This window comes from Pan troglodytes, chromosome 18, assembly GCF_028858775.2.
Source record: "Pan troglodytes isolate AG18354 chromosome 18, NHGRI_mPanTro3-v2.0_pri, whole genome shotgun sequence".
Classification (NCBI taxonomy): Eukaryota; Metazoa; Chordata; class Mammalia; order Primates; family Hominidae; genus Pan; species Pan troglodytes.
In genome coordinates, this window is record NC_072416.2 from 82,377,428 (window position 1) to 82,448,583 (window position 71,156).

The following is a 71,156-nucleotide window of genomic DNA, read 5'->3' on the forward strand; positions in this document are numbered from 1 at the left end:
GTCTGCCTCAGAACGGACAGCTGTGGATGACAAGGAGGCCATAGGGCCCGCGGGGACAGAGGCTTCCCTTTGCTTTATTTTTAACCAACATTAGATTCCTGGAGGTGCCCCTTGCTTAGACATCAAGTACGGCCCTCAGCACTGGATAGAGGCTGGCGCTGGGTGGGGATTGGGTGGCACAGAGCTGAGAACACCAGGCTAGGTGTTCAGAGACTGGGTTTTGAGTCTTGGCATGGCCACCCCTGGCTGTGTGGCTTGCCAAATTATGCCTCCTCCCTGGGCCTCCACACCCACACCTGTAAAACGGGCAGGATGGAGCCAGTGACCATTAAGTTCCTTTTAGCTCTAAGAATGTGTGAGGCAGGTCGTGCCTAAGCTGGCCAGGGTCCGGAGGGACAACGGAGGGTCCCCTCCTTGTCACAGCTGGAGAGAGATGATGTGTGCTCTGAGCCTTGGGGACTTGTTCATCTGCAAGGGGGCCATGCTGTCATGCTGTCCTCCTCAGAGATGGTCTGGATGGCTGGCACATACCTGGCCTGCTGTCACATTCTATCTGCCTGCTGGAGTAGGGGCAGGCACATTAATTTCATTTTTTATTTGAATGTCGTTAGGCCAGGCTGGCACTCCCCCAGTCCCCCTTTCCTCCCCTCTCTCAATCTCCACTCCCCCGCGAGCATGTCCTGGGGTCACTTCCCCAATACTCCTGGGCTCACCTCCTAAATAAACGACTAGTAGGACATGGCACTCCCAGACACAATGCCCTGAGAGGGACACAGCCTCACTTATGTAATGTCCTGGCCAGGAATGCATGGCCTCAAAGCACCAGGAGACAGCGGACAAACACAAAATGAGCGTCCTTGTGTGCATGATATATTTGACTCATAATTTCAATGCCATCTAAGTCAAAAGCTGGGGAAATGGTCCAGATTACAGGAGACTACAGAGATAGGATCCGTACATATATCTGGTATATCCCATCCTAGGCTGGACCCTGTACTGGAGGAAAAAATGCTACAAAGGATATTGTTAGGTCAGCCGACAAAATTGGAACTGACAGTAGATTAGATTAAAGTAGTGCATGGAAGTTAATTGTGCTGAAGTTGAGAACTGAACTGTGGTTCTGTAAGAATCTCCTTCTTCTAAGTATCTATACACCGATGTGTTTAGGGTCTCCTTGGGCTTTCCATCCTAAAATGAGGCAACTGGTTTACTTTAGAGCTTCCTACCCTTTTGCAGGGGCAGGGAGAGGAGTCAAGGATTCCTTTGAGAAGCTGATGAAATTGTTGGACACTTAACACTTCAAAGTGCACCTAAGCCCCAGAGGCTCATAGACCTCTGGAACCTCATGGAAACTCCCAGCTAAGCCTCCTGGGGCTGAGAGTCTTCTGCTAAGCCTTCTGGTCACCACATTCTAAAGTGACATCTAGGCTGGTCATGGTGGGCTCACACCTGTAATCTCAACACTTTGGGAGGTTGAGGCAATAGGATTGTTTGAGCCCAGAAGTTTGAGGTCAGCCTGGGCAACATAGTGAGATCCCATTTCTACAAAAAATAAAAAAATTAGCCAGGCACGGTGGTGCATACCTGTGGTCCCAGCTACTCGGGAGGCTGAGGCAGGAGGATTGCTTCAGCCCAGGAGGTCAAGTCTGCAGTGAGTTACGATTGCACCACTGCACTCCAGCCTGGGCAACAGAGCAAGATCCTGTCTCAAAAAAAAAAAAAATCAATTAATCAAAAATAAAGGTGCACCTAGAAAGCTGAGGGCCATGATGTGGGGAACTTACTTTCAAATGGTTCAATAAACATATTATTAACAATACCATGTAGGTATGACAAAAATATAGATGGAGCAGGCCAGGCGCGGTGGCTCATGCCTGTAATCCCAGTACTTTGGGAGGCCGAGGCGGGCAGATCACAAGGTCAGGAGATCGAGACCATCCTGGCTAACACGGTGAAACCCTGTCTCTACTAAAAATACAAAAAGTTAGCCAGGCGTGGTGGTGGGCACCTGTAGTCCCAGCTACTCGGGAGGTTGAGGCACGGGAATCACTTGAACCCGGGAGGCGGAGCTTGCAGTGAGCCGAGATGGCACCACTGCACTCTAGCCTGGGCAGCAGAGCGAGACTCCGTCTCAAAAAAAAAAAAAAAAAAAAAAAAGATGGAGCAAAGGAGAAAGCAGATGGACAAAATGCAAAAACAAACAAACAAACAAAAGTGGTGTTGAGGTGTTTTATGCGCTATTTTTGTTCTTGCAACTTTTTTGTGGGTTTGACATATTATCCAAGTAAAATGTTAAAAAATCAATTGCTTGGTGACTAGTAACCTTTCATTAGGTGATCCCCAGGATTAGCATGTCACTGTGAGGAAGAGGAGGCAGGGAGTTTTATACGCTGCTGGAGAAAGGCAGGCCACTGAGTGTGTGTAGCCAGGTAGCCAGGTGCTTCCAGAATGAGGCCTCATGGTGGGTGAGGTGCCCTGATGTGGTGGGCGGGAAGTGGAAAGAGATCTCAGTGAACTTACATTCAAACTTGGACTACTTGCCAATTTTTGCCAAGGGAGCAATTTTGTGGATAGTCAAGGGACAGAGTCTGTTTTTCTTTCTCACCTCTCTCCGTGTTCTTATCTGCCCCTCTCCGTAGTATCAACTGTGGCAATGAGCCCTACTTCCCAGAGTCACAGATTGTCCAAACTGGGAAGGACTTTAATCCTCTCATCTAAACTTTCCCTGGGATAAATGAGAAAATGAAAGTCTGGTAAAACTGATTTGTGTAACTTTTGTGTAACACAAAGTACATGGGACACCCGAAGACATCTGCTCAGGACAGCGTGGCAAAGTGTTGTTACCATCTCATCTTCAATCTTTTCTTTGAGGGCTTGGGCGCTGTTTTACATGAGCCTAAGAGCAGCAGCATGACAGAGTGTTCTGCTGGAAATTGAGATACTTGGATCTAACTAGATGAACTGGCTGTGTGGCCTTGGGTTGGTGGCCCTCCCTCTCTGAGCCTTAATCTCTCCATCTTTTTTTTTTTTTTTTTTTTTTTGAGACTGGGTCTAACTCCATCGCCCAGGCTGGAGTGCATTGGTGCCATCATAACTCACTGCAGCCTCGACCTCCCAGGCTCAGGTGATCCTCCCACCTCAGCCTCCTGAGTAGCTGGGACTACAGGCACGTGCCACCACAGCCTGCTAATGTTTGTATTTTTTGTGGAGACTTGCTTTTGCCATATTGCCCAGGCTGGTCTTGCGCTCCTTGGCTCAAGTGATCTGTCCACCTTGGCCTCCCACAGTGTTGCGATTACAGGCATGAGCCACTGGGCGGGGCTTCATCTCTCCATTTTAAAATGAGGGAGTTGATTTACTTAAGAATTTGTTGTCCTTCTGGAGGGGTCATTGATTCCCTTGAGAATCCGATGGAATCACTGGACACTTTGCACTGTGACATGCACGTCATCTGCAGAGGTGCACGGGACCCTCGTGGAAACTCCCTGCTCGGATTGACTGTCTTCCAATGAGACTTCCAGTTACCATATTCTAAAGTCCTAAAACCATCGAAACAGAGTCAACGGGTCCCCAGTACAGTCTTGCATCCCTTTCATGCTATTGAAGAATTAACTCACCCTTCTCCATCTCACTTCTTGGGCTCAATTCTGTCTGGCTAGGACACGCTGAGTCAAAGTTTCCCAGTTACCTCTGGCAACCACGTCGACAATACAACACGAAAATGGCTCGCCGTAAAGGGCCGTTTTCTCTTTGCCTTCAGCTGGAAGATGTCCACCTTTGGCTACAGTCATGCCCACTGGCCTCAGAGAAAACAAGTGCTTCTGGGTAACATAAGGGACCTTTCAGCCAACAGGGGTGAAGAAACTGCCTGGTAACTTGCTTGTCACTTCCACCCCATTCAATCAGCACGAAGGAAAGGCGGTTCGGCAAGGTTAGACTAAAACAATTTAGACGCGTCTCCTGGGACATGACCAGGGAGAAAAAATAGAGCGTTTAATTAAGCCCCACATGCGAGCAATCAATTCCAATTTTCCATGTCTAATTTAGCGGAGAGTCTCAACTGGGTGAACATTCAGACACTATAGAATCTCATAATGGTGGTGGTGCTTCACCTAATTTTGATTTTAAATGTTTCTTTTAGTGCTGGCACACTTTGGTGAAGAGGTCTGGTAGGTGAAGCAGAGGAGAAGGGACATGCCTGGGTAGAAGCCCATTACAGGGATGGGCAGAGCTGTCATTAAGAAGTTTTGCACCAGGCATGCAGCACAAAATATGTCTTCGATGAGAAGGCAGGGCAGATGTGGGGGCTGATGTGGGTCCCAGACGTTCCAGTGGCTGTTTAAGCTTTGTCTCTGGTTCCAGAATGAGCTTACCACTTAGTTCAAAGGGCTGGGCTGGACACTGACTGGAAGGAGAGGAGACTGGGGATTTGCACATTCTTTTCAGTGTCATTAATTGCAAATGTTTTGCCCCAGGAGGCAGAGCTCTGCCTGCTTTGCTGCTGGTCTTCCTCATGCACAGGACAGTCCCTGAGCTTGCTTTGTGGAACCCAGGTCAGAAAACCACAGATCTAGTCCAACACCTGCCTGCAGCTAACTGAGGGGGAAGGGGCCTGCCCGAGGTCACACAGGGAGTGAAGACACTGGGTTTCAGCCAGTGCCCAAGCCAGTCAGCCCCCAGAAAGAGAGTAAGTGGGAGACTTTGTCCTTTTACTATTTTGCCTAAGAGTAGTTATTAAAATGTTAGTCAGGGTTGGGCGCGGTGGCTCATGCCTGTAATCCCAGCACTTTGGGAGGCCGAGGCGGGCGGATCACGAGGTCAGGAGATGGAGACCATCCTGGCTAACATGGTGAAACCCCGTCTCTACTAAAAATACAAAAAATTAGCCAGGCGTGGTGGTGGCACCTGTAGTCCCAGCTACTCAGGAGGCTGAGGCAGGAGAATGGCGTGAACCCGGGAGGCGGAGCTTGCAGTGAGCCGAGATTGAGCCACTGCACTCCAGCCTGGGTGACAGAGCGAGACTCTGTCTCAAAAAAAAAAAAAAAAAAAATGTTTGTCTGGGCCGGGCGTGGTGGCTCGTGCCTATAATTCCAGCACTTTGAGAGGCCGAGGCAGGCGGATCACCTGACATCAGGAGTTCAAGACCAGCCCGGCCACGTGGTGAAACCTTGTCTCTACTAAAAATATCAAATTAGCTGAGCATTTGATCCCCAAATAGCTGAGATTACAGGTGGTGGGTGCCTGTAATCCCAGCTATTTGGGAGGCTGAGGCAGGAGAATTGCTTGAACCCGGGAGGCGGAGGTTTCAGTGAGCTGAGATCAAGCCACTGCACTCCAGCCTGGCAGACAGAGCAAGACTCTGTCAATAAATACATAAATAAATAATAAATAAATGTTAGTCTGGAACAGAAACACTTCTGTGGCTACTGTCCAACGTGCCTGTGACATGGAATTTCTAGCCAGCGCTTATGGGAATCTGCCTGTCACTTTGTGGAGTGGAGTGGCCATCCAGGCTGGGGATTTTATAGGGTGCAGGGGCTTTCCTTGTGTCATGGCCACTGGACCACTATGTGACCTGGTGACATGTCAGCTTGGGAAAGATTAGGGTCTAAAAAAATGGGGACATGTGCCCGTATCAGCTGGGGGGACACCTGGAGGACTCCAAGGAAAGGCGGACTCCCCAGGAGGCCAAGGCTCCCTGGACACTAGATGCTGGTGCAGGGTGCTTCCTGGGCCAGAGCCCTCTGCCACGCTGCTGTCTGGCATTGCCATCAGTGGAGGACTATGCCTGGCACACAGCGGGAAATCGCAAAAAATTAGCAGAATGAATGAACAGCAAGGAACTTGTTACCAGTGGTAAAATGCTGACAACTCTCATACGTACACGGTATCAGATTGGCAGGGCCGAAACCACTTCACTGTCAACCTGTTTTGATCTTGTGCACTTTCTTCAGGAGTCCTAGAGCCAACAGCAAACTCCTGTGTGGGCCATGCCACTCTGGGGAAGTGCCATCAGGATGTCTCCAAGGTGTGTCCTGCTGGGAGAAGCCAGGATTTGACAGAATCTTGCAGGATTAAACCCGTGAAAGAGGGAGGGCTGTCTTGCCTGAATGGCTCAATGGCTCCTCATCCCAAACTGGGCTTCTCACGCCCAATCCAGCCTCATCATCTCCCTAACCCACAGCCTGTGCACATCACTCTGCCCTCCATAAAGCATTCAAGGCCCACGCCTTCTCATCCCAACCCAGCTGTTCAGCTTCATCTCCTAAAATACACCTCTACTCTCCAGCCCTGCCCATGTCTCTGTGAGGCCTTTGGGAGCCCACTGCTTGGAAGTCATTGCTCCTTCCTGCCTGCTCTCAGAATATGCTGGTTTATCTCCAGTGACTCAGACCTCCATCTGCCTCCTCCCCTGGATGCAAAGGACAGACCCTGTTCACAGATGAATGGAGAAATGAATACATTGAAATGTGAGCTAAGAATGTCTATCTTCCAGCATGGAGATGACTAGTCTGGGAAGCCAGCAAGGGACAGCACCTACAATACCCCTTGTTTCTATGCCAAAGCTACATTGAGTCCATGGGGGCTCAGCTGTGGTTGAAAAGCCAAGGTCCCCTGCAGTGTGGGAGCAACCAGCAGCAGGAACGATCCTCTCAAGGGACAACATGGACCCTGAAAGAGTTTGTCTCTGTCAAGGCTAAGGACTGGATAACTGGAGAACACCACACCAAGAGTCCAGGCGGCTAGGGAGGGCCTGGCTGTGCTGGCAAGTGGAGTTTCTGCCCAGGTCCCAGGTCCCAGGTCCCAGGTCCCAGGTCCCAGGTCCCAGATCCCAGGCATGCCTGGGGATGCCTGCTCCTTCTTGAGCTCCAGGTAAGGGATGGCAGGCTTGGGGGCGTCAGCCTCAACATGGGATTTACTGCAAAAAGGCTGATTCTGCCTTCTTAGCTACAAGTGTTCAGAGCTGGCGGGAGGTAGCAGCATTAGGGAAATATCACTGGTGGTGGTGAGCAGAAGGAGAACATATTGATCCCTCTGGAACCCGTGGAAAGGTTGGGTGGGGAGATCTGATTAGAGGGGTTTGCAGTGACTGGACCTTTGATTTCCAGTAGTGGCATGGCCCAGGAAGGAGGGTGTTAGGGAAATCATGAAATTCCATAGGCTCAGTATGCAAATACCAATGGTTACCAGTTCTGTGGGCATCCAGAACCCAGCCTGGGATGTTAAAGCCTCTGCTGGGAAGGAAAAGAGAATGAAAGGAGACTGAGCTACTCCAGCAAGATTGGACATGCTCAGTAGATGGGCAGAGAGCGGAAAAGGCAAGCAGGCTGGACACAGTCAGCCTGGGACATCGGGGCCCCGAGGGACAAGGATCACAGACACACAGCCTCTGTGGCCTTATGCCCCTCCAGCTTTGAAAGTCTTCCCTGGGCTCTAGAAACACCACCAGGTGGTCTATGCGGGGTACCCTTGAGTGTGTTTCAGGCAGGGTGATGGGTTGAGGTTACCATGTAGTCATGGGGGGTGCTGAGTTACATGTGCATGATAGGCAAGGCTGGGCCCTCCAGGATTAGGTCATTGACATCGTTCATGAGCTCATGTTCACTGGCCACATGGGGGTCCAGGAGTTCACATTCACTGGCCGGACTAGTGTTTTGGAGGTGGCGGAGGCGGGCCTGAAGCTGCTCCTGCTCCTTCTTGAGCTCCAGGTAGGAGTGGGAGAAGGTGTGGAAGATAGACGTGGCCGGGAAGGCCATGATGAGGATCCCGCTCAGGATGCTGCTGAGGGCCACCATCTGGCCTGGCACACTGCGGGGCACCATGTCCCCGTAACCCACCGTTGTCATGGAGATGATGGCCCACCAATAGGAGGCGGGGATGCTGGTGAACTCCAGCACCCGCCCGGACTCCTTCTCGGCCACGTAGACCAAAGGGGAGAAGAGGGTGACAGCCACGGCCAGGAAGAGAAGGAGCAGGCCGAACTCACGTGTGCAACGGCGCACGGTGAGCCCCAGCGTCTGCAGCCCCAGCGAGTGGCGAGCCAGGCGCATCACGTAGAGGATGCGCAGCGCCCGCAGCACACGCAGGACCAGCCCCACCTTCTCCAGGTAGGAGCTCCCGCTCGGCCTCTCGCCATCCTCCGGGGGCTCCTCAGACACCGCCAGCGACACGTAGTATGGGGAGATGGCCAGGATGTCGATGATGTTCAGGGGCCCCTGGAAGAACTGACACTTGTCTTGGGCCTGGACAAACCGCAGGCAGAACTCCAGGGAGAACCAGGCCACGCAGATGGTCTCCACGATGAAAATATAGTAGCACTTCCGAGAGCATTCGCCCTGCGGGGAGAAGAGGCAACAACGTGGGGTAGAGAGTGGACCCGCAACAGTGCTGGAAATCGGGGGACGGCTTCATGCCCATGAGCTTTGTGCTGTAAACTTAGTCGTCCACCAGAACCTCCTTTGACACAGTTTTCCAGTTGTGGCTGGGTACACAGCACATTGGCTAGGTCAGAGACTGTTCTTTCTGGCTTCCCTTGCCGCTAGGTGTGGCCAAATATGACTAAGTCCTCACCTCCGGACTGGAAACAGAAGTGATGCAAACCACCTCTGGATCTAACTCTTGCACACTCTTTCCATCCTTCCTGTGAGCCGGGACAGCACAGATGGGCCTGCAACCCAGCTAAGAAGAGAGGACTGGACCAGCGCCCCAGGGGAGGAGGGAACATCAAGGCGGGAGAATCTGGAATAAGAGTTGTCGATACTCACCTACATCCCTCACCTTGGGACTATTGCACAAGAGAAAAATTTGGCTTAAAACTATTCTAGTTTGGGGTCTCTTTGTTATAGCTGCCAGCCTCTACCTTAGTGACGTTAAGTACCTTGGGGGACCACGCACTGCTCTCCTGCTGTCACTCAAGCCACATAGCAATGTTATGAGCAGGCAGTGTGACCCCATTTGATGGCCCAGGAAGTTGGTCACAGCAGTGAAGTGACTCGCCTGAGCTCACATACATAGGAGGCGGTACCAGGGTCTCTTAGCCACTGTTGGCTATTTTGTAACTTTGTTGTTTACCACCCCTCATTCATTTAGCTAACAGAAATGTATGGAGGGCCCACTTTGTGCCAGGCATGGTGCTAACCCCGGGCATTCTGTGACTAGACAAACAGATATCGTTTCTGATGGCTTGAAGGCTGGTGGGGCAGAGAGGGTTCCCGAATCCCCAAGACAGCCCTTGGGATGTGTGATTGCTGCCTTCGACATGCGGGATTCTAGCTCAGCAGTTCCAGCTGGGTGGGGGCCGTTCTGAGTTCTGTATTTTGTTCTTCCTCCCCAGTAGTTCAGGGTAGTTCCACCAGCCCTTCTGCCACTCAAAGTGTGGACCTTGAGCCAAAAGCATCAGCCTCCCCGAGGAGCTTGTTAGAAACACAGCATCTCAGGCCCCACCCCGTACCACGGAATCATATTCTGCAGTTAACAAGGTCTCCAGGTGACTCATGCAAACTGAAGTTTGACAGGCACTGTTCTAGTGTGTGGTTCTCAAGCTTGGCTGCATGTTGGAATCACCTGGGGGTTCTTTGAAACATTCTGTTGCTTGGGCAGGGTCCTCCCAAGATTCTAATTTAATTAATCTAGGTTTGAGCTGTGCAGTAGAATTTTCCAGAACCCCCATGGATAATTCAAATGTGGAGCCAGGGTAGAAAACTTTGCTATACATATTTACACACACACACACACACACACACACACACACACACACACAGATATGTATACTTGATGGATGAATGGATGAATGGCCAAAGCAACTTCTCTGTGTAAAAGGCAAGGTGTTGACAACCACAGTTTTCTCTGGATTAAAATGCTCTGAAGTGGAAAAAGAAATTATTTCCAGTGTCCACAGAAATCATAAATTGAAATGTTCTTTATGCCTGGCTGCTGGAGAAAGAGAAAGAGACTGAACCACGCCAGTCTCTATTTGCCTGTCCAGGGCAGGGCACCTTTCTGGCTGGACTTCTGTGTGGACTATTGCAGGGGTGGGAGTCAGAGGCAGCACTGCCAAGGGGTGGAGTCCAGAGTGTTCCAGCCTCTTCTTTGGAAACTGAAGTGCAGAGAGGGTCAGTGGCCACTGCGAAGCCACACAGCAAGTTTTTAGCAAGACTGGAGAATCAGGAACTTTCTGTGCCCTACCGGCCTTCAAGCCCCCCAGAAACCATGTCTGCTTGTCTAGTTACAATACTCTCAGAGCCTAGCGCAGTTTCAAATCCCATCTCTTCCACTTACTTGGGCAAATCACTTGTATCCTCTGTACTTTCAGTTGTCTAACCTCTGGAGGGCTGTCATGATGAATGGAAATTATGCATATAAAGCCATTAACAGGACCGTGCACCCAGCAGGCACAGGATGCACTGTAGCCATTTTAACCCAATCATACACTGGTCATGGACCACAGTCTCCTGGTCAGTGTAAGGGTAGTAATACCTTCTTCCTGTAGCTGGATATTACAGGAAGATGAGGGGATTCTCCAGCCCACCGAGAGGTCTTTGCCATGACTGCCCAGGGTTTGCTTCAGGATCCTGAAGGGCTCAGAAGTTTTGGGTTCTGATTCCCCAGCCCTGCTACAAACTTGCTGTGTGACTTTGCAGCGGCCACTGGCCCTCTCTGTGCTTCAGTTTCCAATGCAGAGTTTGGAACAGAATTGGTATTTCTGAAAGCTGATTTGGAAACCCTGGCCCCAGAAGCCCCCAGGGTGCTAGTTGTAAATGCAGATTCTTGGGCCCCCATCACAAAATCCAAACCTTAGGGTGGGGCCCGGGAATTTACATTTTGGTAACTGCCCCCCATTCACTCTGAGGCACCTGGAAAGTTTTCAGACTCTGAGCTAGATTCTGCCTACAAGGCCTCTCTCTTTGCAGACATCCTTGGAGTTTCTCCCTAGGCTTAAAATACTTATAGCCTGGGAATAACTTTTCCATACTGATGACCCGATAGCTCAGGAAGGTGACTCCTGAGAGGCCGAGAAGGCGCTGCCAGGTCCTCCTCCTGCCTGTGGGGCTGGCATTTGGACACTCAAGCCATGCACACCGGCTCCTGCCCACCCACGGCCTGGCCCTCTGGCCACCTCTCTGGACTGCAGCAAGGGCTCTGCTCTGCCGCGTCACTGCACCTGCATCAGGCTCTGCTGTGCATCCTAAATCCAGCCTCCCAGCACTGGTTCCTCAGAAATGCTGGCATTGGGGCAGGGGGTGTTTATGGAGTGTGGGCAGAGGAAATAACTCCCAGCTTAGCAAACATTCGAAGAAAAGAAAAAAAGGGGAAAGAAGGAAAGAAAAAAGTTTTCCTTTCTCCCTTTGTGGAAGTTCTGTGCTTAAACCCAGAAAGTTCCAGGTCCTAGGAACCCCCTGGGCCCTGGGCACACCGGGATGGTTGGTCACCCTATTCCTAGCCCTTGTCACAGGCAGAGCGAGGTGTGTTCTGGCTCCTTCCTGCAATGAAGAAGAGCAAGCGTCAGCCCGGAGAAGGCCCAGGGTGTGAATGATGAAACAACACCGATGAATCCCACAGGCATGAGGTGGAGCAAAGCAAGCCGGGTGTGTGTTTCCATTTGCGGGAAGCTCGAGAACAGGCAGCCTCATCTAGGGTGCACAAAGTGATCAGAACAGTGGCTGCCTCTGGGTAGTGTAGGGATGGCCTGTGAAGGGCCATGAGGGAGCTTTCTGGGGTCACAGAAATATTCTATACTCACAGGGGAGAGGCTGACACGGGTGCATCTGTTTATTAAATTCTACACCTAAGATTTGTGCATTTCAGTGTATGTACATTTCACCTGTAAAACTGTAAAAGAAAAATAGTAACAAATGATGATAAGTGATTTGAGGTGGAGAGGGGATGGAAAGAGAGGAAACAAGAATAGCAGAATATTGGCTGGGCACAATGGCTCACGCCTGTAATCCCAGCACTTTGGGAGGGCAAGGTGGGTGGATCACCTGAGGTCAGGAGTTCGAGACCAGCCTGACCAATATGGTGAAAACTTGTCGCTACTAAAAATACAAAAATTAGCCAGGCATGGTGACACATGCCTGTAATCCCAGCTACTTGGCGGGCTGAGGCAGGAGAATGGCTTGGACCTGGTAGGCGGAGGTTGCAGTGAGCCAAGATTGCACCACTGCACTGCAGCCTGGGCGATAGAGCGAGACTCCGTCTCAAAGACAAACATACACAAAAGCGGCAGAATATTGACCATTGTGTGTAGCTAAGTCATGGAGTCATGGTTTCCCAGAAGTTCCTTATATTATTCTATTTACCTTGTAAATGTCTGAAGTTCTCCATGATGAAAAGTTAAAAAAAAAAAAAAGGATAATCAAAACCACAATAAGACACAAATTGACATCCACTAGGATGACTAAAATCATAAAGACAGACAACAGCCAAGTGTCAGTGAGATTGTGCAGAAACTGGAACCCATCACTGCTGGTGGGGATGTGAAATGGGGCAGCGGCAGTGGAAACAGTTTGGCAGGTCCTCAAAAGGTTAAACAGAATTACCATGCAACCCAGCTGTTCGACTCCTAGGTGTATAGCTCAGACAAATGAAAACACACGTCCACACAAAAACTTGTACACAGGCCGGGTGTGGTGGCTCACGCCTGTAATCCTGGCACTTCGGGAAGCCGAGGCGGGTGGATCACCTGGGGTCAGGAGTTTAAAACCAGCCTGGCCAACATGGTAAAACCCCATCTCTACTGAAAATACAAAAATTAGCCAGGCATGGTGGCGGGCGCCTGTGATCCTAGCTACTCGGGAGGCTGAGGCAGGAGAATCACTTGAACTCAGGAGGTGGAGGTTGCAGGGAGCCAAGCTTGTGCCACTGCACTGCAGCCTGGGCGACAGAGCTAGACTCTGTCTCAGAAAAAAACAAAACAAAACAAAACCCAAAAAAACTTGTACACAAAAGTCCATGGTAGTATTATTCATAATAGCCCCAAAGTTCAGACAACTTAAACATCCATAAACTGATGAGTGAATACATAAAATGCGGCCTATTCATACAATGGAATAGTAGTCAGCCATGAAAAGGAATGAAGGGTTAAATCGTGCTACAACATGGATGCACCCTGAAAACACGATGCTGAGTGAAAAGAAGCCAGACACAGACACCACATGTTGGGTGATTCCACTTATGTGAGATGTCCAGAGCAGGCAAATCCACAGAGACAGAAAGCAGAGGGGTGGGTGTCCGGGGCTGGATGGAGGAGGAGGGTAGCAGTGATGGCTGCACAGCTCCACGATCATACTAAAGACCACCGAACTGTGCACTTTAAAAGGGCCAATATTGTGGTATGGGAGTTATCGTCTGAGTCTGAGCTGGTTGAACACTCCTGGGGGAGGCAGGAAGTGGAAGTAGTGGGGGTCCCACAGCCTGGCCCGCACCTGTTTCATGCAGCAGCAGAGCGGGGCTTCCTGAGGGCAAAGCCGCTGCCCTGGGGGCCCTGCAGATGCAATGAGGGCCAGTTCTGGAAGCTCCATCTGGGAGGGGCTCAGGGCCCACAGTCTTGACCTTGGAGACTTCCTCGCCCCCTCTGTCCCTCCCAGCAAAATCCTGCCAGCCCCACTTCAGAACGTGGCCACCTCTCACTTCTGCAGCTCCTTAGTCAGGGCTGGTCCATTCTGCAGCTCGGCATCCCTCCCTCCCCTCCCTCCTGCTGTGAGTTCACCATTTGTGCCTTTGGCCCTGGCCCGAGGCCCTGAGCTGTTTCCTCTGAGGCTCTCCTGGGGCCTGGATGTGCTGACTCACTCCTCTGCCCACTCCTTTAGCCACTTTTCTCTCAGCCAGCCGTGCCCTCCGCTACCCTCCCCTCCTTTACTCCGCTCCCGTGGGCCTCCCGCCAGGCACTACTCACCGTGAGCCGCAATCCCTCCTCCCCAGGTCTCCCCCCCACTCCCCCCCCCGCCCACTCCTTCTAGCAGCTGTCCCCACTTCCCAACCCTGGGACACAAGGGCTCTGAGAGTGCTGGAACCAACCGGACGGGGTCAGCCCCACCATGGGACCTGGCCCATGAGTCATCTCTCTGAAGGCGTCTTCCCTTCTGTGAAGTGGGGAAGGTAACTCTCATCCCACAGGGCGATTTTGGGCACCGGGGAGACCTGCTCAGGGATGCTGCGGTGTAGGAGCTTCCCAAATCTACGCTGCTTCTCTTCCTCCTCAGTCCTCTCCCGCTGCTGCCCTCTGGTTCACGCCCTGTGGCTGATCCATCACGGGCTCTCCACGGCCTTCACCTTGGGCGGGTTGGATGGCTGACTTCTCTTCTAGAGGTTCCAGCAAATTCTTACTAGAAAGCAGCTGCCACTGGCCTGGGCATGGTGGCTCACGCCTGTAATCCCAGCACTTCGGGAGGCTGAAGTGGGCAGATCACTTGAGGCAAGGGAGTTTGAGACCAGCCTGGCCAGTGTGTGGAAACCCTGTCTCTACTAAAAACACAAAAATTAGCCTGGCATGGTGGTGCACACCTGTAATCCGTTACTCGGGAGGCTGAGGCACGAGAATCACTTGAACCCAGGAGGTTGGAGGAGAGCCGAGATTGTACCATTGCACTCCAGCCTGGGCAACAGAGCAAGACCCTGTCTCAAAAAAAAAGAAAAAAAAAAGCAGCTGCCACTGAGGGAGCATTACTAGCTTAGCTGCTGTCAGGCAAGTTGCATAACTTCTTGAGACCCAGTTTTCTGATCTGTAGAATGGGGTTGTGGTGAGGATTAAATTAGGAAACAGGGAAGTGACTAGCACGGGGCCAGGAGCCCAGCAGGGGTCTAAGAAGTATCCACTGACTCTGAATCTCACAGTGGTTCTCCCCGTGTGGGGAAGGCGGGCCGCCATCCCATCGCCTCTGTGCTGGTGTCCCCTCAGCAGTCACCGAAGGAGAGACCTAGGGACTCTCCCAGTGTCCAGCACAGGCCCGGCCTCCAGGGGCCCTTCCTGAAGGACTCGTGAATAAGTGTGCGTGGTGGCGTCTGCATGGGGCGTTTGAGGGGGCTGGAGTTGGACCTGCAGAGGTGGGGGGACTGTGAGGAGGCAGAGGAAACAGTGTCACCTGCAGAGCATCAAGGAGGCCCCAGGCCAGGAAACAGGGAATATTGCTTCTTGGCTGGGATATAGGGAGAGGCACAGCTGCAGGAAAAAAACAAAAGCAACAAAACTAGGATAAGAAGCATTCGCTAGAGCAATTACCAAATGCCACCAAGCACAGAGAAGCTCCAGAGAGCAGGCCAGTTCTTTAGGAAGCTGATTCATGGTCCGAGAAAGGGACAGATGAGGAGGCAGGAGCTGGCTCTTGTACAGGGCCTCTTACTAAAGGGTGAGGAGGCAGGGAGGTGGAAATGGCACCCCAAAAGGTGAGCTGCATCCCAGGGAGGAGGCCCCAAGAGTCCCGCCTGGTCTTTGAAAAATCTCTCTCTGTGGGCCAGGCACAGTGGCTCAGGCCTATAATCCCAGCACTTTGGGAGGCGAAGGCTAGTGGATCACCTGAGGTCAGGAGTTCGAAACCAGCCTGGCCAACATGGCGAAACCCTGTCTCTACTAAAAATACAAAAATTAGCTGGGCATGGTGGTGGGCGCCTGTAGTTCCAGCTACTCGGGAGGCTGAGGCAGGAGAATCGCTTGAACTCAGGAGGCAGACGTTGCAGTAAGTTGATATCGCGCCACTGCACTCCAGCCTGGGTGACAGTGAGACTTCATCTCAAAAAAAAAAAAAAAAAAAAAAAAGCCAGGCATGGTGGTGGGCGCCTGTAGTCCCAGCTACTCGGGAGGCTGAGGCAGGAGAATGGCGTGAACCCGGGGGGCAGAGCTTACAGTGAGCCGAGATCACACCACTGCACTCCAGCCTGGGTGACAGAGCAAGACTCCGTCTCAAAACAAACAAACAAAACTCTCTCTGTGCCTTCCTTCCCCTGCCCTCCACCTTAGTAAGACACTGAAATGTCTACAGTCCAGGATGAGAGGGAAGGCGAGGACCAAAGAGTCCGTGCAGTTCTGCTCCCTAAGCCCACCATGGTTCTGCAGAGACATCACCAAGGGCACCTTACTTGGTTGCCATAGGGTGTGCATGTCCCCCTGACAATATCCCTGAAAGCCCCAGGCAATGCTGTGGGGCAGGCGTAGCACCCAAGATGGGAGGAGAACCGTGGGAAGGCCGGCAGGGCTGGTCCTGAGCGTGGCGAGTTCGCCTGCTTCTCTCACCGGGTCTCCAGCCAGAGCAGGCTCTCAGAAAAGACGCGCCGACAGCTGGAGCAGAGGAGGAATGAGGGCACACACTGGAAGGCGATGGAGAGGACATTGGAGCCACCGGCCCCTGACTTGGCCATTGCTATTAGGTTGGAGGGAGCCAGGGATGGAGGCTGGTGAGCAGAGCAGCAGAGCAGGTGCAGGGGTGTGAGCCCAGCCCCAAGGGGGAGCAGAACAACAAGCGTCCACTCTGTGCTGGCCCCTGATATACAGGCTCTCGTTCAGTCCTCAGCACTGCCCTCTGAATAGTGTTATGATTGTCCTCTTTGCTGGGTGAGGAAATAGAGGCACAGAGAAAGAAAAGGACTTGTCCAAGGGCAGAGCCAGGGAGTGGGAGAGCTGGAACTCGACCCAGGACGAGCAAACTAAAGATGCTGGCCCTTACCATGACCTGATACTATCTGCAGTGGTTGGGATGTCTTAGTAGCAGGAAAGAGGAAGAAAGACGGTCCACTGCAGGTGGCCAGTGGTGTTCAGGCTTCCAGGAGGGAGGGAAAGGCAGAGCTGCCCGGCCAGGGCTGAGGCCACATGGAGAGGGTGCGAGGGATGCATGGCAGGGAGGACAATGAAGGCAGAGGGAAAGGAAGAACCTGGGAAACTGCAGCAAACAGACCAGGACATGAGGCTGCAGGTGCCCAGGGCTGGAAGGACACTAGGGACCAGTCAGCCTGTAAAATGACAAGTCCAGACCATCATTTTACCAGCAGAAGGTTGAGGTCCAGGGGTAGACGTGACCTGCCCTGGATCTCCCAGTGCATTCAAGTGAGAGTCAGGGTCGGGCGTGGTGGCTCAAGCTTGTAATCTCAGCACTTTGGGAGGCAGAGGTGGGTGGATCACCTGAGGTCAGGAGTTCGAGACCAGACTGGGCAACATGGTGAAACTTCATCTCTACTAAAAATACAAAAATTAGCTGGGGATGGTGTCGGGTGCCTATAATCCCAGCTACGTGGGAGGCTGAGGCAGGAGAATTGCTTGAACCCGGGAGGAGGAGGTTGCAGTGAGCTGAGATCACACCACTGCACTCCAACCTGGGTGACAAAAGCAAAACTCCATCTCAAAAAAAAAAAAAAGGGTCAGGACTAGATCTCGAATCCTGCCTATTGAAAGGGGTCTTTGTGGCAGCTGTGGGAACAGAATCCTGGCTTCATGTCTCAAACCCATCTTGTTCCTTGGAGGTGGGGGTCGGTCTTTGGAATGTGTCTTTCTATCTTCAGCTATCAACATGGAGCAGGCCATCAGTGCTGGATGGATTAAGCAATAGTGGCATATACATACAGTGGAATAGTATTCGGCCATGAAGAGGAATGAAGGTCTGACACATGGCACAGTGCATGGACCTTGAAGACATGATGCTGGAGCAGGAAGCCAGTCACAGAAGACCACACCTGGCATGATTCTATTTCTATGAAATGTCCAGAATAGGCTAATTCATGGAGATAGAAAGCAGATGGGTGGTTGCCAGGGGCTGGTGGGAGAGGAAGGAGGAGAGACTGCCTAGTTGGGACAGGGTTTTCTTTTGGAATGCTGAGAAAAAGCTTTGGAACTAGACAGAGGTGATGGTGGCTGCAGAAGATTGTGATTGTACTAAATGCCACTAAATTGTTCCCTTTAAGGTGCTCAATTTCATGTTATGTAAATGTCAACTCAGAAAAATGAAGCAGGGGGCTGGGGTGTGGTGGCTCACGCCTATAATCCCAACGCTTTGGGAGGCCGAGGTGGGAGAATCACTTGAGCTCAGGAGTTTGAGACCAGCCTGGCCAACATGGTGAAACCCATCTCTACAAAATGTACAAAAACTAGCCAGGCGTGATGATGCCTGCCTGTGGTCCCAGCTGCTCAGGAGGCTGAGGCAGGAGGATTGCTTGAACCTGTGAGTCAGAGGCTGCAGTGAGCTGAGATTGTGCCACTGTACTCCAGCGTGGGTGACAGAGTGAAACCCTGTCAAAAAAAAAAAAAAAAATAGAGCAGGGCTGCTCAGAATCTAAGCTCCAAGGAAATAAGAAATTTGTCTTCTCTCCAGCACCCAGAAGAATGGACTTTAGTAGGCAGTCAATGACTGTTGTTGAAGGATGGTAAAGGATGAATGTTTGGTTTCCTGTTTACTACTGAATGAATGAATGAATGAATGATGATCAGTATGACGGACTTTCGCTGAGCACCTCTGTGTGTCGGCACTGTCCCAGCTGCTTTATGCACCACATGACCCCTTGAGGGAAGTGCTTAGAGCACCCCCATTTCATAGAGGAGGAAACTGAGGCTCAAGGAGGTTAAGTGACTTTCCCAAGATCACTGGGTTAGTCATGGGTGAGGCCAAGATTGAAACCCAGGGCATCTGGCCTTCGCACCATCATGCTGGCCTGAGAGCTGTTTTACAAAGTCTGGCTGCCTTAGAAGCACAAAAGGCCCCTGAGGCTGAGGTTCTAGACTAGAGGCGAAGTGGCCCAGAATTGAAAGTTAGGGCTGGGCACAGTGGTTCATGCTTGTAATCCTGGCAGTTTGAGAGGCCAAGGCAGGCAGATCGCTTGAACTCAGGAGTGTGAGACCAGCCCGGACAACATGGGGAAACCCTGTCTTTACAAAAAATACAAAAAATTAGCTGGGTGTGGTGACACACACCTGTAGTCCCAGCTACTTGGGGGGTTGAGGTGGGAGGATCACTTGAGCCCAGGAGATGCAGGCTGTAGTGAGCTGCCAAGATCATGCCACTGCACACTAGCCTGGTGATAAAGTGAGACCCTGTCTCAAATTTAAAAAAAGAAAGAGACAGAGAAAGAAAGAGAAGGAAAGAAGGGAAGAAAAAGAAAATGAAGGTAGGAAGAAAGAAAACAAAAGAAAAGGAAAGGAAAGAAAGATGGTATCAGTGTTGTGTAGTCACAGGGGGTCGGATTTTAGAGCCAATCAGAGGTGAGTTCAAATCTTAGCTCTGCCACTTACTGTGAGCTTCAGAAAGTGATAAAACCTCTCTGAGCCTCGGTTTCCTCATCTGTAAAATGGGGGTAGAAGTGGTATTCACTTCCCCATGCTGCCACAGGGATGAAATCAGTCCATGGTGTCAAATGCCAGCCTCACGAGCGGCACTTAGGAGGCATCGGTTCTTTCATCCTTTTGGGGAAGAGACCCCCCTGGGAAATCCAGAACTTTAAAATCCGGTGCCCCTTAGAAGAGCTCAGGTGCTGGCTTGGTCCTTCCTGTCTACACTGCCTCTTCCCTTCTCCATTGTAATTTTTTTTGAGATGGAGTTTTGCTCTTGTTGCCCAGGCTGGAGTGCAGTGGCACAATCTTGGCTCACTGCAACCTCTGCCTGAGGGTTCAAGTGATTTTCCTGCCTCGGCCTCCAAAGTAGCTGGGATTACAGGCACATGCCACCACACCTGGCTAATTTTTTTTGTTTTTTTGTTAGTAGAGATGGAGTTTTACCGTGTTGGCCAGGCTGGTCTCGAACTCCTGACCTCAGGAGATCCACCCACCTCGGCCTCCCAGAGTGCTGAGCTTACAGGCGTGAGCCACTGCACCCAGCCTCCATTGTAATTTGCAATCTCTGGCACAGACCTTTTACCCCACTGTCAGGTTTATGCCAACGGACGTTGCTATGAGAAGGCAGAAAAACAGAAAACTGCTTACAGCAAATGTCCATCCATTGTTTCTGTTTCTGATGGAAGAGTTCTGTGGGTTATAGCCCTGGGGTCTGTTCCCCCCCCCATCGTGACATTAATTCTTCAGCGTGGATGGTATCAGGGTCAATTTACAGGACACTGGCCCCACACTCAATGGGCACTGCCTGTCCCCAGAAGCAGCTGGTCCCTCTCAGACTGACATTCCCTGAGGGCAAATAAGGAATACAAAGCACGTGTGTGCAGGAAGAGGGCACCATCCTTTTACGTAAATGTGAGGTCACCGTCTTGGGAGAACAAAGACTGTCCCGTCCTCAGCCTCCCTGCTCTCTGAATTATTATCTAAACGGGAACACAGACACTCTCCGGGCAGCACCTCAGCCTGTCTCTGGGCACACACACAAAGGCGCTTTCACTAAGGAGAAAGCATAAAGATATTGTGGCTGGGCCCGGGCATAAATCTCTCTTGTCCCAGGAGCAGACGTGGCTGCCTGATCCTCGGCTGAAACTTCGGCTGCGCGGGTCTGCGGGCCCACCTCTCCCCTCTAATTTGATTTCCTGAGTCACTGTTAAGCCAGGCCTGGGTTCATACCCTGCGTAATTTTCAAAGCATTAGGTTTTGAAAAGATCTTGGCCCTCTGCGCGACCGAAATCCTGGCTCCTACCCAATTTCTCCCCTCTCTGGAAATCTCTAAGAGGAACAGCCTTGTGAGCATCCAGGGGCCTTTCTTTATTAACTGGGATCAGGGCACCCTTAAGAAATGGGGTAGGGAAGCCGCTTGTTTTGTCTTAATCTTTGTACTGCAGAGTCCACACATAAATATTTCTGTGAACAAGCAGGCTCTTAAATCTCATGCTTTTATGCTGTAGAATGAAAAAATGCCTATGATTGGCATTGTCATCTTCTCCATGGGAAAACAAGCTGTTTAAAGGTCCAAATATATTGTGGGCTTTTTTAGGGCCAAAATTTTGTAGGTTGGACAAGACACATTTTATTCAACCCATATTTACTGGGATCCTACTGTCTGTGAGGCATGGCCTGGTTCTCCATTTAAGTCTTTTCTATCTGGCAAGTTCTCTGATCCTGTTGTCCTGCCCTGGGACATATCTTTAAGCAAAGAGAACTTAGGTGGGCTGGCAACTGTTAGAAGCCAAATAGAGCAAGCACCATCTTACGTATGTGTTTAGCTTCTCTCTCTGTTGATTACAAGGTAAGCTCCAAACGTTAAGATGATGGGCAGCCCTGGGGGAGCTCGGTGCTGGAGAGGAGTGATTTTTTAAATCAGGAAGCAATCTAGTTCTCTGTTTGAAGCTTTCCAATAACCCTCTCAACCAAATGCTAGGATCTTATTTCACTTCTCAGACCATCTGGCCCCCGAGTGGAGGGAGGGTGTCTCAGGGTCTCCTGTAACTCCCTGCAAAGGGGACGAAGGTGTGGGCAAGCAGCACTTTTTACTCTGGCCTCCTGGGGCAGAGTGACTTACAGATCAGCTCATCTGTGAGTTTCCCATCCAGTGGGACGGGCCCAGACACTGAGCACTGCAGGGAAACTGAGGCTGGGGACCTTTGCATCATTGGCGTCCTTACTGTGGAGCTCCGAGGAAAATAAATGGCCTGTGCCTCAGTTTCCTCATCTGAAAATGGAGTGGGGATGCCCAGGAGAATGTTAGCTCAAGAAGGCAGGGATTTTATGTTTTTGACCTGCTCTAGGGCTTAGCACAGAGTGCTGTTCAGTAAACACATGTTGAGTTCACTGGGTGAGTAAACCTTCGAGGTGATGTTACCCATTTCACGGAGGGGGAGAGAGGCTCAGAGAGGAGGTGGAGTGATTTGCCTGTAGTCACAGAGTCGGGAGAGCTGGGAGAGGTGACACTGTGTCTGTCTGGCCCACTGAGTCCACGCATGGCTGAGGGCCACGTAATGACTTTCACGGTGAGCCTTAGGCACTTTTGCCTTTGCAGGACTCCAAAAAAAAAAAAAAAAAGAAGGAAAATTATCTTTTATGACTGATGGCCTAATAATGAATATAACCCATGTTGGATAATATTCATTTTTTTCTTCTTATTTTAAGATCTGAAGACATTTTCTTGGGCCCCTAAAAGACATCTCCACCCAGGCACCCTGCGGGATGGAGCCGTGAATCCCATCAGACGCCGCTCACCTGGTCCTCCTCTGCCCTAAGGTCGGGCATGGTGCTGACACACAGGCTGACGGCCGTGGTGGCCACGAAGAGGATGGAGAGGCAAGCGAAGACCTTCCCGGGCAGCCCGGACTGCGGGTTTTCAACCATCTCGCGCAGCCGGTTCATGCACAGGCCCCAGCGCGAGGAGTGCGAGGCGGGGCGGCGGGTCTCCCTCTGCTGCCTCAGTACGTCCTCCCTGTGCAGCTTGGCCAGCTCCTCCAGCTCCTCCAGCTTCCTCAGTAGCTTCCGCAGGCAGCACCTCTCCAGGTGGGCCTCCTCGATGCCCCAGTAGGCCAGCTCCTCCTGGAAGGACAGCGCGCACATCTCCTGCAGGAGCACCAGCTTCCCGGCCGCCAGGAAGCTCACGATCACCCCGAAGGCGCTGGGGCTCCTGTCGAAGAAGAACTCCTGGCTGGCCTCGTCGTAATCATCGCAGAGCTGCGCGATCTCCTCGTAGCTCCGACAGAGCCTGAGTTTGCTCAGGCGGCTCAGCGGGAACTGGTCCAGTGTGCTCCAGGGGAGGAGATACCTCCTGCCCCCCACGTTGATCAGGATCTCCTTCTTCAGGTCCACTGGGGAGGCGTCCAGGGCACCCACCTTCTGCACCCTCCGGTAGTAAAGGCCCTTGATGGACGGTGTCTCCATGGGGCTGGACAGGAGCTGACTCCAAGGGCTGTGGGAACCATAGTGGTGGTGTCTGGGATGCAGGCCCCGGTCTCTGGAAGGCATGGGCATTGCTGAAGACCAACAGGTAGGAAGCGCTGGGTTTACCAGTCTGAAACCCAAGGGACAAAGAGCAAGAAAAAGGAAGGGAAATCAGTCTTGGGGCAAAGAGTCCTGGATGTCACGACTGCAGATGTTCTTACGTGTGCTTTCCTGTGACTGCATCTGCATGGCTTGTTCTTTTAACCTTTAGTTCAACACATATTTATTGAGCACCTACTATGTGCTTGGGATACATCAGTGAACAAAACCCTTCCCTGGTGGAATATCTACCGACATCTCAGAAGGATGTCTCCAGAATAGACGTTGCATGGATGGGGGCTTGAGTAATTCAGTCCTGAGCTGGACAAGTCGGAGCGGTGCCACTTCTGGGCTCTGTGGTCTCAGGTATGTGGCTTAACCTCTCTGATCTCAGCATCATTCATTCAAATGACAAGACTCATACTAATCTTGCAAGGTACAGGTAGTAAAAATAGAGCTTAAGAATGTAGGCTCTCAAGTTCACTGGCAGGGACCGATCCCGATGGACTGCCAGCACAGGTGGGTTACTCAGTGTCTCTGAGTCCTTTGCTTTATCTGTATGACTGGGGCAGTTTGAGTGCCCACATCATAGGGCATGGCAAGGGTTATATGCAGTAATATACAAGAAAGTGTGTATTAATAATACTTCTAGATGCTTCTGACATGCCTGGCTTCCCCTAACTCACCTCAACAACCTCATGAAGTAGACATAAGAGCTCCACTTTATAGATAAGGAGGCTGATGCACGGAAGGTTTGCGTGTCTTGCCTACTGTTTAGCAAGCACCTGACATCAGGAAGGTTCAGCGAGGGTCTGTTATTAAAGGTTCGAGTAGCCCAGGAATGTGACTATGCTTAGCGAGCATCCAAGCATCTAGGTCTCAGGAGGAACTCCACCAGTCTCGCTTAATCCCTCTTGGTTGCTTCCTCATTTGGGGAGGCCTTTGCTAAGGGGACGGAGGAGCATTGCATACTTGCAATCACAGTACTCCTCCATGTTCGTTGCGTGCTTGCCTCAGCCATCCTTGCTGTGTGACCTCCAGCCAGTTACTCCCCCTCTCTGGGCCCGCAGGCTTTTATCTGCAGAATGAAGGGGCCTCCAGCCGCAGTGGTTCACGCCTGTAATCCCAGCACTTTGCGAGGCAGAGGCAGGCAGATCATCTGAGGTCAGGAGTTCGAGACCAGCCTGGCCAATGAAACCCTGTATCTACTAAAAATACAAAAATTAGCTAGGCATGGTGGCATGTGCCTGTAGTCCCAGCTACTCGGGAGGCTGAGGCAGGAGAATCGCTTGAACCCGGGAGGCGGAGGCTGCAGTAAGCCGAGATTGCGCCATTGCACTCCAGCCTGGGCAACAGAGCGAGACTCCATCTCAAAAAGAAAAAAACAAAAAAAAAAATGACGGGGCCTCTAATGCTGTCTCCATTTCAGACCTATATGAGGTGCTTGACTTAGTGTGAGTGTTTTAGATTTAGCCAATTCACATATTTAAAAAGTCCTTTCCATAATATTTCTCACCTTCAGATCCTGCAACCATTTCTTATGCTATTCATTCTAGCCAAAGCCATTTCCAAAGCATCTATAAGCTTACATTTTCAGATGCACTCCACTCCAGTCAAGAGAAAAACTTGGCAGTGGAACGGAAATCAAAGTTCCTCTCAATTTCAGAGCCGGTTGGATTCCGGTGGATAGTGGAGAGTGAATCGTAACCTATTTCACACTCTTGCTCCCTACACAACATTCTGTTGCTCTGAATGCATTACTTTGCTCACAGGGAATGGCCAGAGGAGGATGAGGAGCCTGCAGAGAGAAGAGTATTTTGAAATCCGGGGAGCCCTTTGCAAGCTTCCTCATTTTCCCAGTGCAAAAACCAAGACCCAGCGAGCGGAAGTAACTTGTCCAAGGTCACACAGCAAATCCGAATCCAACCCAGCACTCTGTCCCCCAGCCTGGGGCTCCTTCCAGAACCTGAAAACTGCCCTTTCTGCATTCACTGAATAAACCCAATTTTGCCATCTACGGCTCTCCAAACAGCTGGCAAACAGCTCCTTCTGGAGCACGGGAAAGGAATTCACTCAAACCAGCACTTTTGCCAAGGATGTTTAACAGCTTTGACTTCCCCCCTGGCCCCCGCCCGCCCTACAGCAAGCAGTAACTCTTCCCCTCCAGTTTAACTCACCTTCTTGTCTCAGGGAGCCAGTTTCCAGCTGTTTCTCTGCCAGGCAAGGGGAGCCCATCTCTTGGTGCCCAGGGAAGGGACAGGTTTCTGGTGGAGATGAAGGGGAAGAAAAAAACCCCCAAAACAGCAGTTTCTAGCAGAGTTAGTTTCCAATCTTTCTTCCCGTGCCTCCTCCAGAAACCAGAAGTTCATTCATTCTGCATCTCTCTCTCCAGCAGCTGCAGGAGAGCCCTGGGGGATTGAGGTGGGATTTTTTTTTTTTTAAAGGACCCAGAAGCCCCTTTCCTTATGAGAGATGAGGGTCTCGGGGTTCTTGCTGGGAGGGAGCCAGGGCAGCTGTCCCGGTTGAGCAGTGGACTCTGCACTTCAAGTCCCACGGGGACAGCCAGTGTGGGGGGGGGGGGGTGGAATGGGAAGGGCTTAGAAATAATCTCTCCATCAGCCAGTAGCAGGAAGAAGCAGCAGCCGCTGCCACTCTGCCAACCGCCTAGGAGGCAAGGGGAGCTGTCCTCCCTCCCCTGGCATGGAGGAGCACAACTCGGGAGGAGCAGAGGGCAACTTGGGGCTGGAGGCATCTGCAGCTACATGTCCCAGGCACCCCAGAGTCTCTCGGGGTATGCTGATGATGGTGACAGGCTCAAGTTGAAGCTGCAGGGGGAACTTTTTGCTGCTTTTAACCAGCCCAGGCCTGGGACAGGTTCAGACAGAAGCCCAGGCTCTGAGCGCTGGGTGGGAGTCAGGGGGGCTGTGTTACAGAATAGGAATAGGAAGAGCTGTGAGCTTGGAATTCACACACATGCCTGGATCCTGGCTCCTATGTGAAAGGCTGGGTGACCTTGGGCAGGTGAGTTAGTGCTTCTGAGCCTCAATTGTCTTGTCTCTAAAACATGGGAATGAGAGAGGATTCAGAGAAGGTCAGAACCATAAGTGCAAGCTCCTGTGCTGGTTGGATGGTTGGGTGGGTGAAAAGGAAGAGGCATCAGTCCAGGGCCTGGGTGTGAACTTGGACTCTGCATTGCCTGGCTGTGTGTTCTTGGTCAGTCACTTCACCTCTCTGGGCCTTGGGTTTCTCAGTCAAATGAGGACAGTGAAACCAGCGATGGCTGCAATTGTAAAACCAGCATCTTGTAGGTGCTCACTACACGTTGACTGTTCTTCACTTTCTTAAGAGGTTTTGAAGCCCAGGCTCTTGGCTTCTGAATTTAAGTTATCTTCACTGCATTTGATAGTTGAGGCCCTGAGAAGAGGCTTGCTCAAGGTCATCTTGCTGGTTAGAACCATCACTTAGGCCGGGTGTGGTGGCTCACAGCTGTCATCCCAGCACTTTGGAGGCGGAGGCGGGCAGATCACAAGGTCAGGAGTTTGAGACCAGCCTGGCCAACGTACTGAAACCCTGTCTCTACTGAAAATACAAAAATTAGCTGGGCATGGTGGCGGGTGCCTGTAATCCCAGCTACTCGGGAGGCTGAGGCAGGAGAATTGCTTGAATCCAGGAGGCGGAGGTTGCAGTGAGCTGAGGTCGCGCCACTACACTCCAGCCTGGGTGACAAAGTGAGACTGTCTCAAAAAAAAAAAAAAGAACCATCACTTAACAGACGCTTGAGTTTTGATGGGAGGATCCAGGAGTGAGGGAGATTAGAGGGTGAGCCTTCCACAGCTGCCTGCAAGGGGATGACAGGTGCTGCTGGCCTAGGTGGGCTCTCTGTGGCCTTGGCAATGGGAACGAATCCAGGCAGAGAAGAGAACTGACTGAATGGAGGTCCATCTGGTATTGCGGTTTTCAAATGGTATTGCTTGAAGCCTTAGGGCTCTGCAGAAATGATTGAGGGGCCTGGCCTGGGGCAGTGACAACGGGGAGGATGAACCCCTGGACCTGCTACCTCAGCCATGGCAGCTGCACTCTGATCTGTCTCCCTAAGACTGTAAGTGTAACCCCAATAAAGGCTGTGGCCCAGCATGGTCCAGTGTCCACACAGAGCCACTCAAAGAGATCCCAGAGCACCTGCCAGTAATGGAGAAGCTTCCTTCCCTCCTTCCACTGACTCCCGTGTTCCTCAGACCCCACAGCTGCTCCAATGGTGCTCCTAGAAGAGACTTCAGAATTGTCTTTCCAGCTCATGGTTCCTCCCCTACCCCAGCTGTCTCCCCACCTCTCTCAGCTGTTTCTTATTTGTCTGGATTTAGCCTTTCTGGTTAAATCTCCCCTAACTTATCCCCATTCCTCTCAGTTCTCTCTGGATCCTGAGTATATGGGTTCAAATCAAGAATTTACCAATTCCCTGCTGGGTGACCTTGAGCAAATTTCTTAACCTCTCTGTGCCTTAAATTTTTTTGTCTGTGACCTGAAGATGACAGCATCTATCGATTTGTTGTGAGTTTTGAACAAATCAATTTACATTGATAAGGCTCTTAGAAGACTGCCTGTCACAAAAGTGAGTCCTATCTATTCAAATGCTTGCTATTATTATGATTATCTTTTTTTTTTTTTTTTTTGAGACGGAGTCTCGCTCTGTTGCCCAGGCTGGAGTGGAGTGGCAAGATCGTGGTTCACTGGAGCCTCTGTCTCCGGGTTCGAGCAATTCTTGATCCTCAGCCTCCTGAGTAGCTGGGATTACAGGCGCCTGCCACCATACCCAGCTAATTTTTGGTTTTTTAGTAAAGACAGGATTTCCCCATGTTGGACAGGCTGGTCTTGATCTCCTGGCTTCAAGTGATCCACCTGACTCTGCCTCCCAAAGTGCTGGGATTACAGGTGTGAGCCACAGTGCCCGGCCATCATTACCATCTTAGCAATTTTTTTTTTTCCAAATTACCCAAGAAAGATTTAGCGTAAATACAGGAGTCTGCTGTTCAAAAACTTTTCTAAAAGAAGGCTTGATTTACTGACCTAGTGCAGGTCCCTCATTTTACCTATAGAGGAACTCAGACCCAGTGAAGGGGAGAGCCCTGCCTGAGCCCTCCCAGCCAGTGGATGGCACTGCCAGGCTCAGTGTGGACTCACAGTCCAGTGCTCTTTCCACAGCTCAGTGCCTTCTGTCAATACACTTTGGCCAGGTTGTAGGACATTTCCCTCAGCCTGGTGTTCAGTCCCGTCAGCCCTTTCCCCAGGGCATCCACTCAGCCCTTCTTCAGGTCTTTGTGAAGTCCCAGCCACCTTTTGGCTTAGTGCTACTGTCTTCTTGTACCCAATTTCCCTCCCGGGTATGAACACTTGAGCTCAGCTAATCAGGGCCAGTAACCCATCTCCCATCCTCCTGGCGTCCTGGAAGCCTGGAACTCGAGGCATACGTAGAAATGCCCCACCCAGATGTCTTCTGCCACACTTTTCTGATCAAGGGATGAGCCATAGTGACTACGTGTGAGCTTCTTATGGCTGCAGTAACAAATAACACCAATGTAGAAGCTTTAAATAATGCAAATTTGGCTGGGTGCGGTGGTTTCTGCCTGTAATCCCAGCACTTTGGGAGGCCAAGGTGGGTGGATCATGAGGTCAGGAGATCGAGACTATCCTGGCCAACATGGTGAAACCTCGTCTCTACTAAAAATACAAAAATTAGCTGGGTGTGGCGGTGCATGCCTGTAATCCCAGCTACTTGGGAGGCTGAGGCAGGAGAATCGCTTGAACCCAGGAGGCGGAGGTTGCAGTGAGCTGAGATCACGCCACTGCACTCCAGCCTGGTGACAGAGCTAGACTCCCTCTCAAAAAAAAAAAAAAAAAAAAAGCAAATGTATTCTCTTACAGTTCTGGAGGCCAGAAGTCTAAAAGGGGTCTTACAGGGATAAAGTCAAGGTGTTGGCAAGACTGGGATTTTCCCAGAGGCTCTAGGGCAGACTGTGTTTCCGTACCCTCTCCAGCTCCTAGAGGCCTCCTGCATCCCTTGACTTGTAGCCCCTTCTCCATCTTCAAAGCCTGCAGTTACATCGCTCCGACCTCTGCTTCTGTGCTCTTATCTCCATCTCTGATTCTCCTCCTCCTCTTTCCCTTGTAAGGACACTTGTGATTACATTGAGCCCCCTGGATAATTTGGGATTGTCTTCCAGTCTTAAGATTCTTAATCACAACTGCAAAGTCCCTTTTGCCAGGCAAAGGAACTTATTTCCATATTTACAGGTTGCATGGGCATTTTGCAGGGTTGAGGGGGCATTATTCTGCCTATCACAGATGTATTTATAGCCAGTACACCTCCTCCTGGCCCCAGCAAGTCAGATAGAACCAAGATTTTTTTGTCCAATCAGACAAAGGAAGGACACCTACCCTAAGAGGGCTTCACCCATAGGCTGAGATGAACCAATCAAATTTGCTCTCTCTCTCTCCTGAGAATTTGGACCCAAAGACATGGAGACTTTGGCATGGTAGTGGGTGCTGGCCTTGTAACATCATGTAGAAGTGGGGCTGGTGGCTGCTTTGGACTATGGGTGAGGAGGAGTAGCAGAGGAAGCCACAGGAAGAAGAAGAGTTCCCATTGACCCAGAGTTAACTTCTGTAAAGCCCATAGAACTTGCCCTGCTGTACCTACTACCTCAACCATCATCATCATCGTCATCATCGTCGTCATCACCGTCGTCATCGTCGTCGTCGTCATCATCATCATCATCATCAAAATTAGACTGAGCGTATCTTTCTGTACTGTTTTGGTAGGAGGACCCCAAGTCTCAAATTGGTGGATGTGGTCACATCTAGCTCTTACCTTCTTAGTCAGATGTCACCAAGGCCTGGCTCTTTCTTGAAGCGTCCTTCAGAAGAGGGAGTTGTCTTTGTCCCACAAAATGGAGCAAGAAAAGGGGGAGCCCTGTGAGAGGCAGAATATCAGCCTCAGAAGATGTCTATGTCCCAGTTCCTGAAGCTGCATGTGTGTTACTTGACATGGCAGAGGGGAATTAAGGTTGCAGATGGAATTAAGGGTGCTCATCAGCTGATCTTAAGTAGTGAGAGTATCCTGAATTCAGCAGGTGGGCCCAATGTCGTCATGGGTCCTTAAATGTGGAAGAGGGAGGCAGAAAAGAGAGAGTGTGAGAGAGTGATGTGAGGAAGCACTCAATCAGACACTGCTGGCTTTGAATATGGAGGAAGGGGCAATGAGCCAGGGAATGCAGGTGACCTCTAAAAGCTGGAAAAGACAACGAATAAATTCTCCCCTGGAGCCTCCAGGAGGGAACATGGCCCTGCAGATACCTGGATTTTAGCGCCGTAAAACTCATTTTAGACTTCTGGCCTCCAGAACTGTAAGATATTAAATTTGCATTATTTTAAGCCACTCACTTGATGGCTTTTGTTATAGCAGCCATAACTAATTAATACAGTCCTGCCTGAAGGAGGGGATAGGCCAGTCACAAACCATCAAGGATATTTGCAATTTGCTGAGGATAAGGCCCTGTCTTGTCTATCTAGCCAGGCCACCCAGCACCTGCATGCAGAAGTTAGGATCCCTCTCTCCACAGGACATACATTGACCATCTACTGTCATGGCTGTGTTGCTCACTGGCTGTGTGACCTCAGGCAAGTCACCTTTCCTCTCTGTGCCTCAGGACAGCAGAGGTCAGGATAGTCCTCACCTCTCAGGGTTGTTGTAAGGAGCAAATGAACACATGCACGTAAGGCCTTCATTTCAGTGTCTGGCACACACATATACTCAGTAAGTGTTAGCCATTATTATTTTCACCATCTTCACTGCTATCTATTATTACAGGGGCTGAAAGTCTCCTGATAACAGCATGAGAGGAGCTGGAATCGATGAAATCCCAGGCCGCCATGAGCGTGCAGAGGAGCTTTGTAACACCTGCATGATATTAATTGATAATAGCTGGCTTTCTGGGGGAAAGAAAAAAGCTCCTGATGTGCGGTGGTTGCCAGTTGCTGTGGCGTAAGTACCCCTGTCATGGCCAGTGTCGAGCCAACAACAGCATCGTGGAACAGGGATTTGGGAAGAGATGCTAAGGATCGGCTCTCGCAAGCCTGTGCCTGTGGCCCCTAGTACATCACTGTGACTGTTGCTCCCCAGGAAGGTCAGCAGAGGCTCCTAAAGGTAGAATCCCTGGTTAATCAAACCTTGAGGGGTGAGCAGCAGCTAGCAAGGTGGAGAAGCGGGTACTGGCAGAAGGGGCAGGTTGAGTCAAGGCAGATGGGCTGGAGAACACGATGCTTCTGGGAAGCTGAAACGGTTTCATTCAGCAGGACCAGAGAGTTGGACATGAAGTGGCAAGTACCAAGAAGAAGGGCAGAGAGGCAGGTGGGCATCAGAAAATGAAGGGCCTTCTCTATTTTGCTGAGGAGCGTGGACTTTATGTGGTGGGAATAGGCATGGGGAACCCCTGGTGAATTTATAGCTGTGGTTTGCTACCCTGGAACATTCTAGAATCACCTGGGGAGCTTAAAAAAATCTCCAATGACTGGGCCACATCTTAACTCAGTCAGAACCTCAGGGGTTGGGGCCTTACTTATAGGGTTGCTTTGATGTCTCTTCGGAATTCTGCCGTGCAGTCAGAGATGGGGACGGGTGGCTTTCAATTAGGAGGATCGTGATCAGATAGGCATTTTCAAGAGCTCATTTGAGCTGCTTAGATATTGCTGGAGGCAGTGTAAATGGGTGCAGTCCTTTAAAAGGGCAATTTGGCGCGATTGATCAAAGTAAGAGATGCAGACCTCCTCTGACCTGCAGTCACAGGTCTAGGGATTTATTTTGCAGCTATACTTGCTCATGTGTACAAAGACGTATATAACATTACAGTGTTGTTTGTGATAGTGGTGGGTTGGAAATGACCAAAATATCCCTCATTAAGGGACTGGCTAAATAAATGATGGTCATAAAGGCAAGAGAAAACTGCAGCTGTTCAAAAGAATCAGGAGAATCTATACACACCGCCGTCAAGGGCCAGCAAGACACACAGGGCAAGCTGCAGAACAGACCTCACTGTATGCACCAGCCTGCGTCAAAATAGACAAGGGTAGTGTGGGAGTTCATTTGATTTCTGAAAAATGGTTAAGAAATTAGAAATGGTGGTTGCCTCTGGGGAGGGAAACTGAGGGGCTTGGGAGAGGAGGTGAGAGGGAAATTTCCTTTTCTCTCTCTGTATCGTTTTCTGTTGCTTAAGTGAAATTAAAAGGCATCCTGAGAAGGAGACAGCCTGGAAGAAAGAGATTATGTATCAGGCCAGACTGGAGGTGATGAGAGTGTAAATAGGGGCCATCTGTGCGGCTAGAGGTTGAGAGAGGAACTGGAATAAACAGGAGGAAGGTGGAGGAGGTACTGAGTAGATAGCATCAGATGGGGCGGGGGTCCCTGACCTGCCCTCAGCTGTTTCAGCTTCTGTTACAGCACATCAGGGGAAATTAGGCTGGAGTGCAGTGGCGAAATCTCGGCTCACTGCACCCTCTGCCTCCCAGGTTCAAGTGATTCTCCTGTCTCAGCCTGCTAAGTAGCTGGGATTACAAGTGTGTGCCACCATGTCTGGCTAATTTTTGTATTTTTGGTAGAGATGGGGTCTTGCCATGTTGGCCATGCTGGTCTCAAACTCCTGACCTCAGGTGATCCACCTGCCTCAGCCTCCCAAAGTGCTGGGATGACAGGCGTGAGCCACTGTGCCCGGCATACATCAGGGGTAATTGATTCCTGCTCAAGGCCTCAGACTGCACTGGAGTAACATGAGCACAGTCCTCGGGCCCCCAGGATCATTCAGAATGGACTCACTGGGGAAACTAAGTAATTTTCATTATAGACTTGAAGTAAAAGCACACTCAGATCATTTACCACGGAGAGTCCCAAAGTCATGATGCCTCCAGGAGCTGGTGAAGTGACACAAGGCAGGCTGGGTTGGGGCTTGGCAAAATGGGGAGCCCAAACCCCCAACTCATGAAGATGGAATGTGGATCTAGTGTTGCAATGTTTTTCCATTTGGAAAGAAGAGATATTATCTTGATCTTTATGCTAAATCTCTCAAATTCTTTTTTTTCTTTTTTTTTTCTGGTAATCGAGACAGGGGCTTGCTCTGTCACCCAGGCTGGAGCACAGTGGTATGATCTTGGCTCACTGCAAACTCCACCCCCCAGGCTCAAGCAATCCTCCCACCTCAGCCACCCAAGTAGCTGGGACTAAAGGTTAGTGCCACCATGCCAGGCTAATTTTTTTTGTATTTCTAGTAGAGATGGGGTTTCACCATGTTGGCCAGGCTGGTCTCAAACTCCTGGGTTCAAGTGATCTGCCTGCCTTGACCTCCCAAAGTGCTGGGATTGCAGGCATGAGCTACCACACCCTGCCTAAATGTCTCAAATTCTAAATGTTACCAACCAACTCTGAAATTTACAAGGCACCATGGAGCTGAACCTGTGTGTTTCTGATGACTCAACAATTCTGCTCCTAGGTGGATGCCCATGAGAGACGTGCACATATGCTCACCAGTTAGGAGATTTGTCACACTGCTGTTTCATGACAGCCGCAGATTGGAATGCCCACTAACAGGAGAATGGATAAATTAATCATAGCAGAGCCACACCATGGAATATCACATGGCAATGAGAATGTGTGCACCACAGCCATTTGCAGCAATGCAGAAGCATCTCCCAGTCAGCATGCTGAGGGAACACGCCAGACCCAAAAAGAGCACAGCCAGCCTGATTCCACGTATGGGAAGTTCAGAACCAGGCAAAACTACTCCTCAGTGATACAAGTCAGGAAGATGATTCCCTTGGGAATAATGACTGGGAGGGACACAGGAGCGGGGGCTGGGGGCTGGGCGTGTTATTTTTAGGGGCTGATGACACAGTGTTCAGTTTGTACAACTGATCCGTGCACTTTAGTATGTATGTTATATTTCAACTCAAAAGGTTTTTTTTTTTTTTTTTTTTTTTTGTGGAGGGTGGAATAAGACATATCAGTGGGCTGATTCAGCCTTGGCTGCAGGTTATGATCAGGTATTACAGTGAGTGGCTTCCAAGCGGCTGGGCCTTCAAAGCTTCTTGAACCCCAGAAGCCCCATTTTTTTAATCAGTCACCACTGAAGCCTGCAACTATACCCAGCTCTGTGTCCAACTGTTTACCTGCGACTGCCCTCCCTCCTCCTCCTCTGCCTCCCTTCCTGGTGGAATGCTGAGGTCCTGAAGACGGAGGAAAGGCAGAGATCAAGGTTGGCCCTGATACCTTCTGCCCATGTTCTGTCTTCCTTTTCTGGGAAGCAAGAGGGATCTGGTTGGACCATTTACAGCCGCGTAAGCTTCCTGTTTAAAAATATTGCTCAGGATGTAATTGTCACCATTGAAAGGTGCAAGCTCTTTCTGAGAGCAAGTCTGTCCTCGGGCAGTTGTGGGTTGTTAGGGACAGCCACTGCTACAAAGGGACATGTAGTTCAGTTAAAACTGTAAATGCCAGGCAGCTGAAGCTCTGGCAGTGGCAGAGTCCTTTCTTTTGGAGCAAGGCGACTCTCTGAGGAGACTTGACATTCTTAGATTCTGATTGGAGGGTTACCAAGCGGACCAAGGGCTGGGGTCTTGGCCCCCCAGATCCTAATATCTATTTATTATGAAATGTTTTCAAGCTAGTGGAAAAATTATAAGATGAGTGCAATGAATATCTCTATTCAGTACCCAGACTCATCATTACTAGCACTTTGCCATATTGACTTTATACGTGCATATAGATATACATATAATTTTTTTTCCTCCTCAAGGCACTTCAAAGTAAGTTGTAGACACTAATATTTTACCTTTGAATTCTTCCCATGGAAATTCAGAAAAATAATGATGACTTTCTACATAACTACAAAATCCTCATCAAGTTGAACACAATTAACAATAATTCCCTAATACCATCTCATACCCACCCCATATTCAAATTTCCTTGTCTCCAAAAGGTCTCTTATGTTTTTTTTTATTTAAAAACAAACAAACAAACAAAGATCCAATTAAGGATTAATTGAGGGTTATGTTTCTTTGCTCATTTAATCTCAAACGCTCCTCTGTTCTTTCCAGCGCCTTCCTTTCTCTGCCCTATGACACTGACTTTTTAAAGAGGTCAGGTCAGTTGTCTGGTAGACTGTTCTTCCTTCTGGATTTATCCAATTACTGTCAGCTGCCCCGCTCTCCCCTCTGTGTCTGGAAATGAGGTCTAAAGTGTTGCCTGCACTTCATTTCAGCAGTTTTGGCAAGAACGCTTCCTAGGTGGAGACGCTGGGAGCTCAGTGTGCCTGGCTGTCCGCCCTGGGTGAGGCTGGGTGCCTGGCTGGGTTAAGGTGGTCATAGCAGATGCCACCACTGCAAGGGAATGCTTTCTCTTTGCCCTGAGCAAGTATGCTGGGGGTGATATTTGGCCCTAAATCTCATGATTCTTTGGTCTTGTGGAGGAGAAGGTACAGGAACTCAGGGGTTTTGTACGTGGATTAGGAGTGCTAATGTGCCCTCCACAGGATGCTGGCTCCCAGCGCTCATAGTCAAGAGACAACACATCTCTGTTTCTCCTTTGCTAGGTTGGGGTGTCAAGACTGTCCAGTGCGGCATCACTATCACTTCTTATGGTCCCATTCTTTCTGCGTACTCATTTTTTTTTTTTTGAGATGGGGTCTCGCTCTGTTGCCCAGGCTGGAGTGCAGTGGCGCGATCTTGGCTCATTGCAAGCTCCACCTCCCGGGTTCAAGTGATTTTCCTGCCTCAGCCTCCGAATAAATGGAATTACAGGTGTGTACCACGACGCCAGGTTAATTGTTGTATCTTTAGTAGAGATGGGGTTTTGCCATGTTGGCCAGACTGGCCTCAAACTCCTGACCTCAAGCCATCTGCCCACCTCAGCCTCCCAAAGTGCCGGGGTTACAGGCGTGAGCCACCATGCCTGGCTTCTTCATACTCATCTTAATTAGCCCTTCCAGCAGCCTTTCAGGTCAATCTGATTATTCTCCCAGTTTAGAGATGGAGACACTGAGGCTTGGAGAAGTTAAGGAACTTGCCCACGACACCCAGGATTCAAAACCAGGTGGTCTGCTCCCAACCATTCTTCTGTGTGTTGCCAATATTTTAACTTCCACTAAGACTACATTTCTGGGGCTGTGTTCCTGCCTCAGGAGGCAGCAGAGGCTAGGAAAAGGGTTCATGGTTGAGTAAGAAGCACGAGACAAGATGGGGTATAGACTGAGCTGCGACTGGTAACCTTAAGGTTACTAAGATCCTGAATTTTACTTTTAATTTAACCTGTTTTTAATCTTTTTGTGTCATTTTGAAACCCGCTTATGATCATAATGATTTAATAGGACATATTGGCAACTATAATAAAGTTATAGCCTTTTAAATATTGTTTGATGGCTGGGACAGTTGGCTAGTTTATTGGGCCTGTACAATCACATTGGAGGTACTGTCTCTTGCGGGATGTCTACTTCCTGCTGGGTTCTGCCATGGACAGAGCATGATTGTGGAGCGCAAGGGGTGTTCAGGGTGAGAAAGACACAGTCCTGCTGGATGCAGTGGCTCATGCCTGTAATCCTAACACTTTGGGAGGCTAAGGTGGGCGGATCGCTTGAGGCCAGGAGTTCGGTACTAGCCTGGGCAACATAGCGAAACCTTGTTTCTACAAAAAATACAAAAATTAACCAAGCTTGGTGGTGCACATCTGTGGTCCCAGCTACTCAGGAGGCTGAGGTGGGAGGATCACTTGAGCCCGGAAGGTTGAGGCTGTAGTGAGCCATGATTGCACCACTGTACTCCAGCCTGGGTGACAGAGTAAGACCCTATCTCAAAAAAGAAAAAAGGAAGAAGACAAGACACATCCCTGGCCTTAGGCCTTCACATGGGGAGACAGATTCATAACCAAGTCCGTCATAACAAAGATGGATTTAGAGTAATGAGGATGGAGTGTAACCATTGAGTCTGGGGAGGACAGGGAAAAACTGAGATTGGTTTGCATTGGGAGAATGCAAGGAAGATTTTTGGAGGAAGGGGCATTGAGCTGGGCATGGACATATGGGCAGGCATTTGGGCTGAGGGGAATGCAGGAGTGAGGGTTGAGGTGTATAGGGTGAGGCATGTCTGTGTGGCTGGCACAGGACAGCCAGGGATTAGGTTAGAAAGGAAAATGGGGTTAGAGCAAAGATGGCGCTGAATCCTGGGTTGGATTCTTGGATCTTATTCCAAAGGCATCGCAGAATCATGGAAAGAATTCAAGAAGTACTTGGCCAGATCTGACGTACCTTGGGGAGGATACATCTAGGGTGGGATTTGAAGACCAGATGAAGGCAGAGACAAGACAGCGACCCCAGTTGAGAGACCACAAAAAGAGTGTGTGAGTGAGATAAGAACCTGAACAAAGGAGGCGGTGGAAGGAATGCAGGGGTGTTTCAGGAAGAATAAATGTTGACAGGGCTTGGGACTGGGTGGCTGCAGGGAATGAAGGGCCAGAGGAGGCTGCTGTGGCCCCAAGATTTCCAGTCTGTGTGGCAGAGTGGATGAAGGGGGCAGCCACTCATATAGAAAGCCGTGGGGGAGGAGAAGTTGGGGCAGAGGATGTTGGCCTTGCGCATGCTGGGTTCAGGGCATCACTGGAGATGTGGGGATTTGGAGTCTGGAGCACACAGAATTGCCCAGCGCTGGAGTTCAAAGGCACGTCTCCCCAGCACCTTTGTCCCCAGATCAGAACTCACCTTCAGAGAGGTGCAGTGAGAAGGGGGGTCTGTGCAGAATGGGGGTCATCTGAGAATGGACAGGGAGGCACAGCCGGCACAGGACTCTGGGTAATTGGAAGGTCAGTTGTCACCTTTCAGGGTGGTTTCTATTGCAACAGAGGGAAGTTGCAGTGTGGAGGGGAGGGGAGCCCAGGAAGCTGGAAGTTTGGGAGTGAATGAATGAAAAGGAAGGTAGGGTGAGAGGTGGCGGGGGACAGGGTGGAGGCCAGGAGGTGAGGGGAGGCAGGATCCAGTGGAGAGGGAAGAGGGAGACACAGGCAATTGAGGGGCAATCCAGAAGGCAAAACTATGGGGAAAGCAATGAATTTCCCCTCAGCCCTGTGAGATGGGAGGCCTGGAGGGAACCCCGGGAAGAGGACAGAAGGCCAGGTCCTGGCTGACAGGCAGGGAAGGAACCAGGATCTGGGTCTTGTTGGATATGGAAATGGGCTGGTCCCAGGCGTGTCCTGGACTGTGATGGGTAGGGACCCTTTTAAAGATTCCCAGGGTTTCCAAAGAACAGCCTGGGTGAGTCTGTGTAGCCCAGCACACGAAGACCCCACTGGGGCAGCATTGAGAGCAGTAGACTGCCTTCCACTATTCCTTGTCAGATGCTAATTATTTCCTGCAGAAGAGTGTGTGTGTGTGTGGGGGGGGGGGGTTGTTAGTTTCTTCCTCCGCACCCCCTTCATCTTTCTCCTCTCCCCCACTCCCTGGTGCCCTCCTGGGAAACATTTGTGCTGTGCGTCTGTCCTCAATGACCTGCCATCTGCTGAGCCATTTCTGAGTATGAGTGACACCAGCCGTCCAAGGAAAAGAGTGTTGTTCCAGTAAGTTTGGGGGAAGGAGGGCCAAGCAGGTTCCCTTCTTGCGGAACTGCTCAGCTCCTTTGAGAAGTTGATGGAAAAGGCACTTTGTCCATCATGCGCAACACTGGGGTTGTAGTGGAGTCTTTGGCATGGTGCAGGGCGTTTTGCACCAGCCTTGTTCACAGAAGTGGAGTCTACTCAGGGGTGACAATGATGGGACAAGAAGGCCAAATGGCAGGAGATGAGAATAGGAGTCTTGGGGGTAGGGCACAGTGATGGGGAGCAGCTGGCCCATTTCAGGCGGTCTTACTCCTGAAGGCCTCACCTCACAGCCTATCAACCTTCTTATGTGCACCCGCTTTTCACATCCAGAAACTGGTTTGCTCTGCAAAGATGTGGGTACATATTTATTGTTTTGCTTTGCAAATCTTTTGGTTATGAGGACCTTGTTTAATGGATGATTGGCACTGACTCCTCAGCAGACGTTGTACCTGCTTTAGAGAGGTCACTTCCAATGTGACAAGGAAGCTGACATGTGGCTTTTCAATGTAATGAAATATTTTGTGTACAAAATTGACTAATGAACAAATGGATATATTAAATATCAAAACCTATATTAATAACAGGTTATTTTTCCTCATGATTTGGAAACTTTGCATGTTTTCAGAATCATCCATCTTTTGGTAGGTCTTTGGGAAGCTTGACGGTCCTGGATCTTGGGGGCTTGGGGTGCCTAGTGGGGCCAAGGGAGGTCTGGGGGTCTTGGAAAGCCAGGAGGGGTGGGAGCCTGAGGTCTCCAGGAAGACAGGGGCAAGGTGGAGAGACAGGGGATCATAGGCAGAGATTGGCATCTACGTTCAGGATGTTGGAATTGGAGGAGTGTTGGCGGAGGGGTGTTGGGGTCCCTTGTGTCTGATGTGGCTGGGCAAGGAAGAGTTTCTGCTACCAGGACTCTCCTGAGGAAAAAGGATCTAAAACTTGGGAGCAAAGCAGACGGCTGCGTGTGCATCCTTTCAATGTCACGCTGTAGCTTCTGTGAACAGGCCAGCTCGGGAGTTATTTATATTTAATTCTCTGGGGGAATTGTGGCTTTGTTTGACTCTTTTTGTACAGTTGAGTAGGGCCCCCGGAGTCTGACGTTAACATGTTAACTTGCAAATTTTTGTCTGGTAGAAATGAGTCTGATTGCTGTCTGTTAGTGAAGAAACCTCCAAGGTCATGGTTTTATTGCCCTGAAGAATGTTCTCCAGTTTTGTGTCTCACCCAGAATCCCTGTCGCAGCATTCTTCTCCCATGCCTGTGAATACTCAGGATGGTCACCAGCTTTAGTGTTCTTGGTCCTTTCACTTAGGAGAATGAGGGATTTTTGACACATATTTATTCATTCTATATTCATGGGACAAGTTTGTTGTTTTTTTGTTTGTTTGTTTGTTTGTTTGTTTAGTAGAGACAGGGTTTCACCATGTTGCCCAGGCCAGTCTCAAACTCCTGGACTGAAGCAATCCACTTGCCTCGGCCTCCCAAAGTGCTGGGATTACAGGTGTGAGTGATCATGCTGGGCCCCATTTTAAAAAATGTTTTGAAAATTATATTTTGATGCCCTTTCCTAGTAGAACACATCTCCTGGAGGCCCAGGAAGGGAAGGTGGAGACTGGGATCATTGGGATCTTTGAGAGATTTTTGGTCTCATGGCACGTGTTGGTGCCTCAGATGCAAGCACAGCAACCTCTGAGCCCTGCCCCAAGTTTGTATAGGTCAGTCCCCACTTCCAGGTGCCAAATTCTGTCCCAGTGATCTTTTGCTGTGCAATAAGCCATCTTGAAAACATTGGCATAAAATAATGATTATTTATTACAAATTTTTAAAAAAGAGAGAATCCTGGCTTCTGTGGGTCAGGACTTTGGGCAAGGCACAACAAGAAAGGCTTTTCTACTTCATGATGTCTAGGGTCTCAGCCAGAAGCCCCAGAGCTGAGGGTGACTCTAGTATATGAGGCGGTGGCTGGAGGATCCCCTTGTAAGGTGTTCTTTTTAGTCCTGTGTCTGACACATTGGCAGGGATGGCTGGAAGGCTGGGCTCAGCTGGGACGGTTGCTCAGAGCACGTCTGTGTGGCCACTTCAGCATGGCAGCCTCCATGGGTAGTGAGACTTCTAAAATGGCAGGTCGGTGCCTTGTGAGTAAGGTAGGAGCTGCATGGCTTTTTGTGACCCAGCCTGAAAAGTCACATAGTGTCATGTCTGCTGTGTCTAAGCAGTCAGAAGCCTGCCCACTCTCAAAGGGAGGGGACCCAGGCTCCACTTCTCAGTGGGAGGAATGTCAAAGAACCTGTGGTCATGTTAAAGTTGCTGCTGCTGCTTCTACAATTTCCATCCTCTTTGGTCCTTTCTGATGGCTCCTAATAACCCACATCTCATCATAAACCACAAGACTTTGCCAGAAGCCAAGGAAAGAGCAGCCCTCCAAATTGCACCTTTGTTCCCGGTTTCCACCGGAGTCCCTGGAGATTTTATCCATTCGTGATATCTTCTTTTTCTTGGTTCTTCCAGTCTTAGGGGTGGAGCTTCCAGTAATGTATTTGTGTTTCCAGAGAGCTCAAAACACAGCTGAAAATATGCCTGTTGGCATAGGGAATGTTCATGCTACATTTGGTAAGTGAAGAAAGCAAAGGAAAAATCAAGTGGAAGAATATAAATCAAGGTGCTAAGTGGTTATCTCTGAATGGAAGATTTAGAGGTAATTTCTATTTTGCTTTTGCATATATGTATTTTTCTTTTTTATACGAAGCCCAACTATCACATGGAAATTAAGCGTGTAGGCTCTGAAGTCAGACTCCTTGGGTTTAAATCTCCATTCCTTCAATTTCCAGCTTTCTAACCTTGGGCAAGTTACTTAGATTTTCTAAAACTCAGTTTCCTCATCTCTAAAATGGGGATAATGATAGATCAATAGTTTCTACCTCAAAGGGCTGTTTTAAGGAATAAATAAAATTATGTGTGTAAATACTTTGCATAATTTTTGGCATAAAATAAGCAGTCAAGGTTAGGGATTATTTTTAGTGGTTTTATTAATAAGTTTTAAAAGAGATAAATAAGTCTTGTTTCTAATATCTTGACAATGGCACTTCGTGTGAATGAATCTGTGTGTTTTACCAGAAACACAAACTCAGTTTTATTGCTGGAAATATCTCATAATTTGCTTTCACACCTTTTAAGAGCTATTTTCTCGAGACATACTCGGCTTTTATGAAGATTTTGAAAATCTAGGGCAGTGATTTTCCTTAGAGGGGAGCAAGAAGGTCACCAGGAAAGTCTGCTGTCCTCCCGTGGATCCTCAATTTTCTAGAGTAAGTATTTAATCAGGCAAGATTGAGAAGCTAAAAGCAATAGAATAATTGACCTGATTTTTTGTAAGTGCAGAATTTTTGTTCTTTGCCTGAACACAAACATATTTCTTATCCTAAAAGGATTTTTAAAAATTTGTTTTGCTGTCAGCAAAAATTTAGGCTTTTGCACATAACACTTTTGCTAGCTAAGTAAATAGGAAGGACAGACAAGACTATTCACTGTATATTTAGTCTGAATGAGCAAAAAGTGGTGGAGAGGTCGGGGTTATGGTCTCCTTATCCTAGTAAAACTAGGAGACTGAGACCCTCCAGCAGTGTTATGCTGTGGGAACAGGGCTGGCCTGGATCTAAGGAGTCAGGGTTAAGCCAGAGCTGGAAGTTTGTCAGTTATACACCTGGTGTAAGAGCTAGCATGGAAGGAACATACAATAAGTGATGAAGGGATGGATGGATGATGAACAGATAGATGGACGGATGGTTAATGGATTGATGGATGAATAGATGATGAACGGATGGATGGATGATGGATGGATGGATGGATGGACGGATGGATGGATGATGAACAGATAGATGGACGGATGGTGAATGGATTGATGGATGAATAGACAGATGACGTACGGATGGATGGATGATGGATGGATGGATGGACGGACGGATGGATGAATGAACAGACGTTCGAATGGGTAGATCTCTTTCCACTGTCCTAGGCTGCCTGAAGTTCTTGAGTCTTGGTTCTTCTTGTGAGCTATCAATTGCCTGCTCAATAATTAAATACCAGTTGAGACAAATTGGCCATGAGAGACATTTTTGGGTAAATTGAGATCATTTGAATTTGGTCTGGGTATTAGATGAGGTGAAATCTTACTGGAATGAGAAGATGAAATTTATTGACCAAAAAAAGCATGCACAGAATGTTGTGTTACCTTGTTTGGTTTGAAAAACTACGTATATGTATAAATCCAAATGCTGGCTCTCACAAAACACTATCAAAATGAGCTTCCGAGAAGACAAAGTGGAGTGTTCTGCTAGACTGCATCACCCTTTTCCCCCCGTGGATCTCTGCTCATGCTGTTCCCACTGCTTGGAACGTCATTTCCTTCCCACCCTCCACCTTCCCCAGTTCCTACTCATCCTACTGTGTGCAGCTTCACTGTCTCTCCCTCAGGGAGTCTCCCCCGCTCTCTAGGTTAGAAAACTATATGCACGCTCTTGGCTGTCATTAGATCGTAATTTTTTAAATGTTTGAAAATGTTTGTAGCTAGCACAACACAACACATTCCCTGAATGTGTGCAGTAGGCATTCAAAAATGTATTTCTAGGTTAATTATGTAAAAAGAAATGTTATGGAATGTGTTATTTTTTCCTTCTCCCTTCCACAGGATCCTGGCGTGTTCCAAAAAGAGAATATTTGCTAATTTGACAAAATGCTGGAAGATATAGAAATTTTTTTTTTTTTTTAGACAGCGTCTCACTCTGTCGCCCAGGCTGGAGTGCAGTGATGCGATCTTGGCTCACTGTACCCTCTGCCTCCCGAGTTCAAGAGATTCTCGTGCCTCAGCCTCCTAGTAGCTGGGACTACAGGTGCCCACCACCACGCCTGGCTAATTTTTGTATTTTTTGGTAGAGATGGGGTTTCAGCATGTTGGCCAGGCTGGTGTCGGATTCCTGGCCTCAAGTGATCCACCCACCTCAGCCTTCCAAAGTTCTGGGATTATAGTCATGAGCCACTGTGCTTGGCCTGGAAGAGATAGAAATTCTTTTAGCAAAGTAATACCAAGAGCTGGGTTAAGAGGAGCCCCATTTAGCAGTAATGCGGTTGGAAGGTGGTGTTGGTGAACTCCCTGTGAGAGGGGAAGCCAGCTGGACTTCCTGGGTCGATTGGGGACTTGGAGAACTTTTCTGTCTTACAAGAGTTTGTAAAATGCACCAATCAGTGCTCTGTAAAAACACACCAATCTGTGCTCTGTAGCTAGCTAGAGGTTTGTAAAATGGACCAATCAGCACCCTGTAAAATGGACCAATCAACACCCTGTAAAATGGACCAATCAGCACTCTGTAAAATGGACCAATCAGTGGGACATGGGTGGGGACAAATAAGGGAATAAGAGCTGGCCTCCCCCAGCCAGGAACGGCAACCCGCTTGGGTCGTCTTGCACGGTGTGGAAGGTTTGTTCTTTTCCTCTTAACAATAAATCCTGCTGCTGTTCACTCTGTGGGTGCGTGCCACCTTTAAGAGCTATAATACTCACCGCGAAGGTCCATGGTTTCATTCTTGACGTCAGTGAGACCACGAACCCACCAGAAGGAACCAACTCGGACACACCTACAGATGGGAAGCCCCCCCCTTTGGTCCACACAGACCCAGAAGGACTGAGAAATGGAGAACCCTTGGGGTAGGGAAGGAGGTCAAGGGTCCTTGAAGTGGAGAAGAGAGGGGGGTCTGAAAGGGAGAAGTCATGGTGCCTTGTGACACAGAACTGAGAGCGTTCAGGGGAAGGACCTTGACAGTTTGAGAAGAGTTGAATGATGGAACTTTCTAGACCCCCACACCCTCCAAACCCCTGGGCACTAGATTGGAGACTATGACTAAAATCCAAAAGAAAGGACTCTTTTTGTTTATTTTTTTTTACATTCCAAGTAGGGCTTGCCTAGCTAAAAAGGAGAGTATTTATTACTGACCCACCATCTCTTTCTTGGGAATAGGGTGGTAGCTTATAGAAAACAAGATTTATTTTTCTTCCAGATAACTTCCATATTTTCTCAATGTTCTTATATGTATATGTGTAAATCTAAATGCCGGCTCTCCAAAAATACTACGACAATGAAAACGGAGTGGAGTGTTTCGCTCTGTCGCCCCATCTTCCCTCCTCCGGTCTGTGCACCCACTGCATGAGCATGTGGTGTTGTCTTAGATAATTTGAGCTGCTGTACAACAGAGTACCACAGACTGGGTAGCTTATAAACAACAGAAACGTATTTCTCATGGTTTTAGAGAGGCTGGAAGTCTGAGATCAGTGAACCCGCCACCATCGTTGGGTTCCGGTGAAGGCCAGCTTTCAGGCAACAGACTGCCAACTTGGTGTTTCAACCTCACCTGAGGGAAGAGGGCAAGAGGGCTCTCTGGGGTCCCTTTTATGAGGGCACTAATCCCTTTCATGAGTGTTCCATCCCTCTGACCTCATTACCTCCCCAAATCCCTTCATCCTACTACCACCCAACTGGGGGTTAGGATTAGAACATATAAATGAAGGTGGGGAGAAATACAAGCATTCAGTCCATAACCATTGGTTTGAATATTTGTACAAAATTTATGTCTACAGAAGATATTCGAATACACACGCTTATCTCAAACAATCCCTGTTTCCATCTTGTCATGCATATTTCCAGACCCATAGAGTAGTAAATGGTTGAGAGCTGATGGCATCCTTTCCATCTTAACCTCAATGAGCCCTCCCAGCAACTTTGAGATAGAGACGCTTTATAGTATCTTTTTACAGATGAGAAAACAGAAGCTCAGAGAGGTCAAGCAACTTGTCCAAGGTCACACAGCAGTGAGGAGAATGTGAGTGAGATTTGAGCACAGGCATTCTAAGTCCACACTCTTAAATACTCTACTGGACTGCTCCATCTTTATAAACCTAGCAAAATTAAAATGCAAGTATATTTTTGTGATTTAAAGGTGAATTTATTATTTTTTTCATTTTTTTGTATGTGAATTTTTCTCTTTTTTTCTTTTTTGAGACGCAGTCTCGCTCTGTCACACAGGCTGGAGTGCAGTGGTGTGATCTCGGCTCACCGCAACCTCTGCCTCACCAGTTCAAGCGATTCTCCTGCCTCAGCCTCTTGAGTAGCTGGGACTACAGGAACCTGCCACCCCACCCAGCGAATTTTTGTATTTTTAGTAGAGAGACACGGTTTCACCATGTTGCCCAGGATGGTCTTGAACTCCTGACCTCAGGTGATCTGCCCGCCTCGGCCTCCCAAAGTGCTGGTATTACAGGCGTGAGCCACTGCACCTGGCCAAATTTATTTTTTTTAATAAGGAAAGGAGAGGATGGTGGCCTGCTGACAGGTGCAGAGGTGCCTGATGATTTGTGTTTCCTAACTGGCTTATACCATGTGACTAAGAAGGTGGCAGAAGTGATGCCACCTGTCCAGGGGAGTTTTCTGGTACATCCTGGGAACTGGTCTTTTATGATCATGGCAGAAAACACAGCTCTGGTAGATTCAAAAGACCCTTATGTCCAGTGTATGCTCAAAGTATGGAACTAAGCATACCTGTGGGCCTGGGAAGTCCAGATGGCCATCTCTTCCAGGGATCCTGCTCTCTCTGGCATACCAGGCAGTCTTTTATCACCTTTGTGTCCATGTCAGAGTACACCTCACCAGGCCCTCCTTTGCTCCTGGTTGCCATCTCAGCCCTGGTGCATCTTGTGGCCCTTGCAACGATGAAGCATGATGATGTTGCAGGGTGCCCTTGGGCAGGACCCTCTCTGGTGGCCAGGAATGCGAGTGGTGAAGACGGGAGCTTTGTGGTAAGGTGTGCATGTGCTGTGGCTCTGCTGCAGGAGAGGAAGAGAAGCCGTTCAGCCCCACGCCCAGCCCCTTGCAGATCGTGTCCAAGCAAGTTCTGAGCTCTGGCTCCGGCAGCTCGTAATGCAAAGGGGCCACACTCGCATCCCTCGACTCCGGGACCCTCAGCGTCTAGCCTGTCCTCCCTGTGTCATGTGGAACTCCTTTTCAGAGAGGCAGCAGCCCATTCGACACCTTCCAATTCTATTTTCCAAGCTGTGAGCGCATAACCACCAGCCACTGTTTGGCTCTCATAGGAATTTAATTGCTTTTGGTTGCACCGCCTCACTAAGATTGTAGGCATTGAGGCTTTCAAGATTAGAATATGAAGAGAAATTAATTATTTAAGGACATGCATTTGAACTTGAGATAGACTAAACCTAGATGAAAAACCTGGAGGTCCGAATTGTCAAATCTTGGCAGTGGACTCTTCATGCTTGACGAAAGATGAATAGCGGCTGACATCTGCATAATGCATTATAATCGACAAACTTGCAGCCTGTGATTGAGTCTTCCTTGATTTGGTAGCTCTCTGACATGAATGCATCGCTGCAGTATCACACACAAGGATGCCAAGCTGCAGGGAGGTTGAGTGCCTGGCACAAGGTCACGTGATTTCAAAGGACTAGAGCAGAAATTTGATCCCAAGTCTCTATGCCTTTTTAAAAAAAAGTTTTAATTTTAATTTTAATGTTTTTGAGACGGAGTTTCGCTTTTGTTGCCCAGGCTAGAGTGCAATGCTGTAATCTCGGCTCACTGCAACCTCCACCTCCCGGGTTCAGGTGATTCTCCTGCCTCAGCCTCCCGAGTAGCTGGGATTGCAGGCATGCACCACCACACCCAGCTAATTTTTGTATTTTTAGTAGAGATAGGGTTTCACCATGTTGACCAGGATGGTCTCGATCTCCTGACCTCATGATCCGTCCACCTTGGCCTCCCAGAGCGCTGGGATTCCAGGCGTGAGCCACCCTGCCCGGGCTCTCTGTGACTTTTAAGTCCAGGTTTCCTCTGGGCCTGTTCAGTAGAATGATGTTTGTTCCTGTGGAAAGTGCTCAGTGAGGCTGTCTGTGACTCTGGTTTATTCTATTCATGATGTATTGATTTGAGGCTGAGAAACAACCATTTGCAAATGTATTTAGAAAGAAAAATAAGTCCCATGATGTCAGTGGGGACATTTAAGCTCTCAGAAATTACATGGAAGACTCACTATTGCTTCACGCAGGACATGGGCTATTAGGGAATCAAGTGATGACAATAGCAGTCTAATGAGGAAATGTAATGGGCTCCCACAGTCTCATTCTCATGCTTATGTACGTAGAGAATCCACATTTCCATTTCAGCTCAATATCATCAAATCCAATAATTTTCCTGGCTTGATGTTATTGTATGCCTGGGGTTGAGGTAATTTTTAGAGGGTGAGATGGTAACTGTCACTTAATGGGGTAGAATTTGCAACTGTGGTTAAGCCCTGGGTGATTGCACAGACCGTTGCAGCGGCCCAGGTCTGCATTTTCCTAGCGGCAAGACCTCAGCGGGAAGCTTCATTCTCTAGCTAAGCCTGCATCTTCTCATCATCCAAATGGGCAACAGTAGCGCCTCCTCCATTGCACTGTTGTGAGGGGGTCTACAGGGAGCCTACTGGGTCTGTAGCAAGCGGATCAGTAAATGTTGACCTCCATTATTGTTGCCAAGGGTAGAGCGTCAAAGGGTGACCCTCAAAAGATGTGTCCACCTAGAATGCCAGAATGTGAGATTTTCCATCCAAGTACTAACCAGGCCTGACCCTGGTTCGCTTCCGGGATCAGATGAGACTGGGCACGTTCAGGGTGGTATGGCCATAGGCCAGAATGTCAGGTTTCTCTTGGGGAGCCAGGAGAGCTGATATAGTTTTGAGTCCAAAGGTAGGAAATAAAACGCAGTGTTCCAGCTTGAGCAGTCAGACAGAAGGGATTCCCTCTTTCTCAGCCTTATTGTTCTAGTTGGGCCTTCAACTGATGGGTCAAAGCCCACCCACATGAGGGAGGATGATCAGCTTTGCTCGGTGTACGGATGGAATGTTCATCTCACCCAGAAGCACTCTCACAGACATGCCTGGAATCATGTTTGGCCAAATGTCTAGGTACCGTTTGGCCAAATGTCTGGGTACCTTGTGGCCCAGTCAAGTTAACACATAAAATTAATCATCACACTGTGGAATACTACACAGCTATGAAAAATAACACGATAACCTTCTATATAACAGACATGGAGGGATCTCAAGCATGTGGTTAAGGGGAGGAAGCAGGATGCAGATCCATGTCTCTGGTGCAGTCCCATTTATATTAAAATGTACAGCAAAATAGACCAGGTGCCGTGGCTCACACCAGGAATCCCAGCACTTTGGGAGGCTGAGGTAGGAGAATCCCCTGAGCTCAGGAGTTGGACACCTGCCTGGGCAACACGGTGAAACCCCATCGCTACAAAAAATACAAAAATTAGCCAGGCATGGTGGCGCATGCCTGTAGTCCCAGCTACTCAGCAGGCTGAGGTGGGAGGATTGCTTGAGTGTGGGGAGGTCGAGGCTGCAGTGAGCCATGATCATGCCACTGCACAGGTCACAGAGTGAGATTCTGTCTCAAAAAGACTAAACCAAACTAGCTATGTGTAGATGGTGAGTGCCCAGTGATCTGCAGATGCTGCAGAAGGGGTTTGGGGGTGAGTGTGCATCTGGTTGCTAAGGGCCGTCTGAGGGTCCTCATCCCTGAGACACACCTGAGGAGCCCTTTGTGTTTCTGCTTTTACACTCCGGGCTCTTGCCGTGGTCTGGGCTTGCAATGGCACAAGACACACAGAGAGAAGCTGGGCCTCCAGGCCCCTGAATGAGCCATGCAGGAGCACAGCGCTGAGTCTTGGCTCCCTGTAATGTCACCATAACATGACCACAATGCAGGAGACTGACAGTGACAGGGAGACCCCAGAAGAAGTTGAGCTTCCGTCTGGGAAATCAGAAGAGAGTGTCAAGACAAGGCCGGGGTCCTGGAGGTCAGTGGGTTTGATTCTAAGCTCTGTTGGCACAGAAGTTGCTGTGTGGCCTTGTGTGTCTTTTTAACCTCTTGAGCCTCACCTTTCCTCTCTGTGGAATGGGCTTGTGAGGATTTCATGCGCTGGTGAGCCCTGAGTGTGGTGCCTGTGGGTCGTGGGAGCCTTCGAGGAAGCTTGTTCCATGAAAAGGCTATGTATGCAATGTGGCCTCCAAAAACCAAAGGAGGCCAGGCGTGGTGGGTCATGCCGGTAATCCCAGCACTTTGGGAGGCTGAGGCAGGCAGATCACCTGAGGTCAGGAGTTCGAGATCAGTCTGGTCAACATGGTGAAACCCTGTCTTTGCTAAAAATATATAAATTAGCCAGGCGTAGTGGCGGGCGCCTGTAATCCCAGCTACTTGGGAGGCTGTGGCAGGAGAATCACTTGAATCCAAGAGGTGGAGGTTGCAGTGAATGGAGATCCCGCCACTGCACTCCAGCCTGGGCAACAGCAGAGTGACACTCCATCTCAAAAAAAAAAAAAAAAAAAAACAAAAAACCAAAGGAGCCGAGACACCAAAGAGCAAGGCAGACAAATCGAGTTTGTGGATAAAGCCTGTCTTACGGGGGGAGCTTGCAGACAGAAGCATGGTCTTGGAGGCAGCAGGACGGGTAGATCTCTGTCCCTGTTACCCCCAGACCCAAGGCTTATCGACTGTGTTAGTCTGTTCTCATGCTGCTAATAAACACATACCCAAGACTGGGTAATTTATAAAGGAAAGAGGTTTCATGGACTCACTGTTCCACATGGCTGGGGAGGCCTCACAATCATGGCGGAAGGCAAATGAGAAGCAAAGTACATCTTACATGGCAGCAGGCAAGAGAGACTGTGGAGAGGAACTCCCATTTATAAAACCATCAGATCTTGTGAGACTTACTCACTACCATGAACACAGTATGGGGGAAACAGCCCCATGATTCAATTATCTCCACCTGGCCCTGCCCTTGACATGTGGGGATTATTACAATTCAAGGTGGGATTTGGATGGGGACACAGAGCAAAACCATATCATCTACCACAGGGGAAGGGGGTACATGCTCCAGTAAGACAAAGGCAACCCTCCTAACAGGCAAGAATGTCGTGTGTGCCATAGCTTAGAATTTGTCCAATGATATCAAGGTTGTCATGTTCTTACGCTGGGAATAGTAAATAAAATAGGCAGCAAGAGGCATTCCTAGGACTGGAGACAATCAGAAATCAACATGGCAGATTAGCATCCAAGATGGAGTCACCACTGTCTCTGCAAGCTCAAGGGTCCTCCCCTCTGCTCCCTCCTCAAAGGCAGATGCCGATTTGGGGGTCAAGTCCCCAAACATAATAAGCCCTGTTTCTACACCATAGCCTGTTAATGGAAGGGCACTTGGGATGTAGTGGGAAGCTAAACTTGGCAAGAGCACTGTCCCTTGTTTTCTTGGCAGGCTTTTTCTCAGGCTGTCTTTAGAGAAGTAAGGTTGGGGTGCAGTGAGGCAATCTTGGCTCACTGCAACCTCTGCCTCCCAGGTTCAAGTGATTCTCCTGCCTCAGCCTCCCCAGTAGCTGAGACTACAGGCGCCTGTCATCACACCTGGCTAATTTTTGTATTTTTGGTGGAGACGGGGTTTCACTGTGTTGGCCAGGCTGGAGTGCACTGGCACGATCATGGCTCACTGCGGCCTTGAACTCCCTAGCTCAAGCCATCCTCCCACATCAACCTCCTGAGTAGCTGGGACTACGGGCAGGTAGACCTGGCTAGGTTTTTTTATTTTTTATTTTTTGTAGAGTACAAGGTCTCCCTATGTTGCTCAAGCTGATATCAGACTCCTGGCCTCAGGTGATCCTCCTACTTTGACCTCCCAAAGTGTTGTGATTATGGGTGTGAGCCACTGTGGCCAGGCTCGTTTTGCTGTTTGAGACTCCAATACTGGCCCTGTGTACAGCTGAGAAAGCTGAGGCCTGGAGGGCATGGGGACTTCGCCTCAGTCATGCAGCCTCCGGGTGATAGAATCAAGAGGAAAGCAGAGTCCCCTGGATTCCTGGTCCAGTTCCAATGTTTCTGTCCTCCTGCCACAAATTCACACAGAACATGGAGGGCACATGGTCCTGGCATGGAGGAGGGAGTTGATTATAATGGGTGTCAGTTCTGCAGGATTTCTGTTTAGAGGCGAGTTTCCTATGTGTTTATTTCTTATGTGCTCTGCTAATATTTCGTGTCCAGTGGTTTATTAAGCAAAATGTACCAGATGCTCCCAGGATTATCTCGCCCTCTGTCCTCATGGCTCTGACAGCCTCTGGCTTTAATCAGCTTCCTGACTGCAGCAGGCCCAAGAGATTCCATGACCCCATTGAGCCAATTCTCTCTTCTTCCACAGTAATATAACATTAGCTGTCCACCTCCCAACCCCCAGAATAAAGACTACATTTCCCAGCCTCCCTTGCAACTAGGTTTGACCATGTGACCACATTCTGGCCAATGGGATGTTAGTGGAAGGTCATGGTGGTGGCATCTGGGGATCTTACTGGCTGGCAGGCAAGTGCCCTCTGCCCCTCCCCTCTCCACAGTGTCTGTAGCTGTCCCCTTGGACCCAGAGGACGAGTTCAAACGTTTGAGAAGTAGAGCCGAACTGCCATCTAGCCCCAAACTGCTAATGTTTGTCCATTTGTGTCCAAGTAAAGCAAACGACTGTCCAGTTTAGGTCACTTATTTTAGGGTCACCATTCCTTGCAGGCAACCCCAATCCTAACTGAGGAACCCGGCAGTGACAGTGACTAACTATACGTCAGGTTCTCTCTCTAAACTTGTTAACCCTCGAAACAATCCTATAAAGCAGGGCTCTCCTGCTCAGATGGATTTGCCGCCCAGGGGACAGCAGGCAATGCCTCGAGATGTGTGGATCATCCTGACTGGGGAGGAGGTTCTACCGATAGCCAGAGGGTGGAAGCTGGGATACTGCTAAACATTCTATGATGTTCGAACAGCACCCACAACAAAGAATAATCTGTTTTCTCGGGTCCACAGTAGTGAGGTTGAAAAGCTCTGTTGTATTGTTTTGTTTAAAACTAAGGAAATTAGTTTGATCTTACAAAAGGCTGAAGTCACTTGCCTGTGGTGACAAGACTTGTAGGTGGCAGATTGGCATTTAGACCCAGGCAGTCTTTGTCGAGAGGTGAGGGTTGATGTGCACCAGGAGGCAAGGCATGGGTTGCCTTCAATATGTCCCCAACATTCTGCATGCTCCCACCTCATCCAGAGGAGTCTGACAGCTTCGGGAGGTCCTGACTCTGCCATTCCCTGGATGATTGACCTTGAGCTGGTCACATTCCCTCTTGGAGCCACAGTTTCTTCTGCTCTACAAATGGAGGGGATGAGGAAGCCACATCCCTGTTGAGAGTATTGGTGGGCCCAGTGCAGCGCCTCTACAGTATGACACTCACTGGGCCATAGGTCTCAGAGCCCCCTGCTGTCCAGGGTTAACCCTTTGGTTGTCAGACCATGGGCAGTCAGGGGTGAGGGCGCAGGGAAGCTGGGCACTTGGGATGCAGTGGGAGAGGCTGTTTGCTAATTGGTATGGAAGGGTGCTTTCACCTGTTTGGGCTACATGGCCATTCTGGTACACATCAGCCACGTGTCAGCATGGGCAGAGAGAAGTAGAAATTGCTGAGGTCAGGGAGGGAACCTGGCCTCATTTGGAAGAAGGAATCTGAAGAGCCAGTCTCTCCTTCAATGTTCAATGTGTCCAGCTCACTTTGGGTTTAAATAAGTTAAAACACATCCACAATTAAGATGAACTGTCTACAGAGATGAAGGGTGAGAGGTGACGCCTGCTGGGCATGACCCACCTTAGACCTGGAGATTTGCTAGAAGACTCTCCTCCCATGGCTCTGTGGAAGGTGCATTGTCATTTGCCCCTATTCTCCAGATGAGGAAACTGAGGCCCAGAGAGACTTCATATCACTGTCAGGATTTTGCAGCTGGTAGGTGAACTCAGGAGTTAATTTACAACCACCCATTAGAAGGCAGGTGGGTGGGGTTTAGGGGCCTGAGGCCATCCCAGATTTGTGCCGTTAGGCAATTCCTAACACCCAGAAAACAACAACAACAACAACAACAAAACCTGGACAAGGACCTGGCCTCAGCGTGCATTTGGCTCGCCAAGGTCAGTCATCTGGCCTCGGCACACAAATTGCTCCAGGGCAGAGGCAGACACCTGGCATTTCTATTTCCTGCCACCTTCTTCACCTTGACCCCAGGGGACCCGCCTGCCTTATCTGTACTCCCTGGCTGGCGCCCTGTGTCAGCACCATCCTTGGGGTCTTTGTGCCCCCTGCCCCATCCCTCGCCACTCCAATGTGTCAGGCAGGGTTAAGCCACCCCCGGATTATGGAGGTGCTAATGATTTGATATCTCAGCCAGGGATTTAACTGATCTCCTAGCTCAGCTGGAAAAATTCCCTCCCTCAAATAGCTGTTTTATCTTTTAGCTCCTGCCACCACTTTAATCACACTAAGTCCTCATCAGATGCCACAAATGAGAGATTTAAAAAAAAAAAAAAAGGTAAGAAATTGGGACCAGGCTGGGTTTTCTCTCTGGAATCTTTGGAACATGGTTGCATATTATCACCCTCCGAATCATCAGCTTTCACCTGGAGATTAAAGGGAGTCCCTCAAGACCGCTTGAAATGAACAGTGTGGCACACAGCAGCTTAATCTCCTCAGTGTCATGAAATCTGGGTTTTATGGGACATCGTGCCCTCCAGCCTCCCATTTTCCTTCTCGGGCCATCAGTCCCCTTCGCTAAAATGGTGCTCTGGGAAAGTTCATGCCTCCACAAAGTGGCTAATGGACCGTGAAGCCATTTCAAAACGTAACTAGAATGCCACGTGTTCAAACATTAACCTTCTGCAGAAGGACACCACTGACTCGATTCAGGGCTTTACAGGTTCCAGGAGCTTGTAAAGTGAATGCTTCTGTTTTTACTTCTAATATAAGCTTCACTTTAATAAAACTGGAAACTTTTTAACTTTTAATATAAATTGTAAATATATGTAGATATTTTTACTTTTATCACAAACTTGACCTTAATAAAATTGAAAAACCAGAAGATAACACAATATAACTAATATGTGATTCGAAGAGTTTCTAGAGGCTGGGTGCGATGGCTCATGCCTGTAATCCCAGCATTTTGGGAGGCTGAGGCGGGTGGATCTCCTGAGGTCAGGAGTTTGAGACTAGCCTGGCCAACATGGCTACTACTAAAGATATAAAAATTAGCCAGGCGTGGTGGCACATGCCTGTAATCCCAGCTACTCAGGAGGCCGAGGCACAAGAATCACTTGAACCCGGGAGGCAGGGGTTGCAGTGAGCCAAGATCATACCACTGCACTCCAGCCTGGGTGACAGAGCGATACTCTGTCTCAAAAAAAAAAAAAATTTCTAAAGGCCGGGAGTAGTGGCTCGCGCTTGTAATCCCAGCACTTTGAGAGGCCAAGGTGGGTGGATCCCTTGAGGTCAGGAGTTTGAGACCAGCCCTGTCAATAATGTGAAACCCTGTCCCTACTAAAAATGCAAAAATTAGCTGGTATGCTACCATGCCTGGCTAATTTTTGTATTTTTTGTAGAGATGAGGGTTTCACCATGTTGCCCAGGCTGGTCTCGAACTCCTGACTCAAGCAATCCACCGGCCTTGAAGTTATACACCCTCTACATGTATATGTATGTTATACTTTCATTTTAAAAAATTCTTGAAGTCACCACAGTGTACCTGGTCAGTGTTAGACTGCGCCCTGTTGTGTTACACTCACCTGTCTTGTACATTTCTGTCTGGCCTCACCCCACAGGCACGCACATCTGTGACTTCTGGAATAGATGATCTTGAGGGCATTCCCTAACTGGAATATCCTTTGTTTCTTGTTTCTGCTGCCTGAGAACAGGTCCAGGTCAAATCATTCACGGCTGTAGCCCACATAGTGGAGATGCATTTTACAGCCATTTGTTGAAGTGGGTCAGGTCCCTTCTGTGCCCAAGCCATAGCCCACGCAGGATGGTGTATACACATCTGGACGGAGTCACTTCTCTGGTCTCCTTCATCTGCCCCCAGGACTCCAGGGCCAGCTGCTCTGGGTGAGTGGAAGACATCAGCATGCCCCACCCCCATGTTCCCCAGCCAGCAGGACCAGGGAGCAACACCAGATGGGCTGCAGACACAGAAGGATGAGACCGGGAGGCGCAGACAGTTGTGTCTCTGGACAGTGTGGGGATGCAAGCGTGGTGTGGACTTGGGGCGCAGTTGATGAGGGGGGGAAAGTCAAAAGGAACGATTGTCCTCTTGGCTGGTCCAGAGTTAAAAAACTGGCAGCCAACGATTGACCATCTTCTTTTGTGAGGTACTTTTATTTAATCCTCATGACAAATCTGGTACCTAGGAATCACCTTCCCTACTTTTCAGATGGGGAAACTAAGGCTGAAAGATGAACCAAGCACAACAATGGTTTGTGATAGTCTCATGATCCTGTGGGTTGGCTGGGGCTCAGCTGGGTCGTCTGCTGATGTCACCTGGGCCCAGCCACACAGCTGGGAGTTTGTCAGCAACTCCACTGGGTCTGGAACGTCCAGGGTGGCCTCGCCCATCAGGCGTCTCCACAGAGCATCTCATGGTTTAGTAGTCCTGGACTTCCTCACAGCATGGCGGCCGGGGTCTGAGAGAGGAGATGAGAGCTGCTGTCTTCTAAGGCCTGGGCTCCCTGAATTCTATTGCTCAAGGCAAGTCACAAGGCCAGCCCAAGGAGAGGAGAGAAGAGCACCGATTCTTGGTGTCCAGACTGGCAGGCGCATACAGGATTAGGAGGAATTTTCGGTGGCCCTATTTGGAGACAATCTTCGAGGCAGGGGATTATGATGCAGATGTTAGATGCTATGATCAGAGCACCGGCCGTGTGAGAGCTCAGAGGGGGAGGCAGCAAACCTTGCCTGGTAGTGGAGAGCTTTCTTGAGGAAGTGTGGACTCATCTGGGGTGTCTTCAGAGTGTAGTGGTAAGAGGAGGACTCTGGAGTCAGACTGCCTGGGTTCAAATCTCTATTTCAATTGCCAAGCACTTGGGCCAGTTACTGGAGCTCTCTGCCTCAGTTTCCTCATCTGTACAATGGGCATAACAATAAATCCTACTTCATAGATCATAAGGATCCAATGGCATTTGCCTGTGAAACATTTAGCACTGTGTCTAGCACATGGTAAGTTCTCAGATGTTCACTGTTGTTGCCATTATTACTGTTAATGATGGTGATGATGTTGATGAGGAAGATGAGGACTGTCCAGGCTGAGAGGGATAGGGAAGAGTGTTCTGAGCACAGGGAACAGTCTCTGCTCAAGCCAGGAGCTGAGAGAACCTGTTGCTTGGAAGGAATGGAAAGGAAGCCCATCTAGTAGAAGGGCAGAGTTTGGAGAATGGTGGTCACAGTCTCGAAAGGTAGGTTAGGGACCGGGTTAATGCCCCATTGCTAGCCACAGTGGAAGGGCTTGGAGAGAGCAAGGGTGGGGATGGGGCAGCCAGCATGGGAGTGAGAGAGAAGAGGGCTGGGACTTGTTGGTGGCAGAGAGAGTGGGGTAGCTTGGGAGAGCATGAGAGCTACAGGAGAAGCTCAGCATTTGATGGGGGTGGGGGTGAAGGCAGGATCCTGGATTCCTCCTGGGTTTCAGGTCTAGGGGATGGAGTAGATCCTTCAAGAACATGGACAATACAGAAGGACCAGCTTTGGGCTGGAGATTGGGAAGATGTTGTGTTTGAGGGACCAGCGGGTCTTCCATGAGGGGACAATTGAGACAAGAATGAAGGCCATTCCTTAGATGGAACAAAGGAGAGCAGTGTTCTGGGTCAACAGAACAGCATAGGTGTATGCCTGGAGGCTAGGGGGGTAGGATCTGTTCTTATAATAGAGACGGATGTCATGTGGTGGCAGCACATGGGATTTGTGTGAGGAGCTGGAGAGGGATGAAGGATGAAGCTGGTGAGTCAGGCTGGTGCCAGGGTATAAAGGACCTTGAGCGCCCTGGAATGTGTACCAGTCCTGTGAGCCAGAGATTGCCCCCTGAGACTTTTAAGAGTTTTAAAAAGGGAAGTGATGTGAGTGAGTCTTTTTTTCTTTTATTTATTTATTTTTTTGTAAGGGGACCAGAGCACAGAGGGGCCCCACTGGTGGTGGGAGAATTTAGTGCTAATGCTTTGAACCGGGATTACCAAGCCCTCGTGATCAAGCAGCTAAGTCAATAGCTGTGTGTGCGGGCCAGACATCAGGTGGGGAGTTTATTAAATATAGATATTTGCTGATAAGATAAGATGATTACAGAATCTGGTTCTGAGGATTAGAGGTGCAAACAGCCTGTTGACTTCTGTCACTTGGTAACAAAAGTCTGTCAGGGAGGCATAGAGCAACCTCTTTAAAAACAGATGGAAAATATTGATCCAGCTCAGTCTGGTAGCCACGTTTGGAGGAATTTTACATCTATCCTTCCTTCCATCCGTTTACTTCCATTTCTTTCCATATATCCTCTATTCTGTCACCTTGTATTCTATCCCCTCATCATCTGTCTTTCCTTCCATCCATGTATTTCCACGCACCTATCCTTTCATCTACCCGTTTTCTCTTTCATTCATTCAACCTTCCATCCTTCCATCTAACAATCCTCCCATCATTCATCCATCCATTCATTCTTCCATTTGTCCATCATTCTATTGATTCATCTTCCATCTTTTTTAATCAACCTATACATTCATTCACCATCCATTTATTCTTCCATTATTCTATCCTTCTACCATTCCATCAATCCAACTTTCTATCCTTTACCACCCATCCTTTAATCCATCCAAACATCCTTCTATCTGCCTATTCTTTATCTACCCACCAATCCATCCATCCATCCATCCATCCATCCATCCATCCACCCATCCACCCATCTTCTCATTTTACTCATCCTGCTGACAATCTGTTTTGCCATCCATTAACCCTTTAATCCATTAATCAATTTTCCTTCCATCCACCAGTTTTCCATCTATCCATCCTTCCATCCAACCATCTACCCATGGTTCCATATTTCTTTCCACAGCTCCATCCTTCCATCCATTTTTCTATCCACACATCATTTTATCTTCCCATCCATTCACCAGTCTTCCATCCATCCATCATCCATCTGATATTTGAATACCTACTCTATTGCATGTTCAGCTCTAGGCACTGAGGAATCACTAGTGTACAAGGTAGATGGGGTCTCTACTCTCTTGAAGCTGACCTTGAGCAGGAGACAGGCAATAAACAAATCAGACAGGAAGATACAGGAGTGACAAGTGGCTGCGGAGAAAATCATAATAGGGCAATGAGAGTGACAGGGTCACCCTACCATTAACTAGGACAATGGGGAAGGCCTCTCTCTCTCTCCAAAGAGGTGGCATTTAAGCTGAAACTTCAATGATAGGAGGACAGGTATGCACACATTTTTTTAAAATAGGGGAAGACAGCGTTCTAGATGGAGCATTTACTTCATAGAGCAAGTGAAAGGTCTTGGTCCAGGCATGAGTTTGGTGTGTTTGAGGGACACAAAGAAGGTGATTGGGGCTGGGAAGGGGGATTGTGGGGAAGAGTGGCGAGGAGTGAGTTAGAGGATGGAGTCAGATTTTGAGCCTTGTACATCAAGGTGAGACAAGCAAACTCAGACCCTCTTGCCCTCCTCCTTTTTTTTTTTTTTTTTTTTTTGAGACAGTCTTGCTCTGTTGCCCAGGCTGGAGTGCAGTGGTGCGATCTTGGCTCGCTGCAAGCTCCGCCTCCCGGGTTCACGCTATTCTCCTGCCTCAGCCTCACGAGTAGCTGGGATTACAGGCACCCACCACCATGCCCAGCTAATTTTTGTATTTTTAGTAGAGACAGGGTTTTGCCATGTTGCCCAGGCTGGTGTTGAACTCCTGACCTCAGGTGATCCACCCGCCTCGGCCTCCCAAAGTGCTGGGATTACAGGCATGAGCCGCCATGCCTGGCCATTGCCCTCCTTCTTATAAGGACCTTGGTCATGACATTGGGCCCACCTGGATCACGCGGGATCATCTTCTCGCCTCAAGATCTTTGACTTAATCACATCTGCAAAGTCCACACTTGCGCATCTGCCATGTAAGCTAACCACAGTAGCCAGATGGACCCAGCCTCTGGAAATAAGGATGGGGACATCTTTGGGGGTCATTCTTCTGCCCATCGCAGCCTGGGTCCCATCCCATCAGACTGGATTCCTGCAGCAGCCCCTGACCCCTGCCAGCCCTCCTGGCTTCCACTGCTGAGCCCACCTTCCCATTCTTCACCCAGTTTTCAGAGTTGCCTTTCTGGAAAATGAATGTGATCAGTTTCTGGCTTAAATTCCTTCGACGGCTTCCCCTTGGCCACAGGATCAAGTTCCAGCTCTTTAGCATGTGCCTGAGCACAGGGTTCAAGCCCTTGCTTGATTTTTTGCTACATCTGTGACCCTGAAGAAGTGATTTAAACCCCTCGAGTCTCAGTTTCTCTAGTAGGTGCTCTGAGGCCAGAGGCCCCTTCAGGACTGAAGGCCTCAGCCCCTCGGCTACTGGGAGTGCTGCTGGCAGCCGCGGGCGCTCGGCCGCCAGCCTGCTTCGGAAAATCCCTCAACTGGCATTGTGGATTGACATGTGTCCCCCAAGAAAAATATGCTGATTTCTGACCCCCAGAACCAAAGAATGTGACCCTGTTGGGACATAGATTTGTTGCAGATGTAATTTGTTAAATTAAGATGTGGTCGTACTGGAGCGGGGTGGTGTCCTCATAAGAAGATAGTGTGTGAAGCCAGACACTTGGGGGAAATGCTGCGTGTAGGCGGATGTGGAGATCTGAGGGATGTGTCCACGAGCCCAGGAACACCAAGGGTGGCTGGCTGTCCCCAGAGCCAGGAGAAGGTCCTTCCTCAGAGCCCACAGAGGGAACCAACCCTGCTGATGCCTTGATTTCCTATGTCTGGACTCCAGAGTGATGAAAGAATACATTTCTGTTGTTTAAAGCCATTCGTTCTGTGATACCTGGTTATGACAGTCCCAGGAAGGAAATGTGGGAAGAGGCTCATAAATTTCATGCCTCCCTCCCCAAAAGTGGCCTGTATCCCATGACTGGCCAGTGTGGGGAGGTATGTGGCTGGGTGTAAGGCCCAGCCCCCTCGCCCAACCCCAGGGCACCCCAGAAGGCTCTTCCAGCTTCAGAACCCACCATGAGGTTGGCTGAGGCTCTCCTTGAGACTATGTCCCAGCCAACTTCTTCCCTGGGCTCCTACTCCCTTTCCACGGACGTGGCCCCAAGAGCATAACCTGATAAACCTCCTGCCTGCAGATCTTGAACCCGATCTGGAAATACTCTTTCCAGGGAATAGACGAAAGCTGCCCCGTCTCCATTTCTTCATTTGCAAAAAGGAACTAATGAAGGAGGCTGCATTACAGCACTGTCCGTCCACTGTGAGGGTCAACAGGACCATGTATAAGACACCACAAGATCAATTGCTCTGTGTTCCACAGCTGGTCTGTTAGCACAGGGCGTGGGGCAAAGCTCCGGTAATTCTTGGCTTACTGGTCTCCTTCCCCCTACAGCATGAACCCCTTAAGGTCAGCAACTATGTCTTCTTTTATTCATTCAATTCACTCATTCATTCCATTTCACCTCCTCCCATTCATTCATCCCATTCATTCACTGTATCTCGTGATTCATGCAGTTCTGTGGTATTTATTCACTCTAGGCCATGCCTCTGATTTTATCATTCTATTCATTTATGACAGTCCATTTCACTCCATTTTTTCCACCTCATTCCTTTTCATTTCCTTCATTCTCTGTATTCCACTTATTCAGGTATTTATTCCACTCTATTTTGTTATTGAATGAAAGCCACATATTCCATACTATGTGCCCATGGTGTGCCAGGCACCGGGGCTTAGTTCTAGGCTGTTGTGAGGTTGCATCTACTGGCTTTTAGGGCAGAAGGTAGCACCTGGTTTACCTGCTCAAGTATGTGTGTGTGTATGTGTGTGTGTGTGCATGGGTGTGTTGGGCACATGCATGTTGCTTTCCCAGGACAGGGAGGGGCTGTGCAGGCCCATGCTCACTGTTTCTTGGTTTCTTCTGCTTTAGGGAAAGCTGTGTGTTGCTGAGGCAGCAACTTGGGTATGAACCTAGGTCAAGATGCCTAGTACCCACAGGGGTCAGATTCTAGTCCTTGGCTTCTCTGAAGCTAAATAAATGTGATTAATTGAACTGACCCAAAACAAATGATTTTGCAAAATCTTGGAAAACAGTTCCATTCCTTTTGGTAGGTCAAATACTTCTCCTGTAATCCCATTTTAATGCTAGAGAGTTACTTTATCATGTTATATATGTGAGCTGTCATTTATAGAAAAATGGGAGAGCAGACGCAAGTAAAAAAGGGAGGATTCCTGATGCCACCCCCTAGAAATAACCAAATGCTAATGTATTAATGTGTATTTCTTCACATTTTCCAATGCATGTATATACATTAAAATATGTGTTTTTTGCCGGTGGCTCATGCCTGTAATCCCAACACTTTGGGAGACTGAGGCGGGGGGATCACCTGAGGTCAGGAGTTAGAGACCAGCCTGGCTAACATGGTGAAACCCCGTCTCTACTAAAAATACAAAAAATTAGCCAGGCGTGGTGGTGTGCGCCTGTAATCCCAGCTACTCGGGAGGCTGAGGTAGGAGAATCCCTTGAACCCGGGAGGCGGAGGTTGCTGTGAGCCGAGATTGTGCCATTGCACTCCAGCTTGGGCAACAAGAGCGAAACTCCATTCCTCCCCCAAAACAAAACAAAGAAACAAACAAAAACATGGTTTTTTTTGCAAAAAATGAAATATATAATACATTATGTTGTATAATTCATTTTTATCACTTAGCAATACATTACGAGCATTTTTCCAAGTCAATAATTATGTACCATTTCAATAGGGGCATAGAATTCCATTGCCTAGGTCTATATAATTCCATAACCAATTCCCTAAGATTGAACATTTGCCACCCCCCCACCCCCACCCCCATGTTTTATGATCATAAGCTACCTCCCCAATGGGCATCTGTGAATGTCATCTTCTTCTGTAGTTGTCTTTATTGTTATTTCGCTTAGCCAGTCAGGTGGAGATGACAGATTAAACCCAAACCAGCTCTGTTCAAATCATGACAAATTTCATTTTATAAAGGGAGGAGATTAACCAGGCCAGTTAGCTTGGAACTAGGCAATGTTATATACTCTGTAGTTTAAATAACTCACTTCTTCCCTTAGTAGCATCTGGATGCTTCCAGCAGGGGGCGTTGTGAGCCAGAGCCTCGTCAGGCGCGGACGCTCTCAGATGCCTAATTCCGTGGTAGGTTGCAGTCAGTCCCCTTCCTGGGGCCCTAGCTGTCTCACTGTCTGTTGGCAACTCCAGTTCTTTCTTTATTTCCTTATTATTATTATTTTTGAGACAGAGTCTGGCTCTGTCGCCCAGGCTAAAGTGCGATGGTGTAATCTCACCTCACTGCAGCCTCAACCTCCTGGGCTCAAGCAATCCTCCCACCTCAGCCTCCTGAGTAGCCGCGATTACAGGCATGTGCCACCATGCCCCGCTAATTTTTTAAATTTATAGTAGAGATGGGGTTTCCCTATGTTGCCAGGCTGGTCTTGAACTCCTGGGCTCAAGCGATCTGCCTGCCTTTGCCTCCCAAAGTGCTGGGATTATAGGCATGAACCACCGCGCCTGGCTTCTTTCTTTCTTTTCGCTTTCTCTCTCTCTCTTATCTTTTTCTTTCTATTAATTCAATTATGCTCACTTACATCTACCCTGGACCAGTTCTCTCAGATTCTGCTAAATACACTTATCAAGGTAGCAAAAGCTAGAGTACTATTGTGGCAATTATCCTAATACCTTTTAAAAGTTTCACCATTTTAAAGTTTTTAGCATTTAAGATTTTCCTTTGAAACCTCCTTTCATTTAGGGAGTACAATGTTAGCCAAACTAATGATATACAGGTGGCTGTCCTGTGGCCATGAGAGGTGTGGATATACCAAACAGAAACATGTCCACTGTTCGGGAAAGATGCTGGTTCTGGTAATGCCTCTTAGTATTGGGCTCTGTTAATTTTATAGATCTTAATTCTTTTCTGCTCTCCTGACTTAGAGACATGATTTGCTTAAAATGCAGGTAACAAACATCAGAGTCGATAGGAGCTTGCCTTGTGGGAAGGACTGATGTGATTTGTGGATGGAGATGATAGTGATGAATTTCCTCGTTTTCACTGGGCTGTTTTTCTTTTCACGGGTAGTCATTTTTAATTTGCGCAGCGCTCCTGGGCAGCAGGTGTGGTTATTATCCCATGTGATGGGGAGGGAACTGAGGCTCCGAGAACTCACACACTTGCCTCAAGGTTCGTTTCTGGGAAGCAGCAGGGCTGTGGCTTGAACACAGGGCCATGCACCTCAGGGTCTTTGCACCTGCCATGCCCCCTGCCTGGATATGCCTTTACTTCTCTCTGCAAGAGAATTCCTTTCCATCCTTCCAGTCTTGACTAGGACGTCAGCTGCTCTGGGAGGGCCTCCCTGGCCTCCACCCTACGCAAGCCGTTCTCATCGCTCGCCACTCTGTTTTATTTTCTTCATAGCACTCACCACTGTGCGGGATTATCTTGTTCATTCATTTCTTTCTTGTTTACCATGTGACATCCCCACCCCCCAGCAGAATGCAAACTAGTGCATCCCTAGTGCAAGGGAGCAGCAACCTTGTCTCTGACCTCTCTGAGTCTCAGTACCCAGCACATGGCAGATGCCCAGTAACTATTTACTTAATAAATGAATGGAAAATTTCTGCCATCACTTTTGAATCTATCAGCTTTTGATCCGGTTGGGGTGGAAAGGAAGAAGAAAGGCAGAGAGAAAATAAAGATGGTAACCTTTTTGATGGGGGAGGGCATGTATTTTGCAGTGAATACATGTGCTGGTCCTGAGTCTGCTGTTGCTTCTTCCCTTCCCCCACTCCTGCTCTGCAGGACATCACAAGGGACTGCCTCTTGCAAGCAGTGTGTCCCTGGCTCTCCTTCTGTCACTAGGCTCAGCCAATAGGCAGCATTGTGGGGAGTCTGAAGGGGAGGAAGAGGGAAGCCAGGGCATTTCTCCCCATCTCTCTGGACAGGTCTCTCCTTGGACGGGGTTTCTACCAGTGGCCATGCACCCTCCGTGGCCCCAGCTTTACTGGGCAGGCTACTGTGATTCCAGCTTCCTCCTGCAGCCCTAGATCCTGGGTGGTAGAAATGCCCCCTCCTCTGTTTGTTGCTCGCCCTGCAGATGGGGCAGTGCTTCTTGCCATTCATCTCTGGGTTGCCTGGTCATCTCTTATGTGGTTTCTTGGCCCTTCTGTTCCTTGTATAGCCAATTCTCTGCATTAATCTCCTCTGTTTTCAATATCCAAGATTGTTTCCATTTTCCCACTGATTAATAAAAAACCTGTGCCTTTGTTATTAGAAAAATGAAAATATAGGCCAGATGCAGTGGATCATACCCATAATCCCAGTACTTTGGGAGGCCAAGCGGGGCAGATCACCTGAGGTCAGGAGTTCAAGGCCAGCCTGGCCAACACAGTGAAACCCTGTCTCTCCTAAAAATACAAAAATTAGCCAGGCATGGTGGTGGGAGCCTGTAGTCCCAGCTACTCAGAAGGCTGAGGCAGGGGAATCTCTTGAACGTGGGAGGCGGAGGTTGCAGTGGGCTGAGATTGTGCCACTGCACTCTAAGCTGGGTGACAGAGCAAGACTCCATCTCAAAAATAAATAGATAAAATAAAAAATAAGTGTTAGAGAAACCATGGGAGGCCGGTTCTTGAGGAAAGGGAAAGGCTGAGCAGGCGCGTGGGCCTGAGCGGGGGCTGTTGCCTTTCCCACAGGCCTGCTGTGTGTGAGCCGCACATGCCCGGCCAGGCAGCGGCTGGGAGCTTGAGCTCTGGATTTATGCGCCCACCACGCTGTGATTTATTATAGGACAGCTTGTTTTTGCAAGCGATAGATTTATTTGCACCAGGCGCTGCATAATAAGGATCAAGGACTCTTTGTCTCTTTTTAAACTCCTGCCATGCTAACGTGTTCCCCAAGGTCCCTGCCAGGAAGGTCATCGGAGAGCTCAGTGTGCTCTACTGTCCCATGGATCACTCCAAGCTGTCACTGACCTCCAGGAAGGAAGAACGAAGGGTTCCATGCGGCGTCTCCATGCAGGTCGTGACAGTGGGGCCTGTGGTTGAATGGCATCCAGTTGAGTTCCTGATCTCTCTTGGGTGGGCTCCTGGCTCTGGATGGCTGCGGATCATCAGGCAGGTCAGTGTCCTCAGCTCTTAGGTAACAAGGGATATTCCCAGGAAAAGGTGGCTCAGCTCAAGCTGAGGCTTCCCTTCCCTGCCAGGGCAGCTCTGTCACTGTTCTCCGGAAAGCAGGTTGGCCAGGTGCGTAAGTGGAACTGGGTTCACATCCCAGTCCCACCAGGTGGAATCGGGCAGTGTCTTCACCTCTCAGCCTTGGTTTCCTCTTCTGTTAAGTGGGGACACAATAGTAATCGGCACCTCAAAGGGCTGGTAAGAGGACTAAGGAGAGACCTACACACAGGGTAGGGCACACAGTAGTTGCTCATGAAATATGAGTCACTCCACTCCCTTTTCCCTTCTGCTTTCACAGCTGCTCATCAGTCTGGCTGGATGAGAACGTGATGTGTATCAGTCAGGATGTATTTGGTGGTCAGCAAAAGCTCAACTCAACTAGCTTAACCCTAAAGAAGATTAGTTTGTCCCATGTAACAAGAAGTCCAGAGGTAGGCTGGCTCCGAGATTGACTAAATTCAACAGCTCAGCGATATCACCAGGGACTCAGGATCGTCCCCCACCCCGTCCGTCCCCCCACTGCCAAACGCCATCATTTCAGTGTTGGCCTCACCCTCTGATTGGCCTTCCTCACAGTCACAGAGTGGCTGTTGCAGATCTGGGCATCGTATCCCTGCTGGGTAAAGTCCAGACGTGCACCTGAACCATCACTTTCCTGCATCTCTGAGGTATGAGGACCACTTTCCCAGAAGCCCCTAACCTGACTTCCCTCCCACCTCATTGGTGCAAATCAGATGACAGACTGATGTCTGAACCAATCACCAATAAAAGGGGGAAGGAATACCTGGTTGGCTCTTGGGCAATCAGCCACCATCACCACTAAGGAGGGGCTTGCTTTGAAACTCTGCTGTCACTGCCCTTCAATTTCTCCTCTCATCTCTGGATCCAGCAAGAGCCGTCCTGCCCCTCAAGACCCTCATGAGTTTAGAGTCCAGCAGGGATTAGGGCCAGGGGCAGGTGTCAGGGAAATTCCTTCCACCACGGCCTCCACTTACTTGACTGGCCGGCTTCCTCTCTTCTGTGGGTTTAGAAGTCACCCGCTGGACACCGTTCCTTCCCGCCCAGTCTTAAGGGGGTTGTCCAATTCCCTAACGTGCCTAAAGTCACTTTCCCAGGTTTTCTTAGGCTTTTGTGTCCTTACAGCATCGGTCTTCGTGATCTTTGCCTTCTGACTGATGGCCCCCTTCATGACGGAGGGAACCCGCTGATATTTTGCCCAGGTCCCCTCGCCTACCAGGACCCCTACCCGTCATCACCAGGGCCCGCCATGGGGCATCCCCAGAAACACAGGTGGAGCTGGTGTGTGGGAAGGTGGGAAGCAGTTACTTTCCTGGAAAGTTGGTGTACTCTGGGAAGAGCTTGTGAAATTGCAAGCTCACCTCCTGGGAGACGCATCAGCAGAGGGGGATGGCCTGACGTCCAGCTTTTCTAGACTTACAGTTGGTTATTTGTTAATGACATTCCTGGCAAGTGACAGCTTTGAGTGGTTCTGCCTGGATCAGCTTTTATGAAGCCAACGCCAACATCTTCCTGGATTGTCTGACTTTGACCTGCCGTAGAGGACCCTGAGCCCCGACCCAGCCCACCACAGCGGGGTGGGGGGATGAGCGATGGACTGACAAAGTGATGACGCTGGGGGGCTGGAGCTCAGTTTTCTTGCCCTGACCTGGGGTGTGGGGTGTGGGGCGTGGAGTCCTCAAATCAGTTTCTCCTAGCAGGTCCTTTTTTTTTTTCTACCTTATTTTTCATGGAAGTAAAACTCAAAAATTTAATCAGTGTAGGTCGGGCGCCGTGGCTCCCACCTGTAATCCCAGCACTTTGGTAAGCCAAGGCGGGCGGATCACTTGAGGCCAGGAGTTTGAGACCAGCCTGGCCAACATGACAAAACCCCATCTCTACTAAAAATACAAAAAATAGCCGGGTGTGGTGCATGTGCCTGTAATCCCAGCTACTATACTCAGGAGGCTGAGGCAGGAGAATCGCTTGCAACCGGGAGGCAGAGGCTGCAGTAAGCCAAGATCACAGGTCTGCACTCCAGCCTTGGTGAGATACAGCGAGACTCCATCTCCAAAAAAAAAAAAAAAAAAAAAAAAAGTTCACAGTTGGAAAGTGTAAAATTCAATGGCATTTAGTACATTTGCAACGTTGTGCTGCTGCAGATGTGGGGGCCAGGCCAGCCAGGTCTGGGAAGTGTGACGTCAGGAAGTGGATGACCCTCAGGTTGCTGACTGTCTGAGGAAGGCCCTGCAAAGTCAGGGCAGAAGCACTGGGTCGGGAGGGCAGGAGCACCCATGGATGCATTCGGTGAACATTCTCTGAGCTCCTACTGTGTGTGCTAGGTGCACAGTAGATGAGAAAGAAAACAAAAAAGACTCAGTCCCTGTACTTAGGGTGCCCACCATCCAGTGGGATAGTCAGGCATTGACAGAAATGTCACTTCCACCGGGCACGGTGGCTCACGCCTGTAATCCCAGCACTTTGGGAGGCCGAGGCGGGCGGATCACGAGGTCAGGAGATTGAGACCATCCTGGGTAACATGGTGAAACCCCGTCTCTACTAAAAATACAAAAAAAAATTAGCCAGGCGCAGTGGCGGGTGCCTGTAGTCCCAGCTACTCGGGAGGCTGAGGCAGGAGAATGGCGTGAACCTGGGAGGCGGAGCTTGCAACGAGCCTAGATAGCGCCATTGCACTCCAGCCTGGGCGACAGAGCGAGACTCTGCCTCAAAAAAAAAAGAAAGAAATGTCACTTCCAACTTCAGGGTTGCATAGGTGCTGTCAAGCAGAGGGACAAGGGCTATGAAAATCTTCTCTAGGGGAACTGAGCTGGCCTGGAGATCAGGGAACATTTCCAGGAGAAAGGGACCAACTGTCTTGCTAAGGCTTGAGATATGAGGAAGTTTTAACAATTTTTTCAGCAAAGAAAACAGGGAAGAATGTCCTGGGGAGCGAGAACAGCGTATGCAAAGGCTCTGTGGCAAAGAGTGCGTGGTGAACAGGCACATGGAGAGGGTCAGTGTGCTGGGCCGAGGAGGAGCGAGAGGGAGCGCCGAGCGGGTGAGGCCTGGTGGGGGAGAGGCCAGATTTGTTGGGCCTCCTGGCCCTGGCTGCTTAGTAGTATCATGGGGGAGCTTTGGAACTAACTGGTTAGGATGTAATTGAGTCGGGTTCTGATTTACTTGGTCTGGGGTGAACCCGGATGTGGGTGGTGTTGAACCGCACCTGGTGCAGGTGATGTAAGCATGCAGCCAGGCTGAGAAAGGCTGGGTCTTTCAAGTCCTTTGTCCTGAAAGGGCAGGGGCAAGGTTTTCAGCTTGGGAGGTGGGAGAGCTGGAGCGGGTCTCACAATCGTATTTGCTGTTGGAGGAAAAATGAAAACAAATGAGCCACAAGCCCTATTTTGGGGGTCGTCCAGGTCCTGAGCTTCAATCGAGAGAAGAGCAGCAGAGGCCCAGCCCCTGCAGCTGGAGTGGGGCTGCGTCTGCTGAGGGTCTGGGCTCGGTTTGGTGCGGGGAAGGGCGGCAAGGCCAGCCTGGCTTTTGGACTCACGCACTCCTGGTTTCCCGGCTTCCTACTGCTTGAAAGACGGCCATTTTTTCCTGCAGCAATCCCACATGGCAGAATGAAGCATGGGAGGCCACGCTGACCAGAGCCCAGGGGTCAGTTTCTGGGTGGTCTGGCCCTGGATGGGTTGCCCTGTGGGGGCGGGAGAAGGAGAAGAGCAGGCTTTTTGGAGTGCGAGAAAGCGGCCGGGAGTCCCCTGACTGGGAGAACAGTCCACTGTGTGGGAAGGGGGAGAGGACCATAAGTGAAGGTCGGTAACAGGGCAGCAGGGATGAAGTGGGGTCAAGGTCTGGCTCTCTAAGAAGGCAGCCCCAGGGAACATCTGTTTCCATTCACAGCCTGGAACAGGCTGGGCGGGGCCAGCCTAAAGGCCGATTGTGCAATGGGAGGGGCCTTTCCCATATCCCTGCTCCCTGCTCTTTGCGAAGGCTACATTGAGGAGGGAACCAGTGTCAACTAGGCACCTCCCAAGTGCTGAGGGCCTTTAGGCTGATCTATACTGTCTCATTTAATTGTCCTGACTTCCTGGCTCAGAGAGTGGGAAGGCTGGCCTCAGGTCACACAGCGCAGTGTTTGGACCCAGGGCTGATTCCTCCCATAGACACAGCAGGCACAGTGTCCAGGGTCCGTGAGACTTGGAGGGGCCCAGGAAGGTGTTTTAATTTTTCTTAAAATAGGGGAAAAAAAAGAATATAATCCAGCTTGTATTATTCATCTTTTAAGTCAACGCACCTGTGAAAGATGATTGTGAATGTATTTTTTTTCCGTAGAGAAAGGGGCCTGCAAAGGCAGAAGTGCTAGGACTGGTCATGTCATGTGGCTCTGTTTGGATGGTGTCACCCTGCCACTCAGGGCCCAAACCTAGGGTCTGCCTGCCTCATCCTTCCTGTCCTCCCCATGGCCAGTGGGCTCTAGCCCTTCTCTCGCCTTTGGCTGCATGATCCCTCCAGCTAGGTCAAATCCCTCAGTCTGTGCTCGTGCTGCACCTGACCTTCCTATAAACACGTCGTGTAAGGGTTTCAAGCACAGGTTCTGAACACCAGTGTCTGGGTTCGAATCCAGCTCCGCCACTGATCAGTTGTGCGCAGTTGATGAATTCTTAATCTCTCCGACTCTCATCCCTTGTCTCTAAAGTGGGGATAGCAGGAGAACCTACTTATCAGAGTTTTTATGGATGAATGGTGACTGTTTTAAAACCACTCAATTGTTAATCTAAGACTCAGTTTCCTTATCTGTGAAATGGGGGTGATGATAGCGCTTACCTAGAAGAGTTGTAATAGGTTAAATGAGTGACTATTCTTATTTTTGTTTTATTTATTTATTTTTTGAGACAGAGTCTTGCTCTGTTGCCCAGGCTGGAGTGCAGTGGCGCAATCTCGGCTCGCTGCAACCCCTGCCTCCTGGGTTCGAGTGATTGTCTTGCCTCAGCCTCCTGAGTTGCTGGGACTACAGGCACACGCCACCACACCTGGCTAATTTTTGTATTTTTAGTAGACAGGGGGTTTCACCATGCTGCTCAGGCTGGTCTCGAACTCCTGGCCACATGTGATCTGCTCCCCTCAGCCTCCTAAAGTGCTGGGATTACAGGCATGAGCCACCATGCCCGGCTGCAGTGATTATTTTTAAAGCCCTCAAAACCATGTGTGGCACCAAATGGTGCCATCTGAGTGATTATTAAAAATACTGATTAATATCTGGCCCCTCTGTGTGGCAGTAAGCCTTAGAGGGGCTGCGGCTGGGCCTGGTTTTACTCTCCTTGGTGTCCTCAGGCATGACACATAGTAGGTACTCACGT

General features: G+C 49.5%; 1 protein-coding gene across 1 annotated transcript; it reads right to left on the reverse strand.

The window, feature by feature from the left end:
• Positions 1 to 2,139: 2,139 nt before the first annotated feature.
• Positions 2,140 to 25,325, reverse strand: KCNG4 (potassium voltage-gated channel modifier subfamily G member 4). Its single transcript, XM_523443.8, has 3 exons — positions 24,985 to 25,325; positions 22,043 to 22,838; positions 2,140 to 8,336 (listed from the first exon to the last, which is right to left on the reverse strand). The coding sequence occupies exons 2-3, from the start codon at positions 22,796 to 22,798 to the stop codon at positions 7,533 to 7,535; spliced, it is 1,560 nt and encodes a 519-aa protein (XP_523443.4). The 5' UTR covers positions 22,799 to 22,838; positions 24,985 to 25,325; the 3' UTR covers positions 2,140 to 7,532.
• Positions 25,326 to 71,156: the final 45,831 nt, after the last annotated feature.

Coding starts and splice junctions, on each gene's coding strand:
- KCNG4 (XM_523443.8), bottom strand. CDS start 22,798: ATGCCCATGCCTTCCAGAGACCGGGGCCTGCATCCCAGACACCACCAC. Junction 8,337..22,042: donor TTAGGGCAGAGGAGGACCAG/GTGAGCGGCGTC, acceptor TTCTCCCCGCAG/GGCGAATGCTCTCGGAAGTG.